The 59,442-nt window shown below is 37.4% G+C and overlaps 2 protein-coding genes across 2 annotated transcripts; both read left to right on the top strand.

Annotated features, from left to right (window-relative positions):
- Positions 1-5,306: 5,306 nt before the first annotated feature.
- On the top strand, positions 5,307-49,471 carry LOC120483726 (fibrocystin-L). Its single transcript, XM_089122744.1, has 75 exons — positions 5,307-5,380; positions 5,511-5,655; positions 6,406-6,517; positions 6,618-6,675; positions 6,785-6,878; positions 7,000-7,053; positions 7,134-7,207; positions 7,295-7,337; positions 7,413-7,483; positions 7,571-7,681; positions 7,796-7,885; positions 9,721-9,986; positions 11,248-11,339; positions 11,499-11,658; positions 11,799-11,934; positions 12,061-12,204; positions 12,366-12,520; positions 12,616-12,726; positions 12,900-13,058; positions 13,162-13,283; positions 14,656-14,816; positions 14,972-15,138; positions 15,311-15,446; positions 15,680-15,834; positions 16,283-16,405; positions 16,770-16,875; positions 16,958-17,065; positions 17,580-17,741; positions 18,248-18,369; positions 19,004-19,136; positions 21,812-22,004; positions 22,164-22,306; positions 22,481-22,585; positions 23,966-24,154; positions 25,246-25,416; positions 25,553-25,770; positions 26,494-27,469; positions 28,240-28,488; positions 29,448-29,597; positions 29,869-30,043; positions 30,649-30,805; positions 30,901-31,057; positions 31,155-31,364; positions 33,323-33,452; positions 33,821-34,062; positions 34,150-34,286; positions 34,396-35,425; positions 35,590-35,781; positions 36,263-36,414; positions 36,877-37,036; positions 38,581-38,800; positions 38,921-39,009; positions 39,111-39,259; positions 39,416-39,545; positions 39,667-39,785; positions 39,925-40,054; positions 40,397-40,570; positions 41,185-41,288; positions 41,375-41,498; positions 41,608-41,729; positions 41,978-42,068; positions 42,210-42,358; positions 42,502-42,624; positions 42,922-43,033; positions 43,140-43,256; positions 43,348-43,513; positions 43,912-44,144; positions 44,228-44,392; positions 44,523-44,680; positions 47,038-47,173; positions 47,276-47,620; positions 47,702-47,853; positions 48,418-48,564; positions 48,840-48,993; positions 49,095-49,471. Exons 3-75 carry the CDS (start codon positions 6,509-6,511, stop codon positions 49,280-49,282), a joined length of 12,255 nt encoding a protein of 4,084 aa, XP_088978870.1. The 5' UTR covers positions 5,307-5,380; positions 5,511-5,655; positions 6,406-6,508; the 3' UTR covers positions 49,283-49,471.
- A 1,495-nt stretch (positions 49,472-50,966) lies between these two features.
- gdf6b (growth differentiation factor 6b) lies at positions 50,967-53,362 on the top strand. The gene is made up of 2 exons (XM_039679005.2): positions 50,967-51,324; positions 52,473-53,362. Exons 1-2 carry the CDS (start codon positions 50,967-50,969, stop codon positions 53,360-53,362), a joined length of 1,248 nt encoding a protein of 415 aa, XP_039534939.2.
- Positions 53,363-59,442: the final 6,080 nt, after the last annotated feature.

The raw sequence follows: 59,442 nt of genomic DNA, 5'->3' as shown, positions 1-59,442 counted from the left end.
CGTTTTCAAATGTATCCGGATTAATGTGGATGTAGCCTTTGTCAGATCGTTGTTTGGTTCATGTCTGCCATTTTGCTCCTGCCATCCTGTGTTTTATTTCCTTGCCTCTTGTTCATGTTGCTGCTGCTATCTCTTCGATTACCCTGTCATATATAACCTGCTGTTGCAACATCGTCTCGGTTACGCATGTAACCCTTGTTCCGCGAAGGATGGAACCGAGGCGTTATGTCAAAACGACTGGCGAATGGGGTCTCACCCGAGAGCCCAATCACCTTAGCGTTGTACAAAATGAGCCAATGGTACGCAAAGTACCTTGATCAGCAGAATTTGCATCGCAAGCACTGCCCCGCTGTATGTGTATATAAGGAGCAGTGCCTGCATTCTTGCATTCAAGTTCTTCGCTGAGGAGCCGGGAGGTGTGTCACGGCTGTTCAGAGGTACAACGGTAGTGGCAAGGAGACATAATGTCTTTGTTCCCTCCTTCAGGGAACGAGGGCTACGTACATAACGTACATAACCTGGACGTTCCCTTTCAGTCAGTCATGTTCTATGTTACGTCAGAACAACTGAGAATGTGGTACTATCCAGTCTTCCAGTGCCCTGCGCAAGCCAGAGATCCATGTCATGAGGCCAGCATAAGCGAAGGGCTAGGCTTAACCCAAGAGTTACCAAGGTACACTGGGAAGCAAATTTCTCTGAGGTAAAAAAAAATCTCTGATCTCTGATTCATCCAACTGGGCAGCACACAGGAGTTAGACGTCAACAGTGCTGGATGAACCCAGGGTTCAGAACTGTGGAACTCACCTGAGGAGTGTAAATGCGCCAAAGCCCTGGAGGAAGCAACACCCCTGGTCGACTGTGCCTTCACCCCTAGGGGCATGGCAGAATTTGGGCTTGGTAAGCCAAGGCTATATCATCCACTGTCCAGTGGGACAACCTTTGCTTGGAAACAGCCTTACCCTTTTGCTGGCCTTCGTAACAGACAAAGAGAGACAAAGTTCAATCTACGTAAGCACGGAGAGTGTGTACTGGACAGAGCAGTGCTAGGGCTAGGTCTGCCTCCTCCAGGGGTAGAGCTTGCAAGGTTACCACCTGATCCCTGAAGGGAGTGGTGGGAACTTTGGGCACATATCCCCGCCGGGGTCTCAAGATCACATTAGAGTGAGTCGGCCCGAATTCCAGTCAAGCTTCGTCAACTGAAAATGCCTGCAGGTTCCCTACCCTCTTAACTGAAGGCAAAGCCGTCAGGAGCAGTGTCTTTAAGCTTGCCTGAGATGATGCAACGTCAGTCTCCACAAACGTTCAGACTCCATAAAAGGAAATGGAGTCAGAGTCGCAAGTTGCTACATGTGACTGAAGTGTAGACCACCTTGGCAGTTCATGTACCCTACGGTTGCAGAGTTGTCTGTCCGGACCAGTACGTGCTTGCCCCTCAGCAGGGCCCTGAAGTGGTGCAGAGCAAGATGTATTGCTAGCAACTTGAGGAAATTGACATGAGACTGAGGTCGGGGTCCTATGACATCGAGAACCCATGGTGGAGGCATCTGTTGAGACAATGGACTAGGAGCTCTTTGGGTCGTCTATGACTGAGAGCTGGTGACAAGAAAAGAGGGGGAAGAGAGCTCAGAGGCGTTGTGTCGCCCACTTTGATCCGCGCCCTCTTGGCATCTGTAGGTAGAGTTTGTGTTAGTTCTTTCTTGACAAATTGGGTTCCATCAGCCGTGAGGCAAAAGGAAAAGGAGAACAAAATATTCTCCCCCGACCCTCCTCCGGGGTGTTTATCTCAGGATTGGCTGGCATTTGGTACACTATAGAAAATTTCGATTAATTAATTTCTATAGGAGAGGAAGAATTTTCTAAACTTGTTAAATCATTTAAATCGACAACATGCATGTTGGACCCTATACCGACTAAGCTATTGAAAGAGAGCTTCCAGAGGTCATAGATCCTCTTCTTAATAAGTTCAACATGACAGGGGACCACAATCCCCTCATTTCATGGAAGGAGGGTCGGATCATCAAATGGGACTCATCATGTCACTCCAACTGTTTAACTGGCAGCTCTTCACTCTCCGTTCAGACCGTTACACTAAAGAACGAACCTACTCTTCTTCCTACTCATCCCATTGAATACTCTTACCTCATCGAGGCTTTTAGCAAGACCAGGGCATTGGAACTTCCTCTTCACCGCTCAATGCTCCATTGAACTATTACCAGGCGCAGCACCACCTAAGGGTCGAATGTTTTCCATATCACAACCCTAATCCGAAACCACGAGGAACTACATAGAGGGGGTACTTTTAAAGGAGTTCATCAGAGCATATACGTATGTTACCTGCAGCCTCTGTGTGTCTCAAAGACATCACTGTCATGTTTCGATATCCATTGCCTCTGGTACCAGCTGCCCTAGAACAACTTTGCAATGCCAAATAATTTTTCAAACAAGACCTCTGCAATGCCTTTAATCCTTTTCGCATCAGGGAGGGTGATGAATGGAAAACAGCCTTTTCTAACAGCACTGGGCACTATGAATATTTGGTTATGCACTTCGGGCTTGCCAACAGTACTTCCGTATTTCAATCCTTCATCAATGACATCTTTCAGGACATGCTTGATCATTGGGTAATCGTTTACATCAATGACATTCTCATCTATTCCAACACCTATGAGGAACACATCCAGTTCCAGGATTGATGATTAAAAATATTATCCAACCTTGAGTGAGTCTGTCTTCTGAAATAATGAAACAATGACAAATAAATAAAACTATTGGTTACACTATTAAGACTTTGCTTTCTTGTTCTTTTTTTAATGAATGTTTTATGAATTGGTATTCTGTTTAATGTTTTTTGTTTTATATTTGCCAAGCATTAATTTTAAAAACCTTGACATAAAATGATGTAGGGGACTATAGGGATGGAGAAATTAAACCTCTTAAAGATATGAACCTTTTCTCTGATTGTTTCGGGCAATCATTTGAAGTGCAATCAGTGTTGCAATGATTCAATGTAATAATATAATAATAATAAATGGTGGTGTAATTATTTATCGTTTTATTATTTTTATACTGCTGAATGAAATATATGGTTGTGATATTAGTAAATGAACTTGAACTTCCAACCTGTAGAGTGGTCTGGGGTCAGTTGCATAAACAATGACACAGATAATGGATGTTTCATAAGAACTATACGAACGGAAGTTACAATCTGGATGTGTCGTTTGTGCTCTCACTCTTTTTAAACTCATAGTAAACTGACAAATGATATCCCAAAATGATGCTGATTGACAGAACAAGTTTCTTTTTAGAATACATTACAATCATTCTAGATGATGACAACTCACACACTTACAATACGAGCTGCAATTCTTTGCGTTCCTGTTTAGTCTTACGCTTAACAAAAAAATATGTGTTGGATTTATTTACAAAATACATGCACCATTTTTGCATCACACTTTTTTACTAAATCCAAATTGAAACAAATTGTATGTAAAACTAACAAGAAAACCTTTGTTATAATTACATAAATGTATGAGTTCACTCAGCATTCTTTACTCTAATGCAAATAGACCAAGTAATTGCAATATGTTGACTTAACATTTAAGCTTATTCACATTAACAAGAGATAATTTGAGTTGAACCAACATAAAAGTTTAATTTATTTTAGATATTGAGCTTTTAAATCAAAAGTTACAAAGTTACAGGACTTCAAATGCACCCTTCGAAGGATCCAGCCTCGTAATTGGGACTCAGCAACTGATTTTGATGACATCACTCTGGACTTCAGATTCTCATCAGATTTTCTGTCCCATCAAATGCTCTCTATAATCTAAAGTGCCCAGCTAGGTGAATGGAGAATGGCACAAAGTGCAGAGGGGATAGGGAAAGGTTCAGACAGTGTAAATTTGCTTTCCATTGGGGTGAATATGCCTGGTTTAAGTGATTGCTCTGGTCCAGACTTGGTAGCACAGAGTTGATCATATGCGCAAGTCGGCGCATACCAGAAAACTTATGGGACCCATGTGAATTCTCCACAGAAAGCTGTATTTTGAAGCGACGAGGAGATTCAGATAGGAGAAAAACTGCTGCTTTACTGAGCTCAATGGCTCTTGCCCTGCTGTGATAAACTAAACGGTATTGGCTGTTTTAAAAAAGAGGTGGAGCTGTTTGATATGTCCCTCTCTGTTTAAGTCAAGTGGTGCTCTCTGCAGAGTCAATGCCGTCCAGCTGCACCTCTCTGGACATCTATGGGGTGGAGGGATGGAGTTGTGGGTAGGGATAGGGTGTGTTAGTTATTCTAGCTCCATCCATTAGTCCCTAATTACATCCTTTCTGGTCGTCTAACGAGGGGGAGCTAGACGTACTGATTTAGCCCATTTATTTTATTGAAAATAGCATCAAGATCTTTAACAAATGAGCCACTGCTGTTTGGATTTACCATGGTAGCCTAGCCAATCCCCTCTTGCCACCCAGTGGACATAGTACTATAAAAAGAGTGAGCTCTTCTTCAAAAGTGAGCCACTGGTGTTTGAATTCCCCAAGAGTGCTTTAACAAGTAGGTGAGTCTTAATTATCGTCATTGTAAACTTTAATTTTTTTTACACTTTTCTATAACTCTCTCTCTCTCTCTCTCTCTCTCTCTCTCTCTCTCTCTCTCTCTCTCTCTCTCTCTCTCTCTCTCTCTCTCTCTCTCTCTCTCAAATACACCATAGATAAATATTTGCATATACTTTTGATCTAACACTTCAATGATAATCGTGTAGCCTATATAGTATTTTTTGTAATTCTGTCTGTTTTTATTAAGTAGTATACAGCCTTTACTATAATATATATCTGTATATTGTAACAAACAAAAAAAAACCTATGTATATTCATGTTAGTCTATATTGAATGTAGGAGCTTGAATAGGCCTACTGTCTGTTCAGCATTCCAGAGACATATCGTTTTAATATATAAATTATTAGGCTACTGTTACCATTTTTAGGTTAATTTTAATTTTTTTGTAATAGAAATACAAATAGTATATGTGTATATTTTTTTGTACAGAAGGTCTACTCTACAGTAACTGCAGGCTGCTTTGTTTTGAAGCGCGCGAGTCTCAGGATGAGGCACGTGCGACGGGACCTTCACCTGCCGCTCACAGTTTGTATTTTACTGTGCTGGAGTTCCGCAGGTACGCGTTGAATTTATCTTCCACTTTTATTTAAGATATATTTAAGATAATTAAGTTAATCCCAAAAACATTACAGACATTCGTATATTAAAATTAATAGATTTGACTAACCTATTAACTCCGCCCTAAAAGGAGCGCAACGTGTCAACAATGTGACCCCGTATATCGGAAGCGTCAATGGCGGAACGAAACTCACCATAGAGGGTCAAGGTATTTAAAAAAGAGTCACCAATATGCTTTCAAAATGATTACTAAAATCCTTTTCTGATTTACCATGTTTTGGCTCTATTACAGTTTAGGTGCTTTAAAAAACTCTAATAGCGTCGGTGATTTTTTCCAGGTTTTGCTCAAGCCAATCAGTTCAATCTCAAAGCCAATGACCCAAACTTCGGCAACAGTGTGACGCTGGTGTCCCGAACCAGATCTGTTCCCTGTGATGTCGAGAAAGACTCCAGTCACTCCAAACAGATCATTTGTTATACAAGGTAAGCAATTTTGATTGTTCTATCTTGATTGTAGGCCAGTAATTGCATTGTTGACGCTAAAAAGAATTTATATATATATATATATATATATATATATATATAATATATATATATTATACTTTTACATGGTACTCTAATCTAAAGTAAATTGCATGCATGTGATTGGGCTTATAGCTTAAATAATTTTTATTTTATTTTAAATCAACTTCCCCCACTCAACATTGCAGGAAACATTTACTTGTCCTCTAGAAATTTGCATGTTCATTTTGTTACAAACCTATAGGCCTACCGTATGTGACTTCTTTTCTTCTGTGGAAGACATTTTTAGGAATATTCAATCAATAAAATTAAAATTAGACCTGTCCACATGACTTGTGTGCTATATTCCATGTCTTCCAAAATATATTCCATCTCCTGAAGCTCCCAAACATTATTCATGCAATTTGAAATTATTATTTTCATTTTTGCATGCACTTTCCTATAATGTTATTCCAAATTATACTAGGCTATTACTTTTTTATGTATTATATAAAAATATAATTATAAAAAATATTTTTAAGTTCTTTTGATTTGATTGTTTAACATGTTTATTATTGCAGACTTTGGTCTGTCATATGTGTGCATATTATAAATGAAGAAGATATGCATTAAGATATTTTAATTCTTTAAAATAGCTGTGCCGCACAATGATATGTAAAATGACGATGGCATATGTTTCTCTAAATAATCTTTATATTGTATTATATTCAGAGCTCTACCAGAAGATAACTATGAGTTTCGGGTCAGCGTGGATGGCGTGCCAATTCCTCTAAGTAACATTTGTTATGGTAATCAGTGGTATTACGGGTGGTGCATGTTCTATGTAAGTGAGATGGACTTCGATGTATTGCTTACTAATACATATACTCATATCTTCTCAAAATATTACAATATATTTATAAAAACATTCACTGCTTTCACAGAGCCGAACATACTATACACCTAGCATTGAAAGTATCAGTCCACTCTCAGGTCCCCCAGGTAAGTTTTGTTAGTTTTTGTCATTACTCTGCTGCTTTGGTTTATAAAAACTTATACCTTTCACAAAAAAATAAATAAAAAAATAAAAATGAAACTGAATGACCGTTAGGGACTGTGGTGACACTGCGGGGAAGAATCTTTACTGATGTGTACGGAAGCAACACGGACAAAAGCTCAAATGGCCTGAATGCAAGATTTTTAAGGTCTGGAAATATTTAATTCAACATATTTAATGGAAAAATATACCTGTATGAATGTTAAATATATTCTGTCTTGTCATAAAGTGTGTCTGAAACATGTGTCTAATGTGTTTTCTTTTAACAGAGCGTACATGGGAGGCATGCCTTGTGAACTTCTAAAACCCAATTCAGATGAAAAGTAAGTATGTCTAATTTAACTTGCTAATTTAAACATTAATTGTAAATGCACCCTCCATAAATACACATACATTCTTTCAGGTATGGCCTCTTTTTGGATTATGAGGGCAGTCAATGGGGATCCATGAGCTGTAAAATGACTGGAACGTATATTGGTGAGGACACGTTATTATTAAAACATTCAATAATTTTTCATTCACTAGATTTTTGTTAGATTAAATGTCATTGCCTTTGGTTTTCAGGTCATCACAACCTCAGTTACATTATCGACGGTCAATTTGGGAGGTCAGAGAAGTTTGATTTTACTGTACTAAACTTTACATAAAAAAAGTAGACAAAACACATATTTTCGTTTTGTAGGAGTTTGCCAGACTTTGGGGTTTTCAGCATCTCAGCACTGAATAAGCTTGCCATGTTCCAGACATACGCAGGTGTGGATAACATTTATTCTTCTTAAATAATACAGCATGGAATTGCCTGCTCAAAATCTGAAAAAAAACATGGCCGTTCTGTTTCAGAGGTGACAGGAGTTTCTCCCTCTGAGGGCAGCTTATTGGGCGGCACATTACTGACCATTCAGGGACATTACTTTGATGAGACTGACCAACCAGTCAAGGTGTTAGTAGGAGGTAACCCTTTGAAAATCTTTGTGACTAATTATAATTATCCAAATGATTATCTAAATTATTTATAAAATGATTAAATATATATATATTTTTCGAATGTATTTTTTTCCTCCTTAGGTCGTGAGTGTCAGATTCAGAAGATATCAAATGAGAGGATTGTCTGCATAACACCTGGTTATGAAAAAAACAACATGACAGTGTTTCCTGGTAAGAACGAAGTTTATCTGAAATCAGATCTTTTATGGTTATCTTATATTACTGTAACAAACTTTTCCATAGACACTGTTGGCACGACAGTGGACTTCTGCGCTCCACACGCGAGAACATTTGACTTTGACACTGTTGAAGTGTCACGACACATTATCTCAAACAAGAACATGATTCTCTTTTGTCACGTAACTGATTGTCCGTTTTCAACAGGGCATTTTAAGAGGCCATCACATAATTGACAGCAAGGAAATTCGAATTTTAACATTTTAATATTCATCTCTTTGATCATGACATAAATCTATCTAGACCAGGGGTTTCCAATTCCAGTCTTCATGCCTTCACGTTTCTTTTATCTGACGCGCTCAGTTAATGGGGGGGTAATATTCGACCATGTGTGCTGCAAAGTGCGTTCATTTTCATATTAAACATCACAACATACATTTATCATTCAGTTTAGGGCTTTTGAATTTGACAAATTAGATTAAGTGAAATGTATAATGAGTTCATATGTGGATACTATATAAATAATATAAAATAAATATTTATATGGATTTTATACACATGTATATTAAATGAAAGTATGGTAATTTATATCAAATTTATTTTAAAGAGTATATTATGGCATCAAACCTTAAACACCTCTAATATGCGTGACTTGAGTTTTGTCTGTGTTTGATGACACTGCAGGTGTTGCAGTTTAACTGATATCCTGTGCTAAGGTAGTATGGAGCAGTGAATACTGTGTAGGGACCCTGTCAATCGGGATGCACATGAGTTCATGGTGGTCATATAAAATGAGCGGGGAGGCGCAAAGACTGGAATTGGAAACCCCTGATCTCAATTACGGGGCTGTTTGCACGACACTGTTTTCAACTAAAAATGTTAAACTTTTTAAATAGTCATTTACACGACAAGGGCGTTCAACGGGTTTCAAAGTGTAAGTTTTGGACAACGGTATCCGTGTAAATAACAAAAACGTCAATCTCTGAAAACGGTGACGTCATGCGTATCACAGTGTTTCATCGCCATCTAATGGCCTGGGAGCAGAACACAGCATTTTAGTCACTGATCCTTGTGAATGGGGATCACTTTGACAATGTACATGAAAAAACTCATTGTCGTGTAAACGTACCCTAAATGAATAGCTGTAGCTGGGTTTCCATTAAAACGTGAAGCGAATCTTTTTAAAATTTGCAAAAAAAAACAAACAAAAAAAAGGAAACAAATGCAAATTAGGTGTGTTTCCATCAAGTTGTTCACGCGGATGATGGTGGTATTGTTATAACCTAGTAACCAACAGTAAATGAAACCCCTACAAACATCAAGCCAAGCCATTCGACAATTTAAGGAAAAATATAAAAAGATGAAGGCTTGTGCGGTTATCTATTTTTAAATGCCTTTGAATGAAGGATTGAATAAAGGCTTTTTATATTTTTTCTTAAATTCTCTAGTCCTAAATTGATATGTTTTATGAGTTTATAACCATTCGCACTAATTCTCGTTTTTACACAAGTCAAAAACCATCTCAAGCAAGGGTAATTCTTTTTGCAAATTAAGGGATTTTGGGCGGGGAAATTTGCATTTCCATCACTCGTTTCTGACACGATACTTCAGCATGCAAATAAAAACAGGGTAACATAGCTTGTGATTCATTTATTGATCTGCAAAAGTTTTTTTTATTAATTTAATTAAAAATTTAGTGTAATTTAAGGTAATTTTATTTTATTTCAGGTCTCCCCTACTAATTAAAAAAAATAATTAGACAACATGTAAAATGTACATTTATATTACAGTACTGCCTTGATTGTATTGAGTGATGATTATGTTTGTAGGTGGCAGAGGTTTTAAAATGGAGATGTGGAACAATTCTTCTCCAAACCTTCTTGAGGACGTCCTGAAGTATAATTCCAGTAGGCCTGGATATTCCTTCCAGTGGGTGGATTCGCTGTCGTTTATTTGGCCCAATGAAATTGATAACTTTGTGGCACGATTGAGCGGTTTCTTTGTTCCAACGGAGACCGACAACTACTATTTCCGAATCAAAGCAGACGACCGATGCCAGCTATATTTCAGCAAGACAGGTCTTCCCCAGGATAAGGTACCTGAATGACAATAAAATTATAGTTTCATAATTTTAGTAGTTATCAATGTAAGTTAATTATCTAGTTAAATGTGAGTTGGCTTTTACTCATCTCACTTGCAAAAAAAAAATACAAAACGATTCAGTATTACTCAAAATAAATAAGAAAAGTGAAATATAATCTCAGAACATAATGACACCTGCAATAATTAAATATATTAAATTACACAAATATACTTTATGTAATTAATCTCACTTTATTAACCAAAGTCTTGCTGCTGCTGTCCTTCAATGATCCACTTCAACCATACTGATAAGCAAAAATGACTTTAGATAAAGATCAAGTTTGTTTATTTTTTTAAAACAATACTGCTAAAAAAGCAATAAAGAAACTTTCTTCTCCCGCATCCTATTTTTCTTCAATCCAAAATGGCTGAACAGCCATTGTTTGAGCCGCGCTCTCAACAGGTGTGAATCTTCTGAAGAATAAAAAAAATATATAAATTGTGTAAAATAGCCTTTACATTACCCAAATTTTATTGTATTTTTTGTTATTAAAAAGCAAACAAGCAAGCCCAGCCCAGGTGAAAAAGACAAAAGTAAGCAATTAGGTTACACAAGTAGTTACTATTTTAGGCAGTAACACAATATTGTAATGCCTTACATTTAAAGTTACTACAGTTACAATGCCTGTTCGCACATTGACATAAAAAGGTAGTTTGTGACGTAAGAAACACCAGCCATTTAAAACGTATTTTTTTTTTTTTTTTTACTGGAGTTTCAAGAAGAAAATTCTCTTGAAATAAATATTCATATTTATTCATATTACTCATATTAAAAATACCATAAAGACATATAAACAACATTAAAATTAATATTGTTTAACTTTAAAAAAGTGTGATTTAATGTAAAGCAAATGTACTAAACTAAAAATACATATATTTTATACTAATTATATATTTTATGAAATAAATTCAACACACTATATTACTATTTAAAAAAAATCAAAGCCATATTTCTAACCAAGCTGGCTCCAAATTTGAAGTTGATATCACAAAAATTGAGCCTAGAGGTTTTAAAGTAACACTTCCATGGTAACACAATGTCCTTCAAAACTGGTTTACAGGAAGAATTTTGAGTATTTATGCTTTCGAGGATACCTGTTACAATTTAATACCGTATACATAATATTTTTGTAAAATGCAGTGTAACATTTTAATTTTAATATGGAATATTTGTATTAAATTCTGTGTACATTTTTTTTTTTTTGTTATTTCAGGTTAAGATTGCATCACAGCCTTACCGAACTAGCAGTTTCTTCAGCTATAACACTCAGAGGTCAGACGTCATGCACTTAGAGAAAGGAAAACTGTAAGTAAAGGTTCCCAAATAATACATAATGATCAAAAGTCATCATAAATATATGTTCTAAATAACTCTTTTAGTCATTATTATTGTTTTATCCAATATACCCCCATCTTGGATATAAAATGATTGTCTGCACATGAAAAATCTTTCAATGTGCTACAGGTACTACATTGAGATTCTAGTGCAAGAGTATGGAGGAGCAGCATCAGTGGATGTGGCCTTTTTCAAAGAGATCAGCCCTTTCACAGTCCAGCAGACAATTGAAGCTGTTAATGAGAGACAACAGATTAACGCGTACTATAATGTAGCACCTGAAAAACAGGTAAGTGAGCTCACAGATGCGTTTTAGGGAAAGGAAGGGGCTTAGGAATTAATTTCCTGCATTGCATCTGCAGAAACTCAGTCTCAGAGAAAAGCTCCTCTACCTGCTATATGTCTTTTTTTTTTTCTTTATTGTTTTAGGTGGTTCGTTTCATGGGGTGGATGCTAGTAACTCCCATTAGCGAGGTCCAGACTCTGAGAATCAGAAGTGATTGTTTCTCTCTGAGCAACTGTGAAAACACATACTACTTCCTGGCATATGGAGATCTTAAAACAGGTGCATTAGTTCACACAGCACTATAAATTATCCTCATTTTTGCATTTACGCTTTTGCTCTTCCTCTAGAGACGTCTTTTTGTTAGCATGTTTGTATTGTTTACTGGAGTTGCTTTGCACATTGTAGGGCCGATCCCAGTTAGTGCATCGGCGATGGAGTTGCAGAACGCTCTGAATGATTTGTGGACGATTAAACCAGACAGCGTTACAGTCACAAAGCTAGAACTGGACAATGAGTCACTGTACAATGTGACATTCAACTCTAACAGAGGTGTTTATTTTTTACCACATTTAATTACATACTTTATATGTAGGCTATATTTTAATTCAAACATTGATTCTTATTTACGTTATCAGTTATTAGGGTGTTTTATGTTACCGGTGATGTTGTATACCATTTAAGAATTTTTTTTTTTTTTTTTTTTATCTCAGGTGACTTTAAGGATCTTGATTACTTGATCATGGGCTCAGATACTAACATCACAGTTACTGAGGACGTGAAAGGCCGGGCCAGCATGGAGACGTTCACACTGCTGTGGGGTGGAGTTCCGTCCATCCCTCTGCCTTTCAATGCTTCTGCAGCTGAGGTTTTTGCTTGTTTTATATTTCTTAATATTTACCATAGAATAAAATGATAGCCATTACAGTCCTGTGTACAAACAGTTTGAATGCTTTATTAAAGGTGTATTCAGCATTAGAAATGATGATCAGCGCTAAATGTCCAGCAGAGATTCCGACCATGGAGAACACTAATGTGAAATTTTTCAGAGATTATGAGACCACCACCACAGGGGTGAGCAGATGATCATGTTCTACATGCAGAGGGCATGCCTACCTAATTGAAATCAAGTCAAGTTTGCCTTGAAAATAATGTATGGCATTACGTGTAGCATTATAGACATCGGTTATTTTGTTGAAAACATCACATTTTTGTCCAGTTTTTAGAGCTTTCTTCTTATCAAACAGTTTTCAGGTGATCTAAGCCGCAGAGGGGTCCGGGTCACTGATTCGGAGGCTTTCTGTGGCCGCTGGTCTCTGAAGAATCCAGAGATTCTCTTCAATGTCAATGACATTACAACATCCGGAGCTGTCTACAACCCAATACAGCTACGAACATACAACACTGTAAGCTCCACTAAACACCTCAGTAAATCATCCTTACTAATAGATTTTTCTCAGCATATGAACTTTTCAAAGATAAAAACTGTTATCTATTTTTTTTTTGTAGCTCTGTTTGGCCTACAAAGGGCGTCTGGTGAATGAAGTGGGAATATCGTTCAGTTACACGACTGCAAATAATGTCCGGGAAGAGAACATACGAATCTCTGTGCAGTTTGACTCAACGGATGAGTACGTTTAATCTACTGAACATACAGCAATCTGATTGTCTCTACTCTAGTAACCTAGACGTTCCCATTCAGTCTGTCACGTTCAACGATACAGATGTATTGGGGTCCCTATGGAAAGCGCCACAGCCGCTGAACTGTGTAACAAGTGTCGGAGATGCAGAGACTGGCAAGCTATAGCGTTCCCTTATGGCAACTGCCCACACATAGTTGGAACCGACCCAGTGCCCCATGTAAGCCCAAGTAGAGTAGTCCTCCATACCAAAGGGATGGAAGGGACAGGGCTTACTCTGGGGATAGTCGTAGCTGCTGTTCCTCTAATGTGACATTTAACAGGGGGAAGAGTGCTTCAGATCTCAACTCCCTTTGCTTTTCAGCCAAGACCAGTCTTGTTAACGCTGGAGAAGTGTGCCCAGTCCAGTGGAGAGGGAAGCTACGGAGCTTGAAGGCTGTCTTTATAAATGTTATGTTGGATTTCAAGTCTGCATATTTTGCACTGTATTGTACTCACGGGAAGAAACAGACTCAACCACATACTGTAAATGCACTCCACCTGTGGAATGTCCACGTTAACCTTGCTGGCCCCGCCATTAAGAGGGAAGTTAGAGTAGAGTAGGCAACAGAGCAGCTTCGGGCATTAAAAGGTGCCTTTCACGACTTCTTAACCTGCTCATGAACCTTCGGGAAGAAAGGCACTCTGGCGGAACGTGGCTGTGAACTTTGCGTCGCACCCAGGAACCAAACTTCCTACCGTGAGTGCTGAACTGGTTTGTCTCCAGAGGACAAAAGCCCACTTTACGATGCATGGATTGACATCCAGTCCAAAGTCAGGAACCGACAACATACAGAAACACATGGACGGAAAGAGAAACGCATGGACGGAAAGGCATCTTTATAAAGATCCTTGCCGCCCGTGGTCACTCGCTTTGGAAATCTTCTCTGAATGTTGAAGTGCAGAGGGGTGAGACACTGCAATCTCCGTGCACAGCAGGCTGGATGCAAATCACCTCTGGATGTGCCCTCACACCGGCAGAGAGATCTCCCACGACAAGCTGCTTCAATTGAATTGAAATTGAATGAGCGATCGCTGTCACAACTGCTCTGTTCTGAAGAAAAGTAAGAATGAATTGAGGAATGCCAGTCATATTTGTACCTGCATGTCCGGGTGGGCGTGATTTGGCATGCAAATCTCACTGGCCAATTTCCTTTGGCTCGTTTAGTTACCACTTGGAGGTGATTGGGCTCCCAGGTCAGACCCTAATACGCCAGTTTCAACGTAAAGCCGAACGTGACTTACTGAATGGGAACAAAATGATACCAATATCAAATACATTTTTGTTGTGAGTATAATATAAAACTGAAATTGTAATTCTCAGGTGGAACTACAAGTGTGTGGATCTCCTGAGCTCCATCCAGACAAACTACGAAGGCTCCAACTACCAACTTTTCCAGTTCAGTGTGTATGGAGTGGCAAACTCTGTGTACTTCATAGATGCTGTTCACATTGGACGTACAATCACTGCTTTGGATTCTAATGGTAAATAGGAATTGAATTTTGAATGGTGGCATGGATGTAAACATGCTGGATAATTTATATGATAATTAGGTGATCTATTGGCAAAGCTATTTTTAATTATTAAATCATTTAAAATATTTTAAAATGTAATGTTCTATTATCTCTCTCCACTTCAGTTATAATCCATAGAAGAAGACCACCGGCTCTGGCCAGTTCAGGACTTTTCTTTTCAAACATAATTGTGAGCAAACAAGCAAATGCTTCACAAGTCAGCTATGAGATCACCGCGACACCTTACAACTGTGGCTTTGGTGTCCCACTGTTTGAAATAGGCTTTCTGAAGGTAAGTTAGAAGGTATAAAATGGCTGTTTTGAAGCGCTGGATGTTGCTGATCTTTTTAATGTTATAAGTGATGGTTGGCAACAAAATTTGCTTGTCATTTGAGTTTTTCCTGCAGATTGTGTTGTTAAGTGATCCATGTTCTCAAACTTCAGTCTTCATTTATGTCCAACAGAAGATGCCAAACAGAACAGGAGACCAACTGATTCAAAGCCAAGGGAATGCCACTGTCACCATTATGCGCCCTCAGAAAGCAAGCCCCCCTCTTACAGGAACCTTTAACGTTGAGTTCTTAGGTCGGCGTGTTGAAGGTAAGCATGTTGGCTGTGGGTTTATCTGTCACTTTGTTGTGTAGCTGCTGGAAATCATTTAGTACATTGAATTTCATGTAGTTGCACAGCAGATTCTTGATGTCTAACACTGTTAATCATGTTTCAGGCCCAAAACTTATTTAGTAGAATAGTGAACTCGACTTATTTCTACATAAACCACCATCTCCCAAGTTTATCTGTTTTTTCATGTGGTATGTGCATTGTGTTCCCAGGCCTGGCAGTAGACATCAGTGCTGCGGACCTGCAGTACTCTCTGCAGGGGATCCCAGAGCTTGGCCAGCTGCAGGTGCAGAGATCTGGAGACTGTAGAGGCTACAGCTGGTACATACAGTGGCTCACCATCCCTGGAAATCAGCCTCTGTTAAAGGCAAGAAAGAGTTCAGAGCGCTATTACAATAAAATTAACTGAGGTTTACAAAATGGCAAGGGAACTGATCTTTTTTTTTGAAGTGTTTGTTTAAAAAAATGTGAACAATTTATTAATAATATAACAAAGTCAAAATGGAAAGGTCTTTGCAACCCATTTTTACTTCTGCAATGTGAAATAATTAAAAGAGAAAAGTTATTCAATGAAAAAATAAAATAGGGCCAGTCTTGAGTGTATGCAGTGGGTACGAATATCTTAAGGAGAACAACTGTTTAAGAAATGATTGAGCACCAAATTAGTAGTTCAGAATGATTTCTGAAGGATATGCAGCATTGGTGAGCATAAGAGACTTTGAAAAACCATACTAACCCCAACTTTATATCTTAATTGAATCAAACTTTTAATTTTATACCTGGCTGATTTAACATTTCTTGATAATTTCAACCAGGTCAATGCTTCCAATGTGGTTGGTGTGAACCCTTCATTGACGTCATATGAGATTGTGCAAGGAGGCCTCTTCAAACAGAGAATTATGGGAGACTTTCTGCGCGTGCCTGCAAACAAACCACAGGTGAGTTTCTTACTCACTGCTTTTGCTGCAATAATGTTTGTCCAATATATATTGTTCATATAAATGCAGCTTCTTTTTAAAGCTCTTCCTCATGTTACCTGATGCAGTGTAGCATGCAGATTTCAATAGCGTTACATAGCGGGTCAGGTTCAGGGCCTGTCCGGTTGTTACTCTGTTTGAACATCCACTGTTCTAGGGATTTTGCATGTTGAGAGGATAATGGCTGAACTGAAGATTTTTTAAATTTATTTTCTATTTTAGTATTGTGTTGGGTTTCCTTTTAAATCCTCTCCTCTTAAATGTAAACTTTCTGGGTTTAGGATGTCTAATGACAGAAATGTATATTTATGTGCTTATCTTTAAGGTGGAAGTTTTCATCAATGGTATTCCATCACGGTGCAAAGGGGACTGTGGTTTCATCTGGAGTGAGCTAAAGACCCCAACAGTGACCGGGATCTCGCCTACAGAAGGTAGAGAAGAGTAAATGATCAAGTATTACATAAAAGCTGTCATCTCCATTCATAATGGTTTATATTACTGATATAACTTCAGGATCCAGCAGTCTTGGAACAGTTCTTACCATAACTGGATCTGGTTTTGATGGTGGAAACGTCACTGTAAAGATTGGAGATGTGGAGTGCTCTGTTCTACATTTTACCAGTAAGTCAAAACACAGTACTGTCCTAAAATCAGATGAAAAGCTGCATTCAGATGGCATATCACTTTTTGTTAAAAGATTCTTTCTTTTAGGAGACAACAACTTTTTTTGTTGTGCACTTTGATCTTTACAAAAAGTTATATTACACACTGCATTAAAGGTAACATATTAAAAAAAGTATAATAGGCACTAATAATTATACTATGCTTTTCCAAGCAGTTACTATGAATTAATACTGAGGCCTTCAAGCTTTAAAAATAATACAAAGCTCCATAAAAGTATCATAACAATGGAATACAAAGCACAAGTTTTCAGATGCCATATGATTGTTTTGTATGAGAAATCATTATTCATTCCCTCCTTTTATTTTTCACACAACACAAAAAAAAGTTTAGATAAATCATGTAAATCATGAGTAAATGGGTAAATCATGACACAGCTTTAATTTTTTAGTAAATTTTTCCTCTATGCACCATTTAAGTGAACTTCTGTTCAAATTATTTATTTGTGTTTCAGATACTTCTATAACCTGCCAGGTCGGTCCTGCAAGTGCAGGTGTACAGCCGGTCTCTCTGAGTTTCTCTGTGCTGGGAAATGCCCAATACCAATATAATAACAGCTTGTTCACACATCTGTTAGGAGTGACTTCCATAAACCCCACAACAGGAAGTATAGCAGGTACACGTAGCATTACAATTCTCTACATATGGAAGAGTGTAATATATATATGAAGAGTTCAGATGTAAAAGCCTCTAAGTGCCATTTGAAATTTTCTTCTAGAATGATAATTTTTATCAAGCTTGTATATTTAAGTTCAGTGATTTCACTTAAGTGGCAATGATAATTAATTACCTATTAATTGTTATTTAAGTGAAATTACTGAACTTAAATATACAAGTTTGATAAAAATCATCATTAAAGAAGAAAATTTCAAATGGCATTTAGAGGCTTTTGCATCTGAACTCTTCGTATATATATATATATATATATATATATATATATATATATATATATATATATATATATATATATCAACTGCACAAGTTGATTTCAATACTGGATTTGGTGTGTCCAAAATCTGCTTACCGATGTTATCCCATCATATCTTATAACCTTTACTTACAATTAGCTACTAGCATGATCTTCTTTTTTTTTTTTTTTTTTTTTTTTGTATGGCTTCGCAGGAGGGACGATTCTGACAGTGTCAGGCTATGGATTCAGGAATGATACTGCAGTCACCATTGGCACTCAGCCATGTAACATTATAGAAGTGGAACTTTTCCAGCTGAGATGCACAGTTCCTGCTGTAAGTAAAGAGCTTGATTTCCCATGAAGATTTCCAGAAAATAGACAAATTCTAAATGGGGTTATAAATCGTTTACATTTTGTAATAGAATATACAATGTATTATTAATAATATTGTTTTATTAGTATTATCAACAGACTCCTATGGTCGAATTCACTAAACCGTTCCACAACTTCAAATATGTTGCATCCCTATGCTCCACAATCTGGCATTTGGAACAGACTAGAAAAATGGGAAATTGTCACATGCAAATTACACAAAATGTAATCCATGAGTGCATCTGGTTTAAAATAAAATAAAATGAAATGAAACTATGGAGGGGAACAAAACGCAAACAATTATTGGTGGATCCTATTGCATAGAAGAGATAATATTCCACATCCAGGCACTCAGATTGATTTTCATCTTTAAAAAGCATTTACTGGGACAGGGCAATATATCTAAAACTTACATAAATATAAATATATATGCGATAGGATTTACAATTGTTTGCAGTCTTAGTGAATTTCCCCCCTTAAAGGGTAAGTTCACCCAAAATAACTAACCTTTAAATGTAAAAAAAATAAACCTTATGCTGTACAATACTGAATCCATGGAATTTTTATTCATGAATCTTGTGTATGACATCAATCAGGGGTCGGAAGGTGAACAGACAGTAACAATGACCACGGCAGAGATGACAGCAATATCAAATGGCTCTTTCACGTATAGCAGCGCTCTGACGGCCTTAATCACATCTCTGAGCCCACAAACTACACCAGTATTTGGTAAGATATTTTTATCAAATTTCAGGGCAGATATGTTAAACACTCCATGTATTCCCTGGGCAGGGGCGCAACTACCCAGCTTCAGAGGGGTATGCAGCAACAATTTTAGCGCCCCCCCCCCAAAAAAAAGGAAAAATAAATGTAATGTAAGTGTGCTGTGTAATAAGCGAGTAGGAAGAAATGAGAGCTAACAGAAAAAAATAAGTGCAAAATTGTTGTTTATTAACACAATTAAACTATAGCTACTCCACCTTGATGAACCCCCCCCTAAGAAAACTATAAGCTCCATTGGAACAGAAATAGCAGTGTTTCTCACAGGATTTTAGGTAAAACTGTGGTAGGTGGACCTCAGTTTCTTTAGGGGGGTTCGGGGGCATGCTCCCCCGTAAGAAAATTTTGTGTTCTGTAATGTTAAATTCAGCAGTCTGGTGCACTTTGAGAGTTCAAAATTAAAAGCTCCAACCCATATTCAGGGTGCAAATTAAACAGAGAAAAATTTGAACCTCTTTTAGTTAGTGTCTGTCTACATTACACTACTACATAATAATAGTTAGTTATAATATTAATCCCATGATAATAGCCATAAAGGCTATTGTAAAACAAATGCACAGAAAAATAAAGGAGACTTCCATAATTAGTTTTGCACTAATTTCTATACTTGAAAGATATAAGCGCATAATGACATATTTCATGGGCCAGTGTGTCAGAAAAAAAAACTAAAGCTGACTTTTTTTGACCAATGCATTACACCAGCACAGCGCCGCCAATTAAGCAAAAAACGAAACAAAAACAAACAACAAACAAATGGGCCGCCGATGTATGAGTTTTGTGGGCCGTTAAGACAAATAAATTAAAAAAAGGATGAAATGTATTGGCTGAAAAGCACGTCGGCCCAGCGGGAATCTCCCGGTAGTCCCGATGGCCACCGTCCACCGAGATATAGATAGCCTACATGCCTGGATGTCACATTTTAAATCCTACCTGTTGGCTTTCAGCAATGCATGCAGTCATTTAGCTGCTGTCGCATCAATTGACATGCCATCTCCTTTTCTCTCTTTCTTTTTCTATTTTTAGCCCCACAGCTTTTTGTTTTATCCATCTTTTTCGACGACAACTCGCTACTCGTACCTGCTCGCTCAGCGCTCACGGCGCCCCCGCCCGCTCGCGGTATTACCCGCCCCCCTTCTCCATAAGGGCGCCTACTCTAGCCTGGCTGTTAGTCCTCTAAAATTTTATATAACATTGAAGGAATGCAGAAATGATTTAGAAACGCACAACGGCAGCTACATATAGAAATACAATATAGCCTATATATAATTTTTTTTTTTTTACCATCGCTTTGGCGCCCCCCATTGTGCTGCGCCCCTATGCGCCGCATATAGCGCATACCCACTTTTTGCGCCACTGTCTCTGGGGATTGAACCCATGGCCATTAAACGTTAAAGAAGCTGGGCCCTTTTCATTAGACATTACATTAGACCCAGACCGCGACTCTGACAAGTACCCTGAATTGTTTTAGATGTTCAAATATGTTTTTCAATACATATTCATCTTGTTAAATTTGGTGCCCTATAGTTGGTCTCTCTCTTTCTATGTTTGCAAACAGTCAACAACCGATTGTGTTTTGATCTGAGATTAGAGTAATCCGATACTCTGTCTGTTCCCTTGCCTTTATTCACAAGAATGGCGACGAGTAGTAAATAAGAACAGCCAAGCTTTCAGTTAATTTCATTCAAAGATTAAATCACTTCAACATACAGTACAACATGTTTGGCCCCAACAGCATGACGATACATTCTTATTTGTAGCATTTAGTTTTGCTTCTTTTTTGGAATTTGATAATTCCAAATCAGCGGTTGGGAAACACTGTCTTAGATCAGCGAGGACCAAGGCTGTAAGTTTTACAATGCAATGTGAACCATGTCTTATGTTTCTTTTTTAATATAAACGTTACCGCCAAAATACATTTTTACTCCGTTTGTGATTGTACGTTTCGGACCATTAATGTAAGAAGGAAATACTGTGTTGTGATTTTGATCAGCTGCCTTTATTCCAAAAAGCCTGTAGTCACGGCTACCCTTTGAACTGCTGATAGTAGTTCAAAGGGTAGCCGTGACAACAGTAGGCTACAATTTCGAGATGTGCGTGACAAAAACTGTAGAAACTGTCAACATAAAAAGTTTCCAACCTATAATTAATGAATTTCACTGCTTTCAAATTCGAATTAAACACTGGTTAGCTTCTGTTCTTAGAGAGACATGACAATGAAGGTGAAAGTCATGGGATACAAACAAGCATACAAACAAACAAACAAACAAACAGATAGAAGGACATTCAAGTGTCAAGTGTTTCTTTCCCACCCCATTGTTCTGATCTGCATTTTCATCCTGGTTACAGCATTAAACCCCCATATGGCTTCCAGTCCAGACAAACTTCAGCTAACAGCGCTTTCCAGTACTTTTGTACACAGTACATAATTAAACTGGCTTTAGCTGATGTCACACAATCAGAAAACCTGGTTTGTCTGCAGTGAAGGGCGATCAGTAACGTGATTTTTCTTAAAAGGACCTGTCAACAACACTGAAATCTGCTCTAAAATGGTGTTCTCGCCCCTCACAATCTTACAAGAACAGTGATTAATTTTACTTTGTTTTCACTGATCTTTTTTGATAAAGGGCACAGGATTCTCACCATCTTGGGCACAAATTTTGGGGCACAGGCTAATGGCAGTTCTGTTTTGATTGGTGAAGCTGAGTGTGAATTGCTGCATTGGACCAATGAAAACATCACCTGCCTGTTACCCACACTTCCCCCAGCTGTGTACAATGTCCGTGTGAGAGTCGGAAACCAGGGTTACACTTTAACCAGGTCTCATATCACTTACTATACGCCATAACATCAGATTTCAAACTATTTAAATAATATGCTACTAATGTAGAATGAATTTTTAAATTGCATTTACAGCGACACTTAATCATAAGTGAAATTTTTAAAAGTGATTAAATGTTTTTGTGTTTATGTTTGCAGTGCTGGCCTTAATACCACCATAAAGTATGTTCTAGATGTCACAAGTTTTTCTCCATCTCTGGGGTCTTTGTATGGCGGAACCACCATCACTATCACCGGCTCCGGGTTCAGCCCTGTCACAGCAGACAATAATGTCACTCTAGGTAAGGCAAGACTACAATGGACAAAAGTATATATCAACATTCTTTAAAATATTCCCCATGTTTAAAACTACCTTGAAATACTTTGATTTAGTCTTTGATGTTTAACAGTGTATTACTCAAACCAGTCGTTTCCAGATCATTCAGTACTGTAGTCGCATTGTGCGTTTTGTACAGGTGACACACAATGCCGAGTGACAGCCGTTTCAGATCATCAACTTGAGTGTGTGACCCAGTCTAGAGATAAAACACACACCGTGACGAACCAAGGTTTCCACCCCGGTAATATCTCTTTACTTTTATCTCTTTTTCTGTCACGCACACAATACCTGAAAACATCAGAGACAATGAAACAATGGCTGAGACAGACTTATCAAATACACTAGAGCTGCCAGCAAAAAAACTAAATACATGATATTTCATAGCACTTATTGAGCGGATGAATTTAGACTTCACTTTTTCTTGTTATAGTCCATGAAAATCTTGACATAGTTAAATAATAGCATACAGAATTTTCAATAGCATTGAATGCTAGTGATTGCTTGCTTAATTTGACATTTTTCTTATCAATTTGACTGTCAGCTCTGTTCATCAATTTTTTTGACATTTTGAAATATATTCTAGTTTTCCCTCTCAATCAGTGCAGAATATGTGAAAATGTACACAGATTCTGATATTTAAATTCAAGGTTCCTGAAGTCATTAAAATTCTGCAATAGCAGGGATTTTTTTAATACCCCCTAGTCCCAATTTGTCAAAGAAATTAATTATGAGTATCTTGTGGCCTCAAGATAGTAACTCGTGGCCTCAAGATTGTAACTAGTAACTCGTGGCCTCAAGATAGTATGTTGTGGTCTCAAGATAATATGTCTTGGTCTCAAATTAGTATTTCTATCCTGAGGCCACGTTTTACTACCTTGAGGCCAAGAGATAGGAGGGGGCTCTGTAAATAAATACCAGACCTGGATAAGTCATAATAATTTAAGAAATAAAAAAGTAAAGAAAAAATGGTAACACTTTAAAATAAGTTCACATTTGTTAACATTAGTATATTAGTTTATATTAATAATAACATAACAATAAATAAAGAATTTTTTACAGCATTTATTAATATTGTTCTTAGTTCATGTTAGTTCACAGTGCCTTGTTAAGTAATGTTAACAGATAAAACTTTTGAATAAAAAAATGCACTAGTACTGTAAATATTAAAATTAACATTAATAAATGCTGTAGTACTGTTTATTGTATGTAATGTTAAAAAATGAGACAATATTTTAAAGTAAAAAAACAAGCTAAAAAATATGGAAATTAATAAAGTTTTAAAACGTAATGGAGAAATGCTGGAAATTAAAATTAAATGGAAATAAATATTATAAAATATTAAAAGGTCATGAAAAAATTTGAACACTGAAATGAACAAAATATTAAAGTAATGGTAATGAAAAAGTAAAAGTAAATGATCCTGAAAAATGTATGGAGATTTGAACAGTCTATATACGTGTTCTAATTATGCTGTTCTAATTATAAAGTATTTATTTAGATAGAAATTACTTTTTTTTTAGGTGGAAACTATGAAATGATTCTAGTCTGGAAAATGTCCCTACATATTGTATATTGTCATAAAATATGCTTGCTACATGTGCTTGTTTGCCCACTTGTATAGTGTATGGTCAGGGTTACGCCTGGAGTCCCTCTGCGATAATAGCCTCAGTGGGGGACACAGTGGTTTGGCGTTGGGACGCTCCAGCTTTTGTGCCTGGTCTGAGCTACAGGGTCTTCAGTGTGTCCAGTCCCAGCAGCACAGACTATGATGGCATTGCTTTCAGCAGTGGAGACACAGGAACTGCCAAAGGTACAAAAACTACTATCAGACAAACTGTGTGTTAAACCTGCTCATTCTAATTTACATCAAGCAGACAACAACTACATAAACGGTTTGTGAGCCTTAAAACTTTTTTGAAAACCAGTCCTTTCTTAAAAAATTACATTTTGTAGTCTAATTCTTTTAAAGAGATCCTATCTAACTAGAGGAATCAAAAAACACAAATCATGAGTATTAATATTTGTAAATAATTAGATGGTGTTCATAAATATGCAAGGTAATTTATAAATATAATTTATTTGAATATAAATACTATAAATAAAATTGAATTATTTTGCCAGAAATCTTTATAGACAAGTTAAGCATTTTTTTAATCCGCCCAAGTATTGTTATTTTTATTTTTTTATTCATTTATCAGTCTAAAGTTGTTTTCCTAAACACAAATTAGTTGCCTAAAGGCACTATCTTATTTTCTGTATAGTTACTTTGCAATAATTTGTATAGTGAACTTATCTATACAAAGACATTTGAATTTAACTGAATTGAATTATTAAGTTGTGATTCTCCACAGAAAAGTATTTTCAATACATATATATATATATATATATATATTTTTTTTTTTTTTACTTTTTAAGCTGTTTCTTACTTTTACTCTCAATGGCTGCCAGCTTGAATTTATTTTACATATTTTTTTTATTTTTTGCTAAATGAACATTATGCCATCTTAGGCATACATACGTCACATAGGCATAGGTACAATATATTGACTCTGAAACAGTGTATGCGGCTTTTGATTGCCCTGATCTTTGTGACATTAGAGACTGGTCTTCGGGGAAATGTGATTAAACACCCCTAATCCAGACAAGCATTTGGTTTGTGAGAGTGTCAGATTTCATGAAGAATAAACCCAAGGTCTGTAATTAACTATAATTACAACATTACACTCCAGTCATTGAGCAGAAAACAATGTATGTTGCTATATCGCTAGACAAACATAACAAATGCTTTTGCCGTAAATGTAAGTTGTTATTCCTGTAAAGTACAATGAAAGCTGGAGGTGTGACGCTAGTTTGATTAAGGATGAACAAAATGTGATCTTGTTGTGTCTGTTTTATTATTAGGGTTTTTCGCCTATCGTTTCACCTCTCCTGGAGTTTACTACTACAGCAGCGGTTACATCGACTCTGGCAACCAGAAGACGCTGCAGGGAGTAGTGACTGTTATGCCTCGGGAGAAAAGCACGGTGGGGCTTCAGGTGTTTGTGACAGGAATACAGGCCTCTATTAATATAGGTACAATGACAACCTATATTCATAAGTAATTTAACTCAACATTACATTCAGATTTTCACATTTCAGCATAAGCTGAAAGTTTGGGGTAAGAAATTGGAAGGTAAAATCGTCCTAATTGTCATTTGTTTCTCCCCAGTTGCAGGACAAATGAACTCATCTGACTCTGAGTGTATGACCACTTTAGACTGTTTTCAAGATCAGCTGGAATTGAACGAGACCTCAGATAGTCACTACTTCAGTTTTATTTCTTGTGCCAGCCCCATTGTGAACCACATTACGCCTGACCATGGTACCACACATGACATCATCAACATCAATGGATCTGGCTTTAGCAACATTAACTGTGCAAACGAGGTGAGCTTCAGTGGTCAGCTATGGCATTAACGCTGCTTTAAGGTTGTTGTTTTTTTAATACCATGCATAAAATGTCCCAAACGTCTGACAAATGTCAATACATTACACGGCAAATCATTTTTAAAATGATTTACTTATTATTTTCCACTTAAAATACATAAATAGTTAAAGAAAAAACTGCCATCACAATACATAAAAAAGTACACAAATACTTATAAAACAACAACAAATACATATGCGTTCATATACATAAAATGCACACATATAGACATACAGTACACATACATTTTTAGATGATTTACCATACAAAACATATATTTTATATACAGAAAATATACAAATAAATAAACCCATAATTCAAATGAAAATCACTTGAGATTTCAGAGTAAATGCACATGTTACCTATTAAAATTTTTTGGTATAAGACAGTAGGGGTAAAATCTTAGCCCCCCAAAAAAACTTATTCTTCAAAAAGAATAAGTAATTTTGCCAATTTTTTTTAAAAATACATCCTCTCTACCTAATCAAAATCTTGACATTTCTTTATAACAAATAATGTTGCTTCAGATATGCTTTAAATGCAGGTAAATGTAATTCTATTTTATCCTTAATTTTAAAAAGATATATTTTTCCAACTAATATATATATATATATATATATAAATATATATATATATAATTACTTTTTTATCGCTTGTCTTATTTATTTTTTTGCCAACCAAAGGTCAAAGTTGGAGATCGTCCATGCAACGTTATCAACAGCACCTCCACTGAGATTAACTGCCAACTCAGTCCTGACAGCGGAGCACCAGTGGGAATCCCTTTATCCATAAGTGTCAGAATCAACAACCTTGGCACCGCCATCCTTTTGATGCCGAAAGAGTATGACCGCAGATTTGTAGTTCTACCCGTGGTCGATTCTGTCTTTCCCTTGGTGGGCAGCACCACAGGCTACACACGACTCTTCATCTCTGGTTCTGGGTTCTCGAACGGCTTAGTTACGGTAGCAGGCAATCCATGCAAAGTGGTTTTCATGAACTACACCCAAGTGGTGTGCGATACTTCTCCATCTGCGGCCCGCAGGGGAAACGTCGCCGTTTACGTCAACTCCATCTCTTCCTCATGCAGTTTTGATTGCACGTTTCAATATTCCGACTCCATTGCACCGTACATATCCGCGGTGTCCCCTAACTCGGTTACTGGAAACGCCACCACCGTTGAGGTCACTGGCAGTGGATTTGGGAACAACTCTGCTGATCTAATGGTAACTGTGGCCAACATCCTGCTGGAAGTCACAAATGTAACTGATAACAACATCACGGTTTTAGTTGGTGCGCTTCCCGCTGGCACACACGTCCTACAGGTGGTGGTCATGAGAAAAGGTCTCGCCACTGGAGACGCCACCCTGACCAGCATAGCTCAAGCCAGCGTCAACCCAACATCAGGCAGCATTGCTGGAGGAACTCCACTCTTGATCACAGGAAATGGCTTTGTGGCAGGAAATACAACCGTGAAGCTCGCTAACTCGCCCTGCAGGATTTTAGATGTGACTCCAGACACAGTGAGGTGCATGACACCTCCTCATCCAGAGGGACAGGTGCAGGTGAACATTAAGGTGTTTGATGTTGTGTATCCACCTCAACGTTTCAACTACTCTAGGGGACAAACTCCAAACATCACCTCTGTTAGTCCTATAACAGGTACTAACATGCATTACATAAAACATATACATATATATATATATATATATAAAATGTGGTATTTACTATGGACTGCTGCAGTGATTACATATTTTTGTAGGCCAACCCAAAAGTTATCATTACCCTTTTTCCCTTGACAAAAAACAAATTTGATTTTTCCATTGGCTTTTGGATTATTGCATAAATTAATGTCTATGTCCAACAAAAGTTTGGATTCTTACTCATTTTGTTCATCATGATAATTTCACAAGAGGCACGAATGTAACCAGAGGTAAAAAGCTAAACATAGGCTTTAAATGGTTGCGTGACTTCAATGTCACCACCATTAAGCTTCAGAATTTTCTTTTGGGTCTTTATTTAAAAAAACTAAAACATTTTTGATGAGTTTACCTGTTTGGTTTGACGATGTTTAATGTCTCAGACAACCTCTGTTGTCCCATTTAGCTACTTGTTAGCAACAGCATTAATCAAGACAAGTAAAAGCTTTTAAAAAAAATGACAAGGGTGATGTATTTTGATGATGTTGTAGAATAAAACATGAAAATATCTTGAGATTGTGTTAACCACAGACCTTATTTTAAGCATTTAATCGAAAAAACATTGTCTTCAGGATGTGCTAAAAAATTAACTCATTTTCAAATTTTGGTTGAAAATGAATTTACTCAAGTTTTGGTCTCAAAAATATACGTTATCTCTTCAACACTCTATTGAACTGTTGAATATACCAAACACTTCATTGTAATACTACAGACGTAATCCCTTCCTCGCAGGTTCGGGTGGAACAGAGATCACCGTCTCTGGCTCTGGCTTTGGCACAGATGTAGCTCTCGTCTCCTTCGAGATCGGCGGTGTGGCTTGTAACGTGACATCCATCACAGATATGCAGTTGCTGTGCACTGTTGGAGAACACGCTGGAGGAACTTTCCCAGTCATTTTTCACCATCAGGTCAAAGGTCATGCCTTGACCCAGTCTGTCTTCACCTATGAGCTGTTGCTGACAGGGGTCACACCGAATGAGGGTAATCAAAAACACTTTCTCTAGGGCAAAGGATTTGTCAATATGGACAGAATATAACAAAACTGACTGGCAAAGTTTCAAACCTTGTGTAAAATTTCAGAAAACTAGGAAAATAAATTTTACAAAGAAATGTTACATGGAATGTTACATGCCGTTACATGGAAGTGTGAACTTGTGAATTGTCATTCTATAGAATATAGATATTATAAACCAAGTTAAAACTAATAACATTTAACTTTTTTAAGGTGGTATAGGTGATTGTTACTATGGATATTCATATAATGAATATCCTTTATATGAAACAAGAGGTGGGAAACGTAAACAAAGACAACAGGAAATAATGACAAGCAAAGTAAAAGAATCCATGAAATATCCATGAAAATTAATCTAAACAAACAGATGACTATAATCATGACAGTAACATTATAAATGTCTTTGCTTGCGCATTTTAACAATTTAATCAATCCTTGCACAATAAGTAAAAATTAATTTCTTTCCAAAAAACAAAACAAACAAATAAAAAATAACAAGGAAAAACACTTAATATACTTGTTGTTCATGTTAATCAAACTACACACTTCTTGGCCACATTTACCACATATACTTGGACAGGTTGCGTGATGTCCTCATCATGGAAAAAACAAAAAAAAAATAACTTTCAAATAAAGATGATTAAGAATTTTGTACAGTGCTACCAAGAGCATCAATCCAATCAATCAAACTTCAAATAATGATTAAAAACAAAAATAGTTGTTAATGTTAATAATTTTGCAAACTGTCAGGCCCATGAAGTTTGCGGTAATTTTAGGGACTTTTGTTTTGTCTAATTAAAACTCAGGGTCCTGACGCTGGATACCTTTACATAGTTGCTGTCATATTCACACAAAGTAACTACACAAGTACACAAAAACTACAAATTAATAAGACACTACATGATGCCTTTGCTCTGTCTTGCTGTAGGAAGTTACGCCGGAGGAGCTGTTGTTGCCATTCAAGGCTCTGGATTTGACCCAAACATCACAAGAGTCCTTATCTGTAACAGAGAGTGTAACATGCACCTGCAGAACTCCACATCTACCCAGCTGAACTGCGAGGTCCCACCCAACAATGGCATGTGTCAGTTTAAAAGCACTGTGAATGTGTCTAGAAATGTTCATTTAGCAAAGCTCAATCCATCAAAGCAATTATATCTATGTTTGAACTCCCAGTCCAAAGATTTTCCGCAAAAGTAAAACCAGAAATGCTTTAACTGACCAGAAGTCAGTCAATGAGAGACGATGACAAATGTGACAGCTCGGAAACAAGTCACAGACGAATAAACTGAAATAAAGAGTAAGAGTCTGCCTGCTTGTATCTTAATGAATGCTTTTGTCTCTTGCAGGAAGTGAAGCAGAGCGGGCCTGCACAGTCATAGTGATGAATGGAGGTGACACCGCCAACCTCACGAACAGCTACACTTACAGATCCTCTCTGACCCCTGTTATCACCACCGTTTCACCACGCAGAGGGGGAACCGCTGGAGGCACCAGACTCACGATTACCGGTTCAGGTTTCAGGTGCAGAACAGACCGGATTTACATTGTGGCTGATTGTCCTCCAATCATGCTTGGATACAGTGTTCATTGTTTACTTCAGCATTATTGTTTCTAAATATAACATTGATGTGTTGTACAGCCAATAGCAGATTAATTTTAGTATTATTTTATACTGTATATTATTATATTTTTATTCATATTTTGAATACGTTTTATTTTTAATTTAGTTCATTTTTAATTTTTTTTTTTTGTTGCTTTTGTCATTTTTATTGTTTATATATATATATATATATATATATATATTTTCTTTTTCTTTTCAGTTTTAGTTATTTATTTCAACCTAAACTTATTTCAGTTAGTTGACAAAGCATAATTTCTCATTTTTATTTTGTTTAAAAGGTTAGTTCACACAAAAATAAGACTTAAGTTCATCTTCTGAACTCTGAAATATTTCTGTCCCTCCATTGAAAGTCACCCAAATCTCTTGACGATAAAAGTAGACCATACAATTTGTACACTATATCTCAAATCTACTAAAGCCTATTGAGGATAAAGAAATTATGACAGAATACTTTTACTTACTTTCTCAAGTTCACTGGCTTTTGTCTCCCCCATCTCTCCTGTAGCTCAAATGTCAATGAAGTCACCGTCACAATCGCAGGGTCTGTCTGCGATGTTCAGTCAGCCAATGAATCGCAAATCATCTGTGTGACCAACTCTCAGAGCAGATCCCAAGAAACTCAAGTGCGAATCCAGCTGGGCAACAGAGGAATTGCCAGAATGGTAACGTCAAACGTGTCATAAATATATTAAATAATAACAATAATCACATGTATCTGTAATATCAATAATATAATAATGTCTGTCCACTCTCTCAGAATAATGCTACCTTCTTCTACATTGATGTATGGTCATCTCCCTATACATGGGGTGGTCTCTCCCCTCCCGAGGAGGGCATGTTTGCAGTAATCACTCCTGGCCAGACCATCCTTCTGGATACCAGCACTCCAGTTCTTAAGATGCTCCTTATCCAGGGTATGCTCTGTTTAGACAAATGCTGCCTTTATTAAACAAAGCCTTGGTACACTTACACTCACAGTTACTGACTGTGAATGTCTTTTTTCCTATTTAGGTGGGCGACTGATTTTTGATGAGGCAGATATTGAGCTGCAGGCAGAGAATATTCTGATCACAGATGGTGGAGCGCTGCAGATCGGAACAGAGCAGGCCCCCTTCCAGCACAAGGCCATAATCACACTGCATGGACACCTGCGTTCTACAGAACTTCCTGTCTATGGCACCAAGACCCTGGCTGTCAGAGAAGGGGTGTTGGATCTGCATGGTATGTAAATAAACAATACTATTATTAATATATGAGGTCAGTAAGATATTTTTTTAATTAATACTGTATTCAAGGCAAAGATGCATTAAATGCATTAAAAAAAGGATAGTAAAAGCATTTATAATGTAACAAAAGTTTTGCATCTCAAATAAAGGATGTTCTTTTGAACTTCCTATTCATAAAAGAAAAATGCAACTGTTTCCTCAACTGTTCCCAGCATTAAGAATAAAAATAATAAATGTTCCTTGAGCAACAAATCAGCATATAAAAATGTGACACTAAAGACTAGAGTAATGATGCTGAAAATGTATCTTTATTTAGAGTTTATTTAGGGTCTATACATAACCACATACATACAGTACATGTGTATGCCTTATGCTGTCGATTGATTCAATTTTTTTCTGTAATTAATCACTTAATCATGATTAATCACACCTAACATTATTTGTATATTATAGTACATCACATTGGATCTCCAAAATAATTTACAACATATTTGTTTAAGGCATCATTTTGATAAGCACTACGAATGAAGGCCAGCATCACTAATACCGGTACTTTTTTTCCCCTCAATTTTAGCCATTTGTAGCCTTTCAACATTAAAGTATAACTGAAAGTTATCAATTTTACCATTTAAAAATAACTACTTTAATTTAATTGAGCTTGAAACAATTTTCACATAAACACATTGTAAGCTAAGCTGTACCTTTAATATATCAGGGCTCAACGCTAAGGTTTTTTTTCTACTGGCCCAGTTGGGCTGGTTCAGATTTTTACCTGCCCTGGTAAAATGCACACAAAAAGGTTTTTTTTTGTTTTTTTTTTTGTTTTTGACCCATGTAACATTGTTAAAAGTGCTTAAAATTTAAAATTTCAGTCTTCACTGCATACAGTATAAATTGAATATAGATTAATCAAAAGCTACAAAAGTTATTCAGTCAAGAGCAGTGAGTGATTTTTCTTTGTCTTTTGTTCATTGATTAATATAAATGACAGACAGCAGCAGGTTTATCAGGCTGTTGTCTCGTTAAGACCTGACGCACATGGTTCTTTACGTTCATTTAAAGGAGTAGTACACTTTTAAAAAAAAACTTTTGCTGATAATTTACTCACCCCCATGTCATCCAAGATATCCATGTCATTCTTTCTTCAGGATTTTTTTCCATATAATGTACTATACTGGTAACCAAACAGTTCAAGGTCCAAAAGACAGTTTTAGTTTCAGACCCTTTTTGATAAGGGTGTTATCAAGCGAAACGATTGCTCAAAAAAAAAAGTTTTATAAGCTCAAATGGTTACCTTGTCTGACGTGCGTTCGTGACTCTCGTGTTCAAACTCGTTTATCAAAATGAACAAATCTTTTTTCGTGTCATTTGGTTTATTCAACGAATGAAATGAATGAATTGTCTCGGAAAAAGATTCATTCATTTTGATGAATGAATGAATTCATTCATTTTGGTGAATTAACTTCATTCATTTTGAGTTTGAACAGGAAAGTCACAAATGTTTTGTGAAGTTTTAATATGCAGAAGTGTAAACAAGATTTGAGGGCCTGTTTTCCAGTGAATGCACTAATAAAAAATTTTACTGACCACAAAATTTTGAACGTGCAAAAATTAAATAATCAGCAAAATGCATAACCATAAACTTTGAATAGTTGTACCAATAAACATATCTACTAATTTTTTATTATTTACCTTTTTTGTCTGTAACTTGACTAAAGTAACAGAGACTTCAGAGGGTACTGCAACTGAAAGCCCACAAAGTAAAAAAAAAAAACAAATGAAGCTATCCTCACAAATATAGAGATGACCTACTGTACATAACATTCCCATAAGGCTCATTTAATTCAGAAAGCCCCTTTGTGAAATTTCACTGATGCAGACACCATAGTGCGTAATCACTTCCCTGCAGTGAGAGGTTTTGTTCAGGGCTTAACTACAATCCTACTTCTCCAGGAATCCCTGTCCCTATGCCGTGGACTCGCCTTTCTCAGACTGCACGAAACGGCTCCAACACGTTGACACTGATGGATGCCGTCACCTGGAAGACTGGCGACGAAATTGTCATCGCTTCCACTGGCCATAGGTATTGATGCACCACCCAAACCTACAGCAAAATTTCAGGTTGATTTAATTGAAGCCACTGACTTGCTACAGAAACTGAACTACATCAGTGTATGAACAAGGGCAAAGGAAATGTTGCAATTGTTCTCTAAAAAATGGTCCCAAATTAATTCATTTAACTTAAAAAAATATATATAAAAAACATTTTTGCATTTTTAGATGATATCATTTGATTTGTTATTGGGGTAAAACATGAATTTTTAAACTTACTGTTTAAATTCTTCTTGCTCAAATTGTATAAAATTGCTATAAAAATATGCAAATAATGATGCAAAAACATTATCAGTGCTAATGCTAATAACCAAAAATGTGTTTTGACTGAATTCACAGACACAGTCAGCGTGAGAATGAGTTGATGAGAATTGCCTCGGTTTCAGCTGACGGTAGGACCCTCACTCTGACCGAACCACTGAGATACACTCATCTGGGTGTGTCTGTCACACTGCCTGATGGGACAGTTTTTGAAGCGAGAGCAGAGGTGGGCCTTCTTACCAGAAATATCGTTGTCCGTGGATCCAACAACATGGAGTGGAACGATCAGATTGAAGCTTGTCCTGATGGATTCAACACAGGTTTGGATGTTATTTCCTCAGCTGTGGATGGAAAGACAAACAGATAAAAGACATTTTAGCAAATTATATGAATTATTTTGCTTACAGGGGAATTTGCCACCCAGACTTGTTTCCAGGGTAGGTTTGGAGAAGAAGTAGGAAGTGACCAGTTTGGTGGCTGCATCATGTTCCACGCACCACAACCAAACCAAAATTTGGCAATTGGCAGAATTGAATATGTCGAGGTAAACATTCATTTTGCTTCAAAAACATTTGTTTCAAAACTCTTGGAGACATTTAAGACCATTTTTTTTTCCAGGATATTCAATCACGTTTGTCATTTTCCTCCTTCAGCTCTTCAATGTTGGACAGGCGTTCCGTCTGGGACGCTACCCAATCCACTGGCATCTAATGGGTGATGTTAAGTATAAGTCATACGTGCGTGGATGTGGCATTCACCAGTCCTACAACCGTGCCATCACCATCCACAACACCCACAACCTGCTGGTGGAACGTAATGTCATCTACAATATCATGGGTGGAGCCTTCTTTATTGAGGATGGCATTGAGACCGGCAACATTCTACAGTACAATCTGGCGATATTTGTAAAACAGAGCACTAGTCTGCTAAATGATGATGTAACTCCAGCGGCATACTGGGTCACCAACCCTAATAACATCATTAGGCACAATGCCGCGGCAGGTGGGACACATTTTGGCTTCTGGTACCGCATGCATGATAATCCCGATGGCGCTTCTTATGATCCCAACATCTGTCAGAAGAGAGTTCCACTAGGAGAGTTCTTCAACAATACGGTGCATTCACAGGGCTGGTTTGGCTTGTGGATTTTCCAAGAGTTTTTCCCAATGCATGGTGGCAGCTGCTGGTACTCTACACCAGCGCCAGCGGTCTTCCGCCGCTTCACTTCCTGGAACAACGAGAAAGGTGCCGAGTGGGTGAATGTAGGAGCGGTTCAGTTCAGCGAGTTCCTAATGGTCAATAATGAGAAGGCAGGAGTGGAAGCCAAGAGGATCATCCAGCAGTATGTCAGCGGATGGGGACTGAATGGAGGAGCGGCCGTGGTCAACAGCACTATGGTGGGTCATGTGGATGAACTGGGGCTGGGGAGCGACTACTGCACCGCTCGTGGTGTTGTCCTGCCCCTGGATGATGGTATGAGCGTCATCAACACCAAGTTTGTGAACTTCGATCGTCCATCGTGTGCTGCTGTCGGAGTGGCAGAAATAGTTGGAACCTGCATGTTCCGCTGTGGAGGCTGGAGCGCGAGGTTCAGTGGGATCCAGTTTCATCAGTCGCCCAACAAGGCCTGGTTCAGATGGGAGCATGAGGTGGCACTAGTAGATACTGATGGGTCCCTGACAGGTATAGAAACATTAGATATTACATGATAACTTGAAAAAAATAAACTTTTATCTGTGTAACAATATCTTAATGGATATTGTTTTAGCTTTATTGGCATGGTAAAACTCAAACTTTACACTGACAAAGCATTGGTAACATTAACAATATTATATATTTTTGCAAAGGGAACGTTAGCTACAAGGTGGTACCAAGGAATAACCTGCTCGACCCGAGACACTGCTTTCCGGGAACAGAGTGGAGTGTTGGCGTCCCTGCTGCAGTGTGTGACAACACTATTGACTTCCACCGCATGGTCGTCTTCAATCCCTCACCGTATTCACTTCAAGCTAAAGATGTGACTCTTAGCAACTCATTTGGTAGGATGAAATAATCTTGACGATTGAGCCATGAAAAAAAAAATGTGTAGCATACATGTTTCTGAATGTCTAGTTCTTTCTGAATGTACTTTTTTGGTTTTCAGAATGTCCTGTGAACTTTGTGTGTGAAGTTTATGAAAAATCTTAGGGGCCATTCACAAAGAATGCTTTTTTCATTAAACATGAAAAAGGGCAGTAGAATTAAAAAAAATGTTAGGTCTAAAGATGCATTAGTTTCATTAGTGCTTAAGTGGCACATTTTTAGAATGTCATGCGAGCGCAATGGTAAAACACGTCTACTCTAGTGCATGTTTACATACAAAATCAATTCCCCCCAATTATATTTTTTTGTATATTACAATTATATATTTGTAAATAGTAACTACAGATTCCGCACACTAACAATGGGGAGCATTCTGAATTTGCTGGGTTGAAGTGAGCTGTGATGCTTAGAAAGTCTTACTCTCATACCTCTCTTTAGGAACATGCATGCTTCCTTTCCTTCAAAAACTTGTGACCCACTCATATGGCTGGATGGCAATGCTGCCCACCGGCCAAACTTATAACTGGAACTTTAATGGTGCTTCCCAAATCACTAGCATCTCATATGATGGAACGGTCTACGGTTTTCAGGTAAAGTGTGCACACTACACATTACTAAATAATTCAATACGCTTTCAAATGAAAATTTACAAATTCTCGTTAACATTTACTTTGTTATATTGTTGCAAACCCATTTACTGTTATTTATAATATCTGTTCGACTTACATCAGGGGTTTAACTATTTGCTGTCCAGGAGCCCTAATTATAATATGCAATTTAATTTCATATATAAAGACTTATTTATAGTATATGAGAAAAATATGTGTATAAAACTTGTTTTAATAAAACATTTTTTTGTAATATGTATATCTACATTTCTAGTAGTATTCATTCATTCAATTCAGATTTAACAATAAATTGATTTTACATTTGTGGCTTTTAGCATCACAACCCCTTGGACAATAAAACTATGCTTTTAATTACTGTATTTTCAATCCAAAAAGGTTGTTATTTAGCAAGTCATTTTTTTTTTCTCTCTTTCTCCATGACAGCCAGAAAATTATATAATCATGAATCACAACCTGACTCAGACACCTGACATATTCCACATTATAGATGACAGGAATGGTTCCTCCCAGCCCCTGAACCACACTGTGAATGTAAATGGGGACTGGTACTTTAACGAGTCATCCAGAAGCCTCTATTACATGGGTAAAACTACTTGTCTTTTCACCCAAGACATATATGCTTTCTTTGTTTAAAGGGATACTCCACCGTTTTTCATATTAAACTATGTTATTCCCTTAAGTACGAGTTGATACATACCTCTGCCGTCTCAGTGCGTGCAATACAGTTACTCGAGCATTGTAACTCGACCTAGGACAGTGACACAAAATAAAACGTTGCGCTTTTCTAAGCACGCTTTTACACGCTTTTCTAAGCGTGTAAAATGGATAACTATATTGTATGCTTGGGAGTAGACTACTTCACTGAGTCGAAGTGCTCCCAAGCACTTGCTGTGGTATTCCGGCATACAATATAGTTATCCACTTTACACGCTTAGAAAAGCGCAACGTTTTATTTTGTGTCACCGTCCTAGGTTGAGTTACACCACTCGTGCAATTGTATTTAAATAGGGAAAACATGGGGGTTTTTGGTCGCTTCTCTGGTTGGCCCATATTGAATGAACTGGGCTAGTTAAGTAGTTAAGTCTCGCGTGCCAGAGCGGTTGAGTGCCCGGACTGAGACGAGAGAGGTATGTATCAACTCGTCTTCGTTAAGGGAATAACATAATTTTAGGGCTGCACAATTAATCGAATTTGTAATTGCGATTACAATTATGGATGCCACAATTATGTAATCCTTCAAAGGCACAATTATAAAAAGTCCACTTACATTATTCTGTGTGCTTAAAATGTGTTTTTTTTTACAGCTTATCTTAAGGGTTTTTTCCCCCATTGTTTTAATTTTAGTTAGTGTAACATTATAATTATAATTAGCATTAAAGCAACACTGTCTAACATTGTTTACTTAAAATAATGTTTCCAAAATCTTATCAGTGGTTCATCAAGTCGTAACAGGGTGAAAGGTACTTCTGCCGTCGCCTGACAGGGTCTGTTTCACTTTTACTGGCACTTTGTAACTTCGGGGTTCGGGTAGGAACCCGACCACAAAAAGAACTACAAAATTCGACTGCTTTACATCAAGCACTATATTAGTCATTATTTAGTTTTTCTTCGTTTCTGATGTCGCAATACATCATCCTTTCATGAAATCATGTAACATACTCTACCTTGTCTGTGGACATTATTCATTCTAAAGCCGGTGCTGGATAAACAGCGAGCGTGCGTGCGACGGTATAGGCTAAATTATTTACGACAGTGGCAATGGACAATTTCGTTTCCAACCAGTAGGGCGACCAAAGAGGAAAAGTTACTTGGTGTTACTTTAAACCATAGAAAAGCATTAAACGTTTTTCAGGAGTTTTCAGCCGTTTTATTTTGATATAACAATTTGCATGCAGTCACTTTGAACAATGGCATAAAGCTGTTCAAAACATCATTCAATGTAAAATCGCAATTATAATTTCAAGGCAATAATTGACAATTATGATTTTTGTCATAATCGTGCAGCCCTACATAATTTAATATGAAAAAACGGTGGAGTATCCCTTTAAAGAGGACACATACAGTATCATGCTTAAAGCTGTTCAGTACTATGCAAAAAAATTAAGATTTTGAGTTCTGTGACTACAGTGTCTGGAAGAGACCACGTGACTAGCCGGAGGAGGAGGAACAGTGTGGACCGCTCAGCTGTAGACAGATGGTTGAACTTCGGAGTATATCAGTGTTACTATCCCCGCTGTATTCAACCTATCCCTCCACCTGATCCTGTAATCAATCCTATCCCTCCATCTGGTTCTGAAAACAATCCAGCCAACTCAACTGCCCACAGACCTGCAAACTTCATCTATGTGTATGTTAACACACACACGCTAAGCACTTTTTTCATATAATGATAATAATAATACTTATTATTATTATTGTGATTTTTTGTATCAATTGACCTTGCTAATAAAACATATGTTGGGTTTAGTCTCTGGTCAAACACATCGTTCTGGCGGTCAAGTTCAGAGAACAACTTCAATGTGCCACAAGACGGCTCTGATGTGATAATTCCAGCTGGTAAGCATCTCTAATGTGACAAATCTCAAGCAAAGACAGAGAAAAAGCTATTTATCAATATGGTATGTTATTTCATTAAAATTTCCCATCATTTCTCGAAGGCATTTGGATGGTTGTGGATGTTGTAGTCCCCTCCCTGAACAAGCTGAAAATAGTTGGAGTTCTGGAGATTCCAGACACAAACAATGCCACCAGTAATGTCTCTCAATATAATAACATTGTTCTGAATGCCACATACATCTCCATTCAAGTAAGCACAAAACTACATTCAAATGGCATCTTTCTGCTATAGACATCTTAGGATTATTACACCAAATCAAGACTCTTCCTGTGTGCTAATTTCACATCCTTCTGTCCATACTAAAGACACTAACTCAATCTGTACATGTTCACTTGACTCAATCAGGGTGGACGTCTGATTGCTGGGTGGCCTGATGAACCCTTCAGAGGTCAGCTGCAGATCATACTGAGAGGAAGCCATTCCACACCAGACTGGCTGTTACCCTCTGGACCAAACCAAGGGTCCAAAGTTCTAGGTAAATCAACAGGAATAAAAATAAAGAAATCTCATTATTGATTGTATATGCATCAGAGAAGTTCCTCTCAATCGTTTGCCTACTTAAAAGTGTTGATTTGAGTGGAAACATTGTCTTCCAGGTGTGTTTGGATCTCTTGACCTTTATGGTATGCCACACAACGTGTATCACACTAAGCTGGCTAACACATCCCAGGCAGGAAACAGCACTCTCTCTCTACAGGAATCTGTGGACTGGAAGGTCAGAAGCTTTATAAAAACGTAGACCTTAAGATAATTATTTAACCTCCTGATGTTATTTGATGATGCCATTTAGATTTCATGCATTAGTGCTCTGAACTGTTATCGTTGTTTGAATAAAACACTTTTATTTCCTCCAGGTCGGGGAGAAGATCCTGCTGTCCACCACCAGCTATGACCCTTGGCAGACAGAAATCCGCACCATAACTGCTATCTCAGATTATGGCCGCACACTTACTCTGGATCAGCCTTTATCATTCACACACATCGGTTAGTCCCCTAGAGATTATAGATATTGCCATATACATATAAGTAATTACTACATTTTTTTAAATATAGAAATACATACATAGAAAAACATAACTTATTTTATAAAAAGGATAGTTCCGATCCTTGATTCTGATTGGTTGAGCCACGTTCAAAGCCATTTTAAATTAGTTAACAAACATACACCTGTGCCCGTTTTACATTGTGTTGCTTGGCAACCCAATGGAACTATTTGGAACTCCGCGTCCACGTCGTGACTAGCAATGACCTATAGCTGTTCTAAATTCACTGTAAATCACGGCTTCACGGGGCTTATTGCTTTATTGAATGTATTTGGTCACACAGGGGAGAGCTACAGTGTGCCAGCTACTTCAAGAAGTTATCAGCTTGCAGGAAATGTGGCTTTACTGACCAGGAACATCAAGATCATTGGTCAGGAGTATCCAGAAATGTACACACAGTCTTATGGAGCCAGAGTGCTGGTGGGAAGCTTCTTCAGTGGAGGGATTGATTACAGAGGTATAATCTTTAAAAATTACGTACATTGGGCCACATTAATGAAACACAATTCAGGAGAATCTCATGCAAATCCACTTATATATATATGAAGAGTTCAGATGCAAAAGCCTCTAAATGCCATTTGCAATTTTCTTCTTTAATGATGATTTTTGTCAAACTTGTATATTTAAGTTCAGTAATTTCACTTAAATAACAATTAATAGGTAGTTATGATTGCCATTTGAGTGAAATCACTGAACTTAAATATAAAAGCTTGACAAAAATCATCATTAAAGAAGAAAATTTCAAATGGCATTTAGAGGCTTTTGCATCTGAACTCTTCATATATTGATGCATTCAATTAGATGAGACATTTTATGTACTGTACATTTATGTACAAATGTATCTATGATTTTTAGTCATGGTTGTGGTTTAATTACCTGGAAGATTGGAGAAACCTGAAAAATAGTAATGTTTTGTAGTTTTAATAAAAAAGAATCTTGTAAGCAGTCATATTCAAAGAACTTCATGTCAAAATGATATTTCAAAATGATAACATCACTTGCTAATCAGACCTTTTCAGCACAATGTAAGTAATGAAAACTTACTAAAGTTGATGATTATTTGCCTCACAGGAAAAGCCCAGATCAGAAATGTTCAGTTCTACCACACCGGGCAGGAAGGATGGAACGACCCGTCAGACCCACGTTACTCTCTGGTGTTTTATAATCTGGGAGAGGTGAGAGAAAGTCTTGATCCAGTACATGTCCATTCCAGAATATCACAAATATTCCTTTCAACTTCTTATTGTCACGATATTTTTAGGTGGTTGGTGAGTCTTACGTCAAAGGATGTGCTTTTCATGACGGCTTTGCTCCTGCTATTGGTGTTTTCGGAACTGACGGACTGAGTATCGATGATAATGTGATCCATCACACCGTTGGAGAAGGTGCAGATTCAATGGCTATTAAACACTATTAAACCAAATATAATCATAATGAGTTGGGTAATATGATTTAGCACTTTTCTATTCTGCACTTTTTGTTCCAATTTCCCAGGAATCAGAGTCTGGGGTGACAGTAATGCTATCAGGAGGAACTTGGTTACCCTGACACTGTGGCCTGGATCATACAACGGCAGAGCGGAGGAATTTAACTTTGAATGGAATGCAGCCATTGAGGTAACCCTTAAAGTAACATACTGTGATCAGATGATACCATGGTACTGTTCTAAAACATGGTAGAGAATTATTACCATATTAATTAAAAAAAAAAATCATTGTGATGGCACTCCAAGGTACAAGAATGGCATTTTACATGTTCAAAAAAACATAGTTTTATTATGGTCAATCATCAAAAAATCCATTTTATTATTGGCTGATAGATTAGTACTAGATACAGAACTGATATATTAGTGTTGATGTTGTAGGTGAGTGAGGCAACCAATGCAATTCTTCAAGGGAATATTGTTGCTGGCTATGAACGAGTGGGATTCCGAATTGATGGTGAACCATGCCCAGGTATAGAAGCCAATAATTATTTTCAAAAATAAAATAAAACTATAACACTAGAAAAATTTGAATAAAACACATTAAAACAAATACATTAAAAGTTTAACTTTATTACTAATTTGTTCATGTATTCCAACAATATGTCAAAAGAATCTCCAAATTCAGTGGCTCAGTGGAGTGAGAATGAGGCACATGGCGGTCTGTACGGACTCTACATGAATAAAGATGGACTTGCTGGTTGCTCTCAAATCCAGGGGTTCACTGTCTGGAGGAGCTTTGACTTTGGCATTTATGTTCAAGTAGGATAAATGATCTGCAAACTTCCTACTATAATTACAGTACAAAGCCAAGTTTTTTATTGGTCAGATAAATTGTTAATTTCTAGTTATACAGATGCACTGTACTGTTCTGGTGAGCATTCCTGTTTTCTTCTCACTTCAAGGTATCAATGAATGTGTTAGTTTCTAACGTGAGCCTGATTGATAATGGAATGGGTATCATGTCTCTCATCTACAGTCCTCCCTCGCTCAGCCACACATACTCTGACAAAATAGTCCGTGTACAGGTAAGGATGCACTATATTTCTCTTCGGTCAAAACTAAAGGCCAATTTAGACAGTAACAGACACCTTGTCGGGTCAGTGTTTCCCCTTTGGCATATGTCGGCTCTCATTTCTGCCTATTGAACATTTTTGAATTGGCATTTATTGGTCTTGGAAAGTTTGTGATGTTACATACTTTAATCTGGTGACTGTCAGCATTGGTTGACATCTCTCAGTGCAGTGTTAATTGGCCTTAAAAGAATAAAGGACTTTTACCCTGTTCATTTTTTAATAATTTTCTTCAAAAAATCATCTCTACAGGGTGCCCTGATTGTGGGCAGCAGCCCTAACTTCAACTGTTTTGACAGTCTGTCCACAACTATGACCTATGTTATGCTCAGCAAGAGCCACAGGGCCCCTCGCCCCCCCAATGGTACAATGCATATTAAAGAATCATCTATGCACTACTGAATAAATGTATTTAAAATAACTTATCCATTTTCCGTACTTATTCTAAGCTCATTTTCTCTGTGCAACAGGTGGAAGGTCTGGAATTTCCTGGCCAACATTTGAATCTAACCACAATAATGCACCACAAAAGCCTCACACTGGACTGATGAGCTACAACGCCATAGCTGGTCTAATGGCTGTCTCTGGTGAGTCACATTGCTTCAAAATGTCCCTCTTCAGTTTAAAACTTTCATAATACAAACAAAGAGCATCTATTTACACTGTTTCTATTTACAGACACAACTTTTGTTGGGTTCAAGAATGTGTGCTCGAAGGAGACAAATTACATGTTCATGACCAACCCGGGAAATGAGGATCTACAACATCCAATCAGTGTCGAGAGGATAGCCATGATAAACAGCACAGAGGACGCTCTGGCATACATTCATCGGCCTGATCTGGGGTAAATCAAAAGCTTAGGTTACACACCGTTAATTAAGGATGTGCGAGATGGTCCACTAAATTGTATTAAACATTCTACATCTGAAACGGAAAACTAAATCATTTAATTTTAAATGAACGAGTGGAGTGCCCTCTGGTGGACAACCAGGGCACTCCAGCTGGTGATCGTGACAGATATTCATATGCAGATGTTTTTGACTAACTTCTCTGGAGTTGGTAGACTAGTCAGTTTAAATACTTCTACATTAATGAAGTTAGTCGTGGTGCGCATCTCTACTGTTAATAAACTATTACTCCCGAAAAAAAAATTCTGAAACATTATAAGAATGACAATGAGACAATGTTGGGATGACCAAAATGACTGACTGATTTTTTTTTTTTTTCACTCTTATATCTCAGCAAGGTGAACCCATCAGATTGTGTGGACATGGACTGTGATGCTAAGAAGAAGACGATGTTGAAGGATCTGGATGGCAGTTTCCTGGGTGCAGTTGGAGCAGTGGTGCCCCAGTCCGAGTACGAGTGGAACGGGGATCGCCGACACGGACTGGGCGATTACCGCATCCCCAAAGTCATGCTCACCTCTCTCAACGGCAGCCGGATACCTGTGAATCAAATCGCTCCTTACAAAGGTACAGTATTTACAGTGATCTAAGAGAGAGAACTTGAAATGATGGAGCTGCTTTTAACGTTTGACGCTGTTTTACCTGTGCAGGAGTGATCAGAGACACCTGTACATACATGAACACCTGGCAGAGCTACAAGTGCTTTGGGCTCAACTATAGGATGCTGGTCATTGAAAGTTTGGATGCAGACACAGAGACTAGGCGTCTTTCACCTCTAGCCATCCTGGGGGACAAATATGTGGATTTGGTGAATGGTATGACTCTTATCCACCATCTTATACCGCCCCCTTTCTGCTTATATAAAATAGGATTTTATATAAGCAGAAAAGGTTTCATTGTGTATTGTTGAATTTTAATCTTACTGTAAATATCTTGTTGTTCCAGGCCCACAAGACCACGGCTGGTGCGCCGGCTACACGTGTCAGAAGCGAGTATCTCTCTTCCACGCCATTGTGGCCACTAATAAATCCTTTGACATCTTTTTCACCAGCACAACACCACAGAAGCTGAGACTTATGTTACTGAATGCTGGACCTACAGAGGTTAGTTAGATGGATTATGACAATAGACTATACTGACCTATTAGCATCTTTTGGTGATACAACATTTTGAATGATAAAAGGCATTTTAGGATTTTATTATTAGGTATTATTCTGCATTATGTTATTAAAAATATATTATTTTATTTCCATTTTGTCTTCTAATTTATTTTAACTTTGTAACTTTGTGTATCTTTTAAATATTAAAAATAAATTGACTGATGGATCAATATCAATCAATTATATGTATTGATTGATACATACATAATATATACACATATATACACACATAATATAATTATATATGTAATAATTTATAATAATAACATAATGTATTCATAATAATGTATTCATTTATTAACAGATGTTATGTAAAATAATATAGTAATTAAAAAAAATAGAATTGATTAGTTTATTAATGTATTAATGTTACTATGCATGTTTTTTTTTTACATTTTTGTTAATATTTTTATTATTTAAAAGCAACAAAATACGATCCAGAAAATTTGAGCTCGTTGGAAGTGAATCCTAAAATAAATAAATAACCACATTATGGTCAAAATATATCCAACACTGCATCAAAATAAATGTGAACGCAAACATGCAATTTTATCGAAATACATATATTTTATATATATACATATATATAAACAAGTGGGTACGGAAAGTATTCAGACCCCCTTAAATTGTTCTCTCTTTGTTATATTGCAGCCATTTACTAAAATAATTTAAGTTATTTTTTCCCTCATTATTGTACACACAGCACCCCATATTGACAGAAAAACACAGAACTCTTGACATTTTTGCACATTTATTAAAAAAAAAAACTGAAATATCACATGGTCCTAAGTATTCAGACCCTTTGCTCAGTATTTAGTAGAAGCACCATTTTGATCTAATACAGCCATGAGTCTTTTTGGGAAAGATGCAACAAGTTTTTCACATCTGGATTTGGGTATACTCTGCCATTCCTCCTTGCAGATCCTCTCCAGTTCTGTCAGGTTGGATGGTAAACGTTGGTGGACAGCCACGGAGTTGTTGTAAAGCCACTTATTTTAGCGGTGTGCTTAGGGTCATTGTCTTGTTGGAAGGTGAACCTTCAGCCCAGTCTGAGGTCCATAGCACTCTGGAAAAGGTTTTCGTCCAGGATATCCCTGTACTTGGCCGCATTGATTCATCTTTCCCTCGATTGTAACCAGTCATCCTGTCCCTGCAGCTGAAAAACTGCAGTGGATTGCTGCAGTGATGGTTGACTTACTACAACTTTCTCCCATCTCCCGACTGCATCTCTGGAGCTCAGCCACAGTGATCTTTGGGTTCTTCTTTACCTCTCTCACCAAGGCTCTGCTCCCCCAATAGCTCAGTTTGGCTGGACGGCCAGCTCTAGGAAGGGTTCTGGTCGTCCCAAACATCTTCCATTTAAGGATTATGGAGGCTACTGTGCTCTTAGGAACCTTAAGTGCAGCAGAAACCTTTTGTAAAAGTTTTTTGTAACCTTTTGCCTTGCCACAATTCTGTCTCTGAGCTCTTCAGGCAGTTTCTTTGACCTCATGATTCTCATTTGCTCTGACATGCACTGTGAGCTGTAAGGTCTTATATAGACCATTTCACAAGATGTAAACAACACTGGTCCAGAAGCACTTCCTGTTTCAGTTTTTTAACACCACATAAAAGCTGGGATAAAATACAACCAACAGAACATTTAAAACTGAATCAAAAAGTTAAACAAACATCTTTAAGATGTTTTCTTTACATGTGAAATAAAGAAAACAGTTACAAACTGAAACAGGAAGTGCTTCTGGACCAGTGTTGTTTACATCTTGTGAAATGGTCTATAGTGTGGCTTTCCTAATCAAGTCCAATCAGTATAAACAAACACACAGCTGGACTCAAATGAAGGGGTAGAACCATCTCAAGGATGATCAGAAGAAATAGACAGCACCTGAGTTAAATATATGAGTGTCACAGCAAAGGGTCTGAATATTAGGACCATGTGATATTTCAGTTTTTCTTTTTTAATAAATGTGCAGAAATGTCAACAATTCTGTGTTTTTCTGTCAAGATGGTATGCTGTGTGTACAATAATGAGGGAAAAAATGAAAGATGGGATGCTGTGTGTACAATAATGAGGGGAAAAATGAACTTAAATGATTTTAGAGAATGGCTGCAAAATAACAAAGAGTGAAAAATGTAAGGGGGTCTGAATAGTTTTCCGTACACACTGTATGTGTGTGTATGTGAGTATGTGCGTGTGTGTATCGGTAATTATTTAATGTTTTTTTTTTTTCATGTTTCATTTATTTTTTTGTTTTAACTTTTTCAGTAGAAACTTAACTACAGTAATATTCTGTTGTTCTCAGGCTGTCAGGGTTGCTGTATTTTACTCAAACCCTCAGCGGCTGGATGTGTACGTTAACAATACTTTGGTTGGTCCAACAAATGCTGAGTGGAATGCTGGTAAAACTGACTACACTCTGCGTGAGCCAACTTATACAGGTAGAGTACAAACACAATGATGCACAAAATTCAGGCCAGCAGATCATTTTTGTGAAAAAACACATCACAATTGTTACTTTGATTCCTCTCTGTGCTCCTCAGGGCAATACGTTCCTAGTTTCAACTCCAGTCACGGCTCCAACTTCTTTGACCAGGACTACAAAATGCTGAACATACTTCTTCGAGGCTCAGAGCCGGTCCAAATCCGCACCTCCCCGGTTTTGTTCCTGGCCTTCAACCTCCCAGCCATGACTGAGGCGGAGTTCTTCGGGACAAAACTCATCAACAATCTAGCTTTACTCCTGAAAATACCGGCGAACAAGATTCGAATTACCAACATCGTCCGTGAGGGTACTAATGCGAGACGGAGGCGCTCGACAGGACTGACGGTGCAGGTGGAGATCAGGGAGCCCCCTGTTCAAACATCATCCACCAACAGCACCACTGGTGAGAGCAAGAATTATATTAATGACAAATACAACATTTAGATCACAATACAATGTCTTAATATTTATAAACCATCTGCAGAAGACCAACAGTTTGCGGCCCTGAAGAACATTGCTGACGATCTGGGCCGCGCTGCTGTCTCAGGCAATCTGAGTGAGTCCATCGGCTTCGATGTGTCATCCCTGGGCATCATCCCTCCTCCACCCTCTTCCAGTGACTCCACCTGGAACGATGTAAGATGCTAATCAATCACATGACCAAACTCACTAATATTTTAAAATGTTAAGATGATCCCAGCATCTGGGAAATTTTAATTGCAAGATTATACAACAAAGCTGATATTTCAATCAATATCCTGGGTTCAATACAAATTAAAGCGAAAAATCCGGGCTACTGTGAAGCACTTACAATGGCAGTGAATGCAAGTTTGTACACTGTTTTTAAAATACCTCATGTCTGAAAGCTCATAACATTACGAAAATAATTAACTTAAATTTTTGACCTGTACCACCTGAAATTCTGACCTTTACCACCTGACTGCTGCAGATTAATTTTGTCTTGTTGACGTAGAAATCCATAAATCCAAGTCAGAGAGCATGAACAGCTCTGGTTAGACGGTCACGGGTTGCCATCTCGTAATGACAGTTACGATGGCATGAGAGCAGCATAAGCTCATTGTTTTGGTTCAGGAGGAACTATAAACTATAACATTGAGGATCGAGTTTCGACACCCCTGCTGTACAGTAAAGCACACAACATGCTTTTCCTTATTTGAGCTGTAACGGTTTGTCTCTCAGGTGGCCACTCAGGAGGTGACCCGTGAAGACCAGCAGGTGGAGACGGTCAAGACGGTATCTTCTCTGAGGGTGGCGATACAGCCAGTGGCCGGATCGTTCCCCGGACCCCTCAGCGTGCAGCCCAGCATCATGGCTCTGGATGCAGCGGTAAGATTTCATAAAGGATTTTTGATGTAATTATTACTTGTTTGCCCTCTTCCCACCCTCTACACTCCCACTTTTCCACAGCTTTATACACCCATTTGTTTAGTCTTTTTTAGATGTTAGGTGTGAACAACCAGTGCTAACACTAGGGGGTTTTATGAGCCTTTAATTAAGAACTTATGAATTATTGGTGTAACGCTACCTAGGTGATTGATTACTATGAAACCACACCTGGTATCGAATAAGCAGGGCATCTTTTTGTGTGTGTCTGTTTCCAGGGTGACTGTGTGTCCGTGGGTGTGACGAGTCTGACCATCTCAGCTGTACTCAAAGATGCTAACGGGAATCCAACAGAGGGGCTTTACGGAAACACCACCATCCCGTTCAGTGGCTGCTGGGCCAATTACACTGACTTAGCCATCTTCACAAGTGGTGGGTCGTCTCTATTAGCCTTTATGATTTGATTTTTTTTTAAATGTCATTTGTTATTTTAAGCATTTACGATAATTTCTCTCTCTGTACCTCTTCTAAAGGTAATAACTTGAAGTTGGCCTTTAATCTAAATGAATGGAAAGCTGAGTCCAGATCTTTTACGCTCAAATCACCTACAACGCCATCTTCTGTGGTCATCCCTATTGGCAATGGTTTCCCCAGCGTCTCGTCACCATCTGTGTATCTGCTCATATTGTTGAGTGGTTCACTCCTGCTCAGGGGACTCTAGAACCAATGAAGTGCACTCTTATACAGGGGACTCTAGAACCAAAGAAGAAGTGCACTCGTATACAAATGATATATATGACCTTCAAATATATCACAAATATATCAAATATAAAATGATTTAAATCTTTTTCTATTACTTTACTTTGGAATATTACACATTTATATGCTTTCTTATATACTCAATAAATTCAAATTCTAGTATACTGCTTTTGTCTGCATTCAATTCTTGAGCATATAGACGCCAAACATTTCTATTTAAACATTTTTTTATCTTATTTAGTGCACAATAACCTTTCATCTATGGCATTATTTGGATGCGCACAGACATCAAGAAACAGCATATGAATCTCAACAATGGTGACACTCAAACAAAATATCCAGATAATCAGATGAACTCATGAGCTACAAAAAAATCTAAATACTGCCATTGATTTCATACAAAACAGAAATGAAATAAAGTAAATCTGGTCATTAATAATTGAAGCTGATAAAGCTGTTTGAGTTGTTTACTCATCCTCTGCTGAGATCTTCACAGGTTTAATGTGCTGCTATGCATGCAAGTTTTGTTTTGATTAAATCTAAATTAATTGACTTTCTTCAACATGAAATATGTACTTTGTACCAAGTTTTATAAAAATCATTTTCATAGACATAGAAAATATTGGTTAGGGTAAGTTATTTATTTTTCATTGGTTCAGGTTATAAATGTGAATATAGCTGTGAACCATTACCCTAATTTTTTTTTTTAATTGGATGAATGAAAATATTTTTTCAGTGAACATAAAATAGAATGCTTTTTCATGAGTACCTTTACTAGAATTTATCATGTTCTAATTTATCATGTATTTATTGTGGTAATCTTTGACTAACTTCTTGTAGAATTTGTAGGCCTAATGGATAATCTGTTAAGGGTGTTTTCCCCCTCTAGAGATATATATTACAACTGCATGTTGTAGCTATTTTTCTGCTATTTTTTCATAACAAATGCACGATAAAATGAAGAAATAAGTCTTAACATGGCCTAAGGATTGTAATGAGGAGCCATCAATGGTCTTACCTTAATTATGTCCTTATTGTAAAAAAATGATATAGTTAAACAATTACAAGAACTATGTTACTTTTTCATTCAGCCAAGAATCAAGAGCTTTATGGATCTTGAATTATTGTCTGAATAACACGTTTCACCGCTAGAGGGAGGTAAAGTCCAGGCTACTCAATCCTGACACTGACACCTGCAGAACAAACCAAGGGGGAAAATAACACAATCTGTCAATCACAGTCACGATTTTTCATTTTTTTTTTTTTTTTTTTTCTTTGTTTCTCATAGTCTACTCAGCAGTTAGATCCATATTTATGTTATGCGATACTGCCTACTTTGGCTCTGATTATAAAAAACTTAGCCTATCAATCAATAAAATATACCTTTCTTAGACACGTTTTACTGTTAAAATCAAGCATGTTAAATTATAGGGACATGAGGGAGGACAGTAGGCTAATATCTTAAAGCTGGGTAGTATAGAGTAGAAGTCTTGTTTGGATTGAGTGGGAGCTAATAATGTCATGACGGTACTTAAGGAGGCTGTTCTTCAGAGGGAGCTGCTCAGTCTGCGCTCCTCCACACACACATGTGATGTGTTCCTGTTTTTCCCCTAGCAGGTCCTTCTTTTTTCTTGTGCATTTACAAGATGTGTGCTTGTGGAGTGTCTGGGATATTTTTGACTTTTACTTTTCTTTTGCATTTTCTGTGTGTTCACTCAATGAATCCCGTGTTTCTAAACGGCTCCAAAGGGATGAAAGTGTCCAGGTCTGCGCCTGCTGATGGACACAGAAGAGCCAAGCACGGCAAAAGTTTATTGTCAGCATCACTGTTATCTGGAGCCATACAGTCACAACGGGGGATGAAGGATGCAATTGAACCTCATGATTACATGATCTCCATCTACAAGACATTTTCCGCGGCTGAAAAACTGGGACTGAACGCGAGTTTTTTCCGCTCGTCAAAAGCCGCAAACACTATAACGAGTTTTGTGGACGAGGGCCAAGGTTAGTTATTTGATTTGTTTAGTCTGACCTATAGGCCTAACTTTAGGTTTCATAAATGTCTTTTTTTTTTTTTTCAAATTTGTTTGCCCATTTTCAATGAGTGTCAGAATGAAAACAGCAGGTGCGTTTAAGATAAAATCTCCCAGAGAAAATGCGGTTATTTCGCTATTAGATTTTGGCGATAAAGTGGCAAAGAAAAAATAATAATCCTCCTGAATGTTAAATAACTGAAAAAAAAAGAGTAATTGTACTAAAATATGTTTGTTTATAGGTAGGTTTGATAACTTTGGCTTTAAAATATGATAGAAATTCCATTATCATTCTTTTCTTTTTTCCTTGACAGAATAAAAACATTCGTTTTACATTCTAAAAATGTTCATATTAACAAATCAGTAAGAAAGTCAGGAACGCTGTAAAAAATAATATTTTCATGATTTGTAATCACAACATTTTTTTCTTTTGTCAAATCAACTTAAATAATATATGTAGTTCAGATAACATAATATTTTGAGTTTATGATGCTTAAATCAATCTCCTTCATTGTAACTCACTTTTTCCAGTTAATGAACTTAAAATTTTTACAGCAACCAGGTTACTTCATTTTTTAAAGTTAAACCAACAATATTTTTTTACAGTGAGTAATTTGTCTTTATTTATGATGTGTCAAAATAAGTAATAGCTAGCAGCATATATATATATATATATATATATATATATATATTTAAATGAATATATTCCTAATTATTTTATTAAATGTGCAGTTACATTGTAATTACTCAAATAAGTATGAGTAATATTAATCAACTTATTTAAATGTACTTACTGTAGAGTTATGTTTAGGGTTAATAACTTGTAATAATGCATAATTTACTATTATTACTAGTAAATGCATGTAGTAATATGTAACTACTTCACCTTAAAATAAAATGTTACTCTACCTTATCTAAAACTCCAAGTAATAACAATAATAATAATTAAAATGTAACTTCATTTTTAATCTAACTTTTACAACTTTTTATTATATTAAAAAATGAAATCTCAGCTTAATTGGTTGAAAATGTGTTCCTCATCTGCATTCACACTTTTTCCTCTCTAACTAACATTGTAAATAAATGTACAGCCACTGTATGTGTGCTCTTTTATTCCAGATGACCTTTTGAACTCCCCACTGTGGAGACAGAAATACTTATTCGATGTGTCAACCCTTTCTGAAAACGTGGAGCTCTTGGGTGCTGAACTGAGGATATACACAAAGATCTCCGGGATGTTCCGAGCATCAGAGACGGGCCCAGTGGAGATACAACTGCTCTCCTGTCAGTCACACACTGTGCTTGACTCCAAAACCTTGGATCTGGAGGATGCGCATAAACCAAAATGGGAGGTTTTCGACGTATGGGAGACTTTTAAGGAGCGTCAGCACCACTCTCACGGGACCCGCTTCTGTTTGGAGCTCAAGGCGACGCTAGATAATCCTGAGAGGGAAATCGACTTGCAATATCTTGGATTTCACAGACATGGCCGCCCGCAACTAAAGAAAGCCATACTGGTCGTTTTCACAAGGTCAAAAAAGAGACAAAGCATTTTCTATGAAAAGAGGGAGAAGATTAAACTGTGGGGTCTGAACAGTCCTGGGAAGGAAAAAGGACCTCACTTGAAATCCCGACGGAGTAGACGGACAACTCTACCCAGCCGCCATGGCAAGAGGCACGGCAAAAAGTCCAAATCTAGGTGTGGCAAAAAGCATTTGCAGGTGAATTTCAGGGAGTTGGGTTGGGACGACTGGATCATTGCTCCATTAGACTATGAGGCGTATCACTGTGAGGGCATGTGTGACTTCCCCCTCCGCTCTCACCTGGAGCCAACCAATCACGCCATCATACAAACTCTAATGAACTCCATGAACCCCAGCAACATGCCGCCCAGCTGTTGCGTCCCCTCCAAACTCAGTCCCATCAGCATCCTGTACATCGACGCTGGGAATAACGTCGTATACAAACAGTACGAAGATATGGTGGTGGAGTCTTGCGGCTGCAGGTGATGGTGCGGTTCAAACTTATGATTGTAAATAAATCAGTTGTGTGAATAAGTGTCGGACTTGCTCATGTGTCTTCAACACTACGGTAAATAATCCTGTAAAAAATGGTAAACTACTGGCAGCTGTGGTTGCCAGCATCATACCGTAACTATACGGTGTGTTACTGTTTTTGTGTTAGAGCATATAGCTGTTAAATTAAAGTTTTATACTGTAGATGACAATACGGTATTTACCAGTTAATTTCAAAAACAGTAACACACCGTATTTTTACAGTATGATGCTGGCAACCATAGCTGCGAGTAATTTACCGTTTTTTTTACAGGATTATTTTTTACAATGTTGTTTTTGTGTACAAGATTACTTACTGCTTTACATAGCTGTATTTTATGGATTGATATGTTATTAAATGATTTTTTAAAGAATTGTACAGGTACTAATTTTAATTTAAGTTATTTTCTCTTAAACATCAATCATTTATTCAGTAATACGTTTTCACACATCTAATAAGCTATTGTAGTTATTGTATCTGTCTACCTCATTGTGCAAATTATGTTACCATGTAAATGTATACCTTTGAGGGATTAACATCATAAAAGGGTCTGTAAATATTTCATAAAAGATGTGAACCACATTATTCCTCCAATAAAATACCAAGAAATTAGATATATTTCTTAAACATTTGTTCTTGAATAATGGCTTTTTTGTTATTGCTTTTCTGCACAAGTAACTAACAATTAACATGAAAATGGAAAAGTGGAAGGGGGGTGAGTCTGGAGAACACCTGACAAGAGATCAGACACTATTCCTCCATACAAAATCCAGATCCTTCAAATTCCCAGCTCCATCCTGGTGCACATCCTGGTTTTCTCAGGGACTGGGACGGCCATGACAAAAGCCTCATTTTGTTCTTAGTGACACATGTTTGTTTTGGATCGTTGTCCCGATGGAAGATCCAAACATGGGCCATTATAAGATTTCTAGCAGAGGCTGTCAAGTTTAGATTTTTTTTTATCTGTTGGGATTTGCTAGAATCCATGATGCCATGAATCTGAAAAAGATGTCCAGGACCTCCAGCTAAAAAAATAGGCCCACAACATTAAAGGTTGTATCAATGATTGTGGGTGACGTCACTTCTGTTTGTGTTTGAAGTGAGATCCCAAAAAAAAACCAAGTTAGCTCACCCATCCCTCGCATTTCGTGAATTATGAAAAAAAACGATAATGCACACGCATTTCTTAAAGTGACAAAAACACTATTTTCAGATTGACGTCTACCTCAATGATGGCTCATTCTGTGAACTGTAAAATGTGAACTTGGCTGCTTTGGATTGCAAAGTATAATGATGTATATAAAATCTGCAGTCGAGCCATGTCATATCATACAGCTAGTTTTGCTGGTGCTTCACTGGAAGCAGCTGTATGATTAGAAGTTCCAGAATCAGTCATATACGTAGCTACAGATCTAACATTATGGGGAAAACTAACTCATGGTAACAACAGCTCTCTGGAATAATATTATAACAGCTAATTATTACTATTATTCGGCTAAAGTTAGTCCTGAACGTAGGCTAGTGTTATTGCTAATAGCAGGCTACAATGTTATGGCTACACATCAAAGTAGACGCAACTCACACACTAAATCCCTACAATCTGATATTCGCTAGAGCTATCCAAGTTTAGTCGAGCTTCACTCGTATTTTTTTAAAGAATTACATTTTTTACACACAGTTCACATTCAAAAAGTCAGCACTAGAAGCTACTCACCTGTCCAGAAGAAACACTGCAACCTCGGCGTCCAATTTAAAAATGTTAAATTCTTTAAGTTCTCTCTACCGTTCAAATGCCTTCCCGATTATTATTAGTTTCTTTGACAAAAAAGACGGGATTCCCTCGCCCCAATCCTCCTTCTCTTCTTGTGGATTGTCTCTTCCATGTTAAATGTACAGTATCTGATCCGTTGATAGCAGATAGACGCTGGCTATTCTTCAGCTCCGAATTCGCGTGCAGGCGCCGAGCACAAGCGCAAAAACAAACAACACCCGTCCCTGTTGGTGATTGGTTAGAACAATGTTTATTTTGATTTTGAGTGGTGGTTGTACCCATTTGTTTTTGTGTGCAGATCTCAGAGCCTAGGCTGCCTAAAGAGACGCGTTTTTTGACAGCCTGCTTATGGGGCGGCCGGGCAGCTAGCGGATCGTTAGGAAAGATTCGATGAATGTGATCATTTTTGTTTGGGCCTGAAATCACTGATACAACCTTAAAAGATCATCCAAAAATGAAAATTAAGTCATTAATTCCTCACCCCCATAACCCTGTAAGACCTTCATTCATCTTTGGAACCCAAATGAAGATATTTTTGATTAAAGAGCCCCTATTGACTGTTCATATTGTGTGGAATATAGCTCTAAGGGAATGAAAACATCCTGCAAAGATTTATATCTGAAAGTGCACCATATACAAAGTTATTGTCTTTCAAAGGTGAGAGTCGACTCTGAGTCTATGAAATGAATTGTTTTTGAAACAAGTCATTAGTTGTTACATCGTGACAGAGAGGTCGTTGGTCGGGCCCAGTTACTGCACGCGCAGATGGAAGTGTAAACTTGAAGTCTACACATTCAAATACTTCATCATAGCATGATGTCGAGAAGACGCTGTGTTCTACAATGCAAAGTTCAGCCACTTTGTTTTCATTTACCAGGGACGAGCATGTGAAGAATCGGTGGTTAGAGTTCATATTTGCAACGATACCACAACAGTATAGCCCGATTGTGTTCTCATTTTAATGACGAATCGTTCAAAAAAATAAATGAATTCAAATGTGGATTTGCAAGCGGTTGTTCGTGAAGGAGGGCTCAGTAACTTACTTACCCAGTGTATATGGATCAGCTTCCTCCTATGAATCACAACCTGTAAATATTATTAATAATTGTTGCTTTTATGGGTTTTGAACAGTTTTGTAGCGTCGGGCGCGAAGAGGGAAGGCGCAATAAGTATGTTTGTGCGCGTGTGTGTGTGTGTAAGTTACGCTCAGCGCAGCTTCTAGGTCTCCAATGTCAATTTTTTTTTTAAATATGTGAAATGTTTGTCGCTGTTATTGGAGTTGTCATAAAGAATAGAGCGTCTTGTAGTACTGCAGTGCTTTATCAATATGTTTATGCGTTATGCTAACAAACAATAACTGACTTGGTCTGTCATCTGACCAATCACCGCCGATTAGCGTCACGCAAAGGACTGGTTTGGCAAAATGAGTCGTTGTACGAATCATTTGGGAGTCGGTGAGCAAATCAGTTAAAAATAAATGCATATTATAAGACAAATAAAGTGTTTTTTATCCTTGCATGCATGTTAAACTGGTTTTGGGAACTTCTAAAACAAAAATAGGAACATTTCAAATGCTATGATAGGGGCTCTTTAAATTTGAGAGGTGGATCACTGCTACATAGGCTGCCTAAGGGATTGAAACTTGACGGCCCAGAAAGTCATTTAAGAAAATGTTTAAATATTCCATGTGACTACAGTGGCACAACTATAAGTTTATCAAGCGACGAGAATACTTTTTGTGCGGAAATAAAACAAAAATAACAACTTTATTCGACTATTCCTTTTCTTTCTTCTGGGCCTGAGACGAGAGTTCAAGAGATTTACACGACGCATGTGCGAGAATTGCGATCTTATTCTACAACTTCTTGTTCAGTTCTCACGCATGCTTCTCTCTTCTCAGACTTCTTCTAAAACTTCTTAATTGCCCTGATGGTGGAAATGAGAATTTTTAATGCTTTAACAAATGATGCTATTTTAAAATGACGTTTGAATGGTGTGAATATATAAAATTGAATATTTCTCATACCTCCAATGAAAGAATGAATTTAGAATTAATTGTGCTATATGCACAGTGGTGGAAAGTAACTAATTACAAATACTTTCGTTACAGTACTTGAGTAGATTTTTTCATTTTTTCTACTTTCTTGAGTAGTGGTACTTTTACTCTTACTTGAGTAAAATAAAAATAAACTAGGCCTATTCAACTTCGCTACATTTATATTTCATAAAAAGTACAAAGTACTTTGACAAAGGTGCCGACCTATTTTTTACAGTCTATGGTGCCGACGGAGCAACAGCGCAAGCTGACATTTGACAGACACTTTTCAAAACCACTGCGAGCCCTGCGCTTCAGCCAATAACAGACATATCTAAAGCACTTTAGCCAATAACAGACAGGTCTGACTCGGTTGCAAAACCAATCAAAACCTCCAGTTCGGCTGGGGGGCGGGGCGTTTAAACCGCGCTTTGACATTCAATCAATGGCGCTCGTGGTTGAATCAGTAGCGCTAACGTTTAAATTTTTCAGTGAATGTAAGTGAGTATTCTGCTCTTATTTAATTATGGCAACTACTGAAATGGGTCACACCATTGATAATACCAGAGCACTGAGCAGTTGAAGTAAATAGCTCGGCTCATAACATGGACTCGGTTTGCAGGACGGAGCAAGAATGTAAGTGTCTAAAATACATGCATACAGTTCAATTAATGGTAAAGCTCTCCCTGTTTAACAATACATGTAAGCTAGATATACGAAGCAAACTTTGTACAAAGCTGAAAAAACAGTGAAATAAGATCGCATGATTAATCTGGACGCGTGTAGTTCGGTCCTATAGCAACAGTGGGCTCCCAGCACATTTTTTTTTTACTGGGAATTTTTTATTCATACTGGTTTATTGTTTTTCATACCTTTTTTTATCGGACCTCTCAATTAACCTTCTTTGCTTTCAATTATGAATGATTCAAATCAAAACATTCAAATGACCTTACCTACACTTAATTTTCAAAATCAGTAATAAAAAATTGCTCTTGACAACAGAGGAAGCTAGTAGTCTATATGTGGAGCACTTTTATCATTGATGGATGCACTTTTTTTGGGCTTCAAATTTTCTTCAGTCATTCACTGCCATTATAAAGTTTGGAAGAGCCAGGCCATTTTTTAATATAACTATGATTGTATTCAACTGAAAGCAGAAAGTCGTATCTTCTAAGATGACTTGAGGGAGAGTAAAGAGTTTTAATTTTCCCTTTAAAGTCATACATCATTCTTTTGAAAATACCTGAAAGTTTGATAAACTCATTTATATTATAGCTATTATGTGTTTGTCTTCATGTTTCATCAGTCAAAACATCACTATTTCTAAGTTATTATATCCATATAAGGCATTTCCTGAAATGTGTAAGTTCTATGCATCAGTACTGGGCCTTCAGTATGAATGAAACAGATGACATGAGAGTGTTTAGCGCTCCATTTCGCTATATCTCACCATTTTGGGTAAAAATAGAAAAATACTAAAGTACTTTGTAACGCAATTACTTGAGTAGTTTTTAGGCAAACTACTTATTTACTCTTACTTGAGTCATATTATATTTCAGTACTTCTACTTTTACTTAAGTACAATTTGTCAGTACTCTTTCCACCACTGTATATGCAGTATTCATTAGCATCAATATGAACCTTGAAAGCTATGAATTCAGCCTTAATGGTATTGATCTTCTTATCTGTCAAAAGAGTATAACATTTACAAGTGTATACCCTAAAAGGAGACCTTTGTCTCTTGTCTACCCCAAAACAGGTACATAAAAATACCCTCAGTGCGCATGTTAAGCACCTTTTAGGGTATAAGCAAAAAAAAAGTGCAAATTTGAAGGTTCTGTGCTAAGTCGCAAGCTAAAGATACAGATAAACACAACGCAACAATATACAGTAATGACCGGTAGATTTTTAGCAGGAAGTGCAGCTCTATTCTCATCTTTCTACACCAGCACTGGTCTGTGTTACACAGTGAGAACACTAACTGACAAGTGGGAAGGGAAAGAGTAATTCAAAACTGGGACTTCTCAAGAGAAATACCCGGCACCCTGCTTTCATTTATGCAAACTCGAGATACAAAGATCCAAGTAATCTGTGTTCCTTCTCTGTAAAGAGCTGAAGGGAGATAATTGCAGTGTTTAGCAAAGGTGAAAAGGGGGTCAACAGACACTCAGCACAACCTTCCCTGGGTGGGCTGTGAGTCTGCGTGAATAGAGAGGAACACGTAGACA

Source organism: Pimephales promelas, chromosome 18 (assembly GCF_988280905.1).
Source record: "Pimephales promelas chromosome 18, fPimPro1.hap1.1, whole genome shotgun sequence".
NCBI classification, from domain to species: domain Eukaryota; kingdom Metazoa; phylum Chordata; class Actinopteri; order Cypriniformes; family Leuciscidae; genus Pimephales; species Pimephales promelas.
Note: the sequence above shows the minus strand (reverse complement) of the source record. Positions and strands in the feature narration are given on the sequence as shown.

Bases quoted from the DNA above. Each gene is read 5' to 3' on its own strand.
- LOC120483726 (XM_089122744.1), top strand. The intron at 9,987-11,247 runs GTACCTGAATGA...TTGTTATTTCAG, and splicing joins CAGGTCTTCCCCAGGATAAG to GTTAAGATTGCATCACAGCC. The intron at 13,284-14,655 runs GTACGTTTAATC...TGTAATTCTCAG, and splicing joins CAGTTTGACTCAACGGATGA to GTGGAACTACAAGTGTGTGG.
- gdf6b (XM_039679005.2), top strand. From the start codon at position 50,967: ATGTGTGCTTGTGGAGTGTCTGGGATATTTTTGACTTTTACTTTTCTT. The intron at 51,325-52,472 runs GTTAGTTATTTG...CTTTTATTCCAG, and splicing joins TTTTGTGGACGAGGGCCAAG to ATGACCTTTTGAACTCCCCA.